The sequence below is a fragment of the Sesamum indicum genome, linkage group LG2 (assembly GCF_000512975.1).
Source record: "Sesamum indicum cultivar Zhongzhi No. 13 linkage group LG2, S_indicum_v1.0, whole genome shotgun sequence".
Taxonomy (NCBI): Eukaryota; Viridiplantae; Streptophyta; class Magnoliopsida; order Lamiales; family Pedaliaceae; genus Sesamum; species Sesamum indicum.
Window position 1 is genome coordinate 9,844,640 of NC_026146.1, and position 72,089 is coordinate 9,916,728.

The following is a 72,089-nucleotide window of genomic DNA, read 5'->3' on the forward strand; positions in this document are numbered from 1 at the left end:
GTATATATTTGATTATTGTATGTGAAACCTGACAAAGAAGTACACAAATTTCTCTGGATAGATATATTAAAATCATTTTGCTTTTTTTGGTTGCAATAATTTAATTGTGGAGCAAATGCTACAGCAAATAATCAAGAAACAAATATCCTTATTTATATATATATATATACATATGTATATGTATCTTCTTAATTTTGTGATAACTTCTTTGAATATGTTCGATAATTGGAATTAAGAAAATTTTCGTGCTGTAACTTTGATTTGAATTTATTTTGATCCTTTATCTTTGACAATATTAAATTTAGTTTTTTATCTATTAAATTTACGTAGATTTGATTTTTTAGCCTAATTTATGACTTTTTTTTTCTTTTTTATGATAAATGCCAATAGTCCATCCTAATGGTTTAAGTGTAATATAAACAAATATTTTTTCAATAAACTTAAACTCTTATACTAGTTTAGGAAGCATTAGCTACGAGATGCAAAATAAATGGATATATATTGACTAAAATTGCTTTTGAAAAGCTATATAGGGGTAAAATTGTTAGAAATTGGGTTAAAAAATTAAAATTAAGTAATTATAAAAGTTACAGGACTAAAACTAAAACGGATAAATTTAAATCCTTTTGATAATTTTGATGAAATTCTTACATGAGAAAATGCCTGCAGAATTCACAGCTATTTGCTTCAGCATCACTTTAATTAACCCTCCAGCATTAGAGAAAATTAACCCTGGAATCTTGATCATTGATCATTGAAAGATTGGAATGAACACTATGTATTTATCCAGATGGAAATTCATTAGATGAAGTCTTTTTGGGATAAATTACAACATTCTCTCATAAGAATTGACATAATTATGAATACCCTCTAGTTGTTTGAAAAAATTATAAATATTCTCTTGATTTTAACGACCATCTAATAATTAGCCCAATTTGTTAGGTTTCTAGCTAGCTTTTATGGTAATCTGACCAAAATGTCCTGGTGGATTATTATTTTTTAAATTTTTTTAATTTTTTTATGGACTAAGTGGATAGTTCTTTTATAATTTTAAAAAATTTTCCATCCACCAAATTTGATTTTTTTTATAAACTTTTATTTTCTTTTAAGAAAACAACAAAAATACTGTAAGGGCAAAGTTGATAATTTCATACCTCCATCTAAAAATTATATAATTTCATCAAATATTAGGGGATATTTGTAATTTTTTAAACAATAAGGGGTATTCGTAATTATATCAAATCTTAGAAAAAATTATTGTAATTTACCCAATCTTTTCAAGAAGAGGTCGACATGCTTTGTTCATATATTATTTCTTTTTTCTCTTTCTTTTACAAAAAGATGGATGAAAATTGGTCTCTTTAACTCATAGACGGTTTGATTGAGAACTTATGAAATGTCATAAAGTGTTTAATTTAAAGAAACAAATTAAAAAATTCAGAAAAAAAATATTTAGAACTAAGTAAGTTCCTTTAAAACCTTCAAGAAGTTCCTAATTTATTTCCATAATAACTTAATTAACGAGTTAATTCAATTTTCTTAATTTGTCGTTGTAGCATATGATAATTATAAGTTCTATGATATTATTGTATCCAAACACTTTAATAGTTTCTTTTGAAAAAAAAATAAAAATCTAACGTCTTATAAACTATAAAATTTTATTAATAAGCTCGGCCAAACACCCATTAATGATATCCACATACTGATGCCAGTCTTGATGTTACATCACTACAAGAAATAATATCATACCAACAACACAAATTCCTTGCAGAAAAGTGAAATTCGTTGCTAAGTTACATTAAGCAACAAACTTAATAAGAAAAATATTTACTTGGTAATTATTTCGTCGTTGATTTTAATATCGAATTCTTTTTGGTGCTGATTTTGCTAGAAATTTTACTAATAAAAATATTCCTTAGTAAATTTTGGGGGACAGTTTACAAAATTTTGCAACATTAAAATTCCCTTCTAATTATAGCAAAAAAATATTGAAAAAATAAGCCATTTTCACTCACAAATGATAATTTATTACACGGCGACAACCAAATTCTTTGATATGTCTTGAGTTAGTTTTCTTTTCTTTATTTATTTCATTTATTTTGTGAAATATGACATTAATCTATATATTTTATTTTTAGTTATTATAATGTATTTTAAAACGTGAAGTGTTATTTATTATATGTTGATAGGAAGACGTGCCACAGCAGATAGTATATATGTTTCAAGAGTTGTTTTGTAATATATGTCTTTTTCTTTTTCTTATTTGATCTAATTATACAAAAATTACGTACTCTTAAAAATATTTCCTTTGCTAATTTAGGAAACTGCAAAACAAAATAAATCACGGGATTTACATATGTTACTTTGATCTTTTGACTTTCGACGTGATGAACTCAAAGTACAAAATTTCTAATACCACGGGCCATTTTCTATTTTTTGAAGCGAAGGCGAAAAAATATTTTTTTTTGAATAAATTGATTATAATTATCAATATTAAATATTTATATTTAATAATAATCGACAATTATTATATGCTGCCAGTAATTCCATTCCCCCTAGGACAGTATTTTCCTTCCAAAACACGTTTTTTTGATGTCCGATGCAAGAAGCTGCATTCGCATTTCGCATGGCTGATAACCAGGCAATTTATTACATTAAATGATTCAAACCTTTGTGCTATTTGTGTTCCACCGATTCAGACAAAAACGAGAAAAGAAAGAAAAGGAAAATAATATCTGATCTAATTTCAATCTCTCAACGGCACGAAATTTCGATGTCGGCTGAAAGGACTAACGATTTTACTTTACTGTCAAGAAATTATTAGAAGAGGCCAAAAAATTAAATTAATAATGATTAGAAAAAATGCATTAAAGGGGTGTTTATATTAAATTGATTAATGTCAAAAAATTATAGTTCGTATCAATTTTTGCAACTTATTTGATAAAAGTATAAATATTAAATTATTTTTTAAAATACTGAAACTTCAATTTTTGTGTTTTCAAACGTTCTCCGTTTTCGTTATTGTTTAATTTATAATTTCCTTTATAATTTATTCCCACCACATAAATATAAACTAATACAAACACCCCTAAATATCTAGTGTCATGTCAATCCCAAAGTCGAAATTTTGTTTAATATTTTTTGGAAAATAAAAATTATTAAATAATATTATTGTGACCAAGTTGTGTTGATGATGATGAGTCGTTGATTACGGCATAAACATTAGTGATGTTGGCATAATTCCCTGTTGTTACGTTAAGACACCCTAAAAGTTGACAAGTTGGCTAAGGTTGTAATCTTTACATGATATCTAGATGATCAATTTTAATTAGGAAAATAATTAAATAGAAAAAAGGTTAGGAAAAACAATTAATAATTATCTTAAAAAACTTAAAAGCTTGTTGAGGGTGAACCCATTCATTGACCTTCATTCCCCTAACATTTTTTTTATATTATTTATTATTATTATTATATTTAAATAAGGTGGTCCGGAACCGCACTTTGATGGAAATTACAAGAGGAAAACTGCCGAAATTTCAAAAGATAGGTATATAAATTATTCATAATCAGACTCAGATCTTTAGGAGGAAGAAAACATGCTTCTGTTTGTCTTTCTCTCAACCCTAGAATCTCTCTCTCTCTCTCTCTCTCTCTCTCTCCATTGACACTGCTGTTTTTCATGCATCATCACAGAAGACCAACCTTCTTTTTCTTTGTCTTAACGAGAGCTGTTGAAAGAATTAATTTCTTGATCACAAGATTAGTATTATATATATATATATATAGATTGATTATTAGAATTTGTATAATAATTAAATAAGTTTGATTAAATTATAATATTATAATTATTTGCCACCCATGCATATATATATATACAACCTGATCATCCTGCTGCTCAAGTCAAGTTTAAATTTATAAGTTGTTCCAATTAAGGCTTAATTAGCATCAAACAGCCCTTGAAAAATGGTCAAGGTTATCCATTCATAAGTTTCAACAAGCTTTTGACAAATTGTTCAAAAGCAAGACGTGTTCCTGTATCGATCATAATTCTTCAGTTTATTAAGAGGTGTTTGGCTGAAATTATTTGGAATTTCTTGTAAGTGCACACATCTTATAAGATGTTTTTATTAAAGTGTGTTTGTATTAGTTTCTATTTTTGTAGTGGAAATAATTTGTAGATAAAGTTATAAGATAATCAGCAGTAAAAGTTGAGAATGTATAAAAATATAAATTAGGAAAAAGTATTATTTTAGTCCGCTAAGTATGCCTAATTTTAATTTTAGTCCGATAACTATGTCTATTTTTATTTAGGTCCAGTAACTTACGAAATTGCTTACTTTTAGTCTTCTGGCAGATTTTCGGACAATTTTACCCTATGAGTGCATATGGACTAAAACTGCCTTTCAAAAATTGCATAGGGGTAAAATTGTTCGAAAATCTGCCAGAAGACTAAAAGTAAGCAATTTCGTAAGTTACTGGACCTAAACAAAAATGGACATAGTTATCGGACTAAAAGTAAAATTTGGCATACTTAGCGGACTAAAATAATACTTTTCCCTATAAATTATAAATAAAAACAAAAAATTGAAGTTAAAGTGTTTGGAAAATCATCTTAATATTTACAGTTTTACTAATAAGTTATAGAAATTTGTAGGGAACTGCTTATAGTTTTTAACTAAATCAACTTAATTTATAAGCAATGTTTTCAGAATTTAACCGGATCGATCGGTTCAACCAGGAACCGACCATGTTAAATAATATGCTATATTCACTTTAATACCCTCTATAGTTAAATATATCAATTAATTCAACTTTATTTTTTATTCATTTATGATACTAATAAATTAATATTAGATTAGTCACATATTGATAAGATTAATATTAGTACTTTTAAATTAAAATAAATGTATAAACTTATTTTTGTGCGTTACACTAGATATAATTTTAATGACAAAAATATTGCAAGTGATCGTTGAGCCTATTAATTATTTTGGCACCCAAATGGCAAGTGAGGTAATTTGGGAGTTAACGAGGTAATCTTTTGTTTTTGTCTTTGTATGTAATAATTCTATTTTGTCCCTTGTCCTATAATCTTAGGTCCCTCGACCCAGACCCAGACCCAGACCCAAACCCATTTTATAGTTACAACACGTATCCATACCTAATATTTTTTATGTTAAATTAAGACTTGAATACATATTTATGATAATAATTTTTTGGTTTGAGTAGAACCTGTACTCTAAAATATCAGTAGGTAAAATCTTATATGCAAAAATGCTTATTTATTCGTTAATTTAAAATTAGTGAATTCATATACTTTTGCTAATTATCAATACGATTATTTATATACTCAAATTCAATATAATTATTTTGTACTTAATCAATTTGTACAAAACTAGTATTAATTTATAAACATTATAGTGGAATAACTTTTCAAATTGATTGATTTCAATAGAGGGCATTAATGTAAATATATCTTATTATTAGTAGTTAAGGATATTTTTATCAATTTTTATTTAATTTAAAGGATTATCCAAAGATAGGAAGGTAAATAAAGGTTTATTTAATTTAGGGGTGCAAAATATATTTAATCCTAGAACTTATAATAAGCTCCTTGTAAATTTGTAATAATGAAAAAAAAAAAAAAACTACTAGTTTGTTTGAATTTAGAATTAATCATGTCACAAATATTTATATTCTCGGGGCAAGAAAAATATCAACTATATAAAAGGTAATTGAACACTAACAAAATATAATATATTTTGGTCTATTAATATGTTAAAATTATAGAATTAAAAAAAATAGTTGAGCATTTTTTTTAAAAAAAAAAAGATTTATAAAATTATGAACATTCTACTCTAAAATCTTATAATTTTTTTTTTAAATTTTATCAAATGATTTAATAAAATTTATATGCATTCAAGCATCTTATAAGATGTTTTAAAATATATATAACAAGCTCAGCCAGACGCCTCTCTATCGAGCTTAAATAACAATTTCATTTTAACTTGCTATTTTTAATTTATAAATTGTAAATGTACTATGTAGCTCGAATTTAATTATTAATTTCTTTTTTTTTATAGGTAATTAATTTCTAACCGAATACAAAATCTGATTTAATTATAACAGTATGTATTTCCCCACTGAACCCTTTATATGAATAAGTGAATGATTCAAGTTGGATTGAGTTTCATCATATGTGTGGGAATTTGGTCCATTTCATGTGAATTATTGTATTTTGTTTATTGTTTTCAGTTGTAAATAATCCTAATCTATACCTTATTATTAAGGGAGAGCACCTCTTCGGTGTCTTTCTCTTTTTTAGTTTATTTTTCTTTTATATTTAATTTTTTTATTCATTTTATACCTTCCCACTTCTCCCATTATCTTTTAATATTTATTTATTTTTTTTTATTTTCATGCATTTTCTTTGGGCACTACTTTATTATAAATTTTCATATTAATTTATCGTGTTTTGTATATTTTACCAAACAATAAATATTTTTAAGATATTTTATTTTAAATAGCATTGTAAAATTTACACATATATATAGTATGTGCCACAAATACTGGTCATTATTAATTAGAAAGAAAAGGTTATACATTTGCAAGTGAGCTTGCTCTAGAAGGATTGTATACACAAATAATGGGGCACAATTTTGACTTGCTCTTGGACAATGGCCACCCCCTATTGACATTCTCACTGACTATATATTTTTTTACAGGGATAGCAACCACTATATTATTTTTTTGAATAAATTGATTATAATTATTAATATTAAATATATATTTATATATATTATGAACTAATTGTATTATTATTTTATAAATAAATCAATTATAATCAATAATATTTAATATTTAAATTTAACAATAATAATATTATAATAATCATATACTAATCATCAATATCAGATAATTATATCTAATCAACAATCCTATTAAAGTAAAACGATACCTACTATTAAAGGAATAACATTTCACAAATTGATGGATTCAAACCCATAACCTTAAAGTAATGAAATTTTAGAACTAGACCCATTGACCTCACTCATCGTATACATATATATATATATATACCCTAATTATTTCCAGGTCTAGAAGTACCAGATGAAAAAAATTGGATTCAAACTAGCCTAGCTAGCTAGAGTGGTAGAGCAACAAATTATATGGGAAAAAATATTATTTTAGTTCGCTAAGTATGCTTAATTTTAATTTTAGTTCGATAATTATGTTCATTTTTGTTTAGATCCAGTAACTTATAAAATTGCTTACTTTTAGTCCTCTGGCAGATTTTCGGACAATTTTACCCCTATGAGTGCATATGGACTAAAACTGCCTTTCAAAAGTTGCATAGGGGTAAAATTGTCCGAAAATCTTTCAGAGGACTAAAAGTAAGCAATTTCGTAAGTTACTGGACCTAAACGAAAATGAACATAGTTATCAGACTAAAATTAAAATTAGGCATACTTAGCGGACTAAAATAATACTTTTCCCAATCATATGTGACTTTGTTAATAAAATATTAATATTAAATAATTATTCTCTCTAATAATTTTTAAATAAAATGGTCGTTTAACAGACTTTGATAAAATTACTAAATACTTTTTTCCATCTTTTATGTTAGAAGACTTAAAAAAGTTGGAAAAGTTTGCATACATATCAACTACAACTTTTTTAGCAGTAAAATAGAATTTTGTTTCTATAAGTCTGGATAGCAAGATTAGAAATTCAGTTTCGGAAAACTACGAATGCGATCAAGACTATATTTGGATCAATAGATTTGAAGTTAGGAATTTTAAATATTTAAAAAGTATTTGAATTTATTTGAATAATTTTATGTTATTAAAGAGTTTATTCAACTCTCATTTTAAACTATATTTTATAAAATATTGACCTATTTTATTAATTTTTTTTGCCCCTCATTAATTATCCAGAATAGTATAACTAATACTAATTCATAACGTGTAAAGTGAATTTAGATCACAAGCTCTAATTTTATTCCCCACCACTCAATATTTTGCATAACCATAAATAAAGAGTTGGATATGTTTAATTATCCACATTCCTTTTCATGGTCATGCATGCAGATACCTTATTACCATGCATGCATGCATGTCCAGACCACACAAGAATATATATACTAATTAGCTCATTAGTTTAATTATAGATTAATAATTAATTAATTAATACATAAAGGTCTAATCACACACATATATATTGTTGTCGGGAGGTTCATCTAATTGTGGTTAGCCACGTGGCAAATCCCATTACAACCTCGAGAACTTTGACAAAGATCATGTACCTGAAGCAGACCCCTGATGGCTGTCTGCATTCCTTCAACGGGAGAAATATAGAATAATGATGGAGGTGTTATTTTCTCAAATGCGCTTTTTGTAAAATAATCCATAAAGACGCATTTGCTGAGCTCAAATGGAGGCTCTAATCCCTCCATATTTATATATGTACACTACCAACTTCCATTTGTCAACCCCTCCGTTTTAACAAATCCATCTCTTTACAATTGGTATCCAAGAAATTGACTTTGCTCTTATCCCTTAGGATTGCAACAATTATTTGCATCTCTTCATTGTAAAATTTTTTATCATTATTCTTTAATTATCACATATTTTAATGCGTGAAATATACCCATAGACATAAACCAATCATCTCGAATTCAACTTTGCCCTAAGTTGGTGGGAGTTGCAGATGACTGAATCCAGAAAATATTCATACAAAATTATATCTCGAGTATTTATAGTGATGTAGAACACGAGAAGGATATATTTTTGGAGTATTTAGATAAGTGTAAGTCAAAGATTTAGAGTTTTTAGTTGAGTGGTTTGACAGTGGAATTTCAAACAGTGGAATATAAACCCACTGTTTCAATTTTCTTTGATAGAAGAATCCAACCGCTCACATAATCATGGTGAGGGGCTGTCCTTCATTATTCCGACCACTGTCCTAGCGAATCTTTTGATTTTTATTTTTTATTTTTCAGTCAACTTTGCATATTTTTCTATTTTCTGTAGTTATCTTTTGGGTCTGATATTCTTTAAGAATATTGCTACCACGGTAGGATATTTTTTGACCCAAGTTTCGGGGCCTTTTGAGACAGTTCAAAATTTAGTCAGTTTCGGACATATTTTACCTATATTAATATTAGGACTCTTTTCCTTTAAATAGCTGACAACTGTGTTAACAGATGGATTCAACAATAAACTTTTTTCACTTTCAATTTCAAATTTTAAAAGCATCGAAAACGTGTGCTCGTTATCGTATAAACATAAAAAGTTTCTTAACCACATAAATCTTTCATTTTACAATTACCCCATTTTTATAGTCTTTGCACACACCCGCAACTAATTTGAATTCCTAACACCGGATAGTGTCACTGTCACTGTTGAAATCAAGTTGCAGTGGTCCATGAGAAGTTGACCTGTTAATATTACTATCTAAATATGTATTAGGTGGAAACAAATTATTAGAGCAAGTATAATTGTACCACTGAGTTTGACCTCTGCTTTCTGATCAATTCAATTATCAATAGTATAGCATAAAGGGGAAGAGTATAAACAAATCATCCATAGAGAAGAGAATACACAAATATAAGTGAAACCTCGATTTTCGACCTAATAATTTTGAAAAAGTCACAACAAATGTTGTCCAAATTAAACATCATAAGCCAAATGTTTTCAGAGTAATCTCATCCTACTCTATTGACCATGTGTTTGAAATTTTTCTAACTTCACTATTCTCAAAAGAAACATACCATATCGATTCTGATCCTTACATTTCATTTCTTGATGTGATTCTTCTTATAGTGTTGTTTCTCCTTACATTACAGTGGAAGAATTGTTGTTACATCCTCTGTGTATGTTGTTTCTATTGAAATGGATCTATCAGGTTTCAAGGTCTAGAGTAGAATTCTCGTACAATTGCCACCATGAACAACATGAACCAACCAACAAATTAAGCTCTAGTTCCCAAAAACCTTTATGGCGTTTGTAACATAAATTTTGTGTTTTTAAATTTATTGAAACAAAAAAATATTATAAATGATTTTTGAATTTAATTAAATGTTTTGTGGGTGCAAAAATTCTACGTGGAACCTCTGATTCTTTAGTTTAAAATGTGATCTTCAATTTCGGCAACTTCGAAGGTAGAACTTGATGATTTGATCTCCTCCAATATCGACTCGGATTTTCAATAATGTTAATTTAGGGGTCTTTTAACTTATTCCAAATTTGAACGCTGTAAATTTGGACAACTTGACTTGAACTTGAATGTTTCTTGGTAGATTTAACGTTGTGATCTTCCACTAAACTGAATTTAAATCTTGACAACATTAATTCGTGGGTCTTTCAACTTTTTCAGGAATCAAATGTTGACTTGAGTGATTTCCGCAACGGACGCTTCGATTTTGCTTTGAACACATTGGATTTTTTTTTATTATCACTTGAGAGGATTTGGGACTTCTTAAATGATATCTTATTTCTGTCTTTGATTGTCTTTTCAATTTTGTGTGTCCTAAATTGTTGAAGAATACCCCTATTGATAGTTTTAAGGTGGAAGACTTTTTCTTATTTACTTGATGAGGTGGTGCAATTTGATTGGCCCTTTCCATATTTTGAAATTCGATCTTATTTCCAAATTGACTTGCACTTACTTGATTTGGAAGATATGATTCATATGTCAAGAATTTAAAATTTGACACTTGACTTCATTTGCTTGGCCGAAAAATAAATATTAATATTAATTATTTAACTATTTACTTTAGTAACTAAATTTAATTAGATTCCCAAAATATAAATAGAAATTGATATTTGATATTATTTTCCACATGGCGCAATTTTATTATGCACAAATTTAATTTATCGACAAATGCCTCCTCAAGAACACATGAGAAGCCCTTGCATTTTCTTTTTTTGTAGACTAAGGACTTTAGAAGAAAATTGTGATTTTTCGAATGTTGCTCTTTTTATAATTTTTCTGATTTGTTTTTGGGTAGCAAACTGAAGGGGTTAATTATTTGAAAAATATTTAAAAAAAAATGAAAATTATATAAATATAATTTATATAAAAAGAGTAATAAAAATATGTCAAAGTCGTGAATGGATAGACGAGCAGTCTACGGTCCTCGTGATCGAACTGTGTTGTCCCAACAAGCACAATACATGTCTGATGATATTCCAAAAGGTGACCTTAATGTCGTACTGAATGGAAAACGTGCAGATGGTACTTTTTAGAACCATTTTCAACAACATAATCTTTTCGTTCATGTGCAACAAATCCTACACCAAATAGAATTTTATGGCCTGTACAATTCAGACGGCTTCAATATGGTTGTCATCTTATCATTGTATTGGTGGAGAGGTGGCGATTCGAAACACACACTTTTCATTTCGTACAAGGGAAGCCACAATTACTCTACAAAACATTCAAATAATTTGGGAACTCCCAATAGATGGTGAGCCTGTAATAGGAGTTGATTTCGATCGAACCACTATTCAATGGCAGTACTATTGCCTGACTTATTTAGGTTTTCGATCGGATGCAAATGCGTTCAAGTGTTCTAGATTGCAAACTCAGGTAATTATATCTCACTTATCGGTGGTCGAAATTAATCATAACATACCCCACAAAATTGTCGTGCAGTACGCTCGTGCTGTTGCGTTGCTCCTATTGGGTGGAATGATGTGCAGAAAATCTGGTATCATTACTATATCTTTCAAAATTTGAAGTATATAGAAACAGCCAGGAACAATAATTCGGGCAGTATTGTGCTCGCATTTTTATATCTTGAATTATGCAACGCCAGCACAAAAGGCAAAGCTACAATTGGTGGCAAGCTGCAATTGTTACAGGTAAAATTTAATTATTAACTTATAGATAATTTTTTTTGTTATGAGTATTAATTAATAACACATATTTGTATTATTTATACAGATTTGGATATGGTCACAGATCACTCCACTTTGCCCCAAACTTGGTGCAAATGATTATATATGGACCAAGTCCAAACAGACAACAACCGCTGGCTCCCAGCAGCACTATATGGTGCTACATGGAATTGTGAGCACACCTTCACCCGAATAATACGAGCTACTGTCCGGGTCATAAGAGATATATTGGATGAGATGCAAAAGGATCAAGTAACTTATATTTAATATTATACGTACATTTATTTCGTGAATTAAATGCGCATCAATTTACATTGTTTCATTTATTACATTGAGGCTCAGATTTCTCTAACGGTTGATACGATCAATGACAGGTCCTTCTTTTCACTGGTGTGAGTTTGTAAATTCGATCATGCCGACTATCCTTCTGGTACTATAAAAGCGGTTGAGGAACTCTTGTTCGAACTACTCCGAACTATCAATCGAGTTTGAGTCATGTTAGATAATATGGCCCAAAGACCCGAAGCCCACACACACACCAAGCCCACTACCTGGAGGCCCCCACCCGGTACCTGACCCGCTCCACTTATGCTGACCCGGTTTGACTATATATATATACTCTCCCTATCAAACCCTAACCACTCTCTCTCTCTCTCCTCACGCGGTTTCCGCCGCTCTCTACCTCTTCTCTCTCTCAAACCGAAAGATGACCGTTGTGTCTCTCTATCCTCTCCGGTTCCGGCGGTTTCCAAGAGCCAACCTAATGGCTCTCAAGAAACCGCCTAACAAACTAGATCTCCGGAAGTTCTAGCCTATAAATATGGAGGTTCCACTCCCCCTCTCTCGGCCGAATAAGAAATCTGTTTTCGCCTTGCACTCTGTGTGATAGTCTCTGTGAGAGGTTTACTGTGTGGTGAGTGGTAGTGGTCGGTCTGTGTGATCGGGGTCAGTTGAGTGCCGTGAGTGGTGGTGCAACCGTGGTGTTCACCGTGTGTGTGTTGGGTGTGGTATTTTGTGATCGTGTCCCTCTTGAGATTGGATCTGGCTCTATCTCCTGAGCCACATTGAAACAGTACTGCTCTCTTGTTCGATTCTTTTGTTCTTACTGTAATATTCATTGTTGTAATATTTTTGTGTATTTGGCCTGTAATATTGAGGAGTTTCGTACTCCATCCTTGTGTAATAGTTGATAGGCTATTTTTGAAAGGAAATACCACTGGAGGGTTTTCTCCCTACAGTGGTATCAGAGCCTGCATTTCTGATCCGAGCAAGATCCTGGTGGCGGTAATTTCATAAACCCCTCCTCCTTTGGTTTACTGTTTGTTTACTGTTTCCGCACATATTATTGATTGTTTTTCCCTTATTCCGTATTACTCTCATTTGCTGAGGTGAAACCCCCTAACATCCCTCTTGGCCGGACCCTTGAGGTCGTCGGGTATCTAGTAGGGACTTAGGCTGGTGAGCCTCGGTCCATGGTATGTTTGTTATACTGTTTGTGATCGTGGTATATTTGTTATACTATTTGTGATCGTGGTATATTTGTTATACTGCTCTTGATTCTGGTATATTGATTATACTGTTCGATCTTGGTATATTTGTTATTCTACGGTCTGTGTTGGTTTTCTGTATACTTGCTATATTGACTTAGTTCTGGTATATGTGTTATACTGTTTTCATTATTACTGATACTATTTGGTGTTCAAAACCTAGTTCACGATTTTTCCCTAAGTTTTTTTTTTAAGATCTTTCTGACGTTGCCTACCAAATCAAAGTTTTTTTAAAATATCGGTTTTCAAAATGGCTGGCTATAATCTCTTACCTTTTGACGGCAAAATCGATTTCTCAATACGGCAACAAAAGATGAAAGGTATCCTTATCCAACAAAAGGTTTTCAAAGCCATTGAAGGCAGCTACGTTGAAAATGTTTCTGAAGAAAAGAAAAGAGAAAACGATGAGTTTGCTTATTCCTCTATAATTCTGAACTTGTCTGATACTGTTTTGCGTAAAGTCGGTAAATTAGAATCTTCAAAAGCTTTATGGGATAGGCTAGAAGAACTGTACACTGAAATTTCTTTACCTAACAAACTGTTTCTGTTAGAAAAATTTTTTAGATACAAACTTGATCTATCTAGGAATATTGATGAGAATCTAGATGACTTCACAAAATTAATCCAAGATATTAAATTTGCTGGTGATAAATATATTGACGAATATTCCCCTATAGTATTACTGAATGCCATACCTGAATCTTACTCAGATGTAAAAGCTGCCATTAAATATGGAAGAGATAGTATTAATATAGAAACTGTGGTTAGTAGGTTTAAGAGTAAAGAGTTAGATCTTAAGGTCAATAAGCCTAATCAGAATCAACATGAGATTAATATGGTTAGAGGTAGAACTAAATTTAGAAATCACAGGTATAATAGTAGTAGCAGAAGCAGATATAATAACAGTAGGAGTAAGTCACGAACTAGAGAAAACAAAAATGACAGAATAAAAGATAGACGTTGCTATAACTGTGGTATAAAAGGCCACTATATAAAAGGCCACTATAACTATGAACTCCTTTGATATGAATGAATGGTTGATTGACTCTGGTTGCACTTTTCATATGAGTCCTTTTAAAGACATATTTTCAAATCTAAGATATGAGCATAGTGGTTTTGTGTATATGGCTAATGAGAAAAAATGTGAAATAAAAGGTTTTGGTGATGTTGCATTATGCTTTGAAGATGGTTACAAACTGATCTTAAAAAATGTTAGATATGTACCTGATTTAAGTTATAACCTAATCTCATGTGCTGCTTTAGAAGAAGATGGGTTAGAAGGTAGGTGGGGAAAAGGCATTATGAAAATTATGAAAGGTTCTTTGGTTGTGTTTAAAGCTATACAAAAACGAAACCTTTACATTTGCACTGTCACATATGATAATTTTGCTGCATCTGTTTCTGAAAACTATAAAACAACTCTTTGGCATAAAAGACTTGGACACATTAGCATGAAGGGTCTCGATTTTTTGAGAAAACATGGGATTTTGAATGATAAACTTGAGAAGCTAGATTTCTGTGATGAATGTGTTATGGGTAAGCATCATAGGGTTCATTTTTCTGTATCCCCATCCCCAAACCCATCCATGTCAACTTGCATTTTAGACTATGCCCATGCTGATGTTTGGGGTCCATCCAATGTGCCAACTCATGGGGGTAATCGGTATTTTCTCTCTATAATTGATAACTATTCTCGGAAAGTGTTTGTATTTCTAATGAAATATAAATCAGAAGTTTTTGACAAGTTTGAAAAATGGAAAACTCTTGTTGAAAATCAAACCAGTAAGAAACTAAAATCTCTTAGGACTGATAATGGCTTAGAGTTCTGTAATAAACAGTTTTCCGAAATGTGTGATAAGTATGGAATAAGAAGACATAAGACTAACCCATACACCCCCCAGCAAAATGGGGTAGCTGAACGCATGAACCGCACCCTGCTTGAAAAGGTTAGGTGCTTACTGATTAGCTCTGGTTTGTCTAAAACATTTTGGGGAGAAGCTGTCCTAACTGCTGCACATTTAATAAATTTATCTCCTTCTGTGCCATTGTCTGGAAAAATTCCTGAACTTATGTGGAATGGTAAATTGCCTGATCTATCTTACTTACGTGTGTTTGGATGTTCTGCTTTTGTTCATCAGAATGTTGATAAACTTGAACCTAGATCCCTCAAATGCATCTTTATTGGTTATCCTAAAGGGGTGAAAGGGTACAGATTATGGGTAAGGAGTCAACCTGGCTTTAAAGTCTTAATTAGTAGAGACGTCACTTTCAACGAGAATGAAATGCCATGCCTAGAACAGACTAAACCCATAGAAAAAGAAATCACTTTTAACAAAGTTGATATAGAGGATAACCAAGAAGGGGAGGAATTAGAAAACAACCAAGAACAAAATTCAGAAAATCTTGAAAACTTAGGAGATATAAATCCTGTTAATAACCCTCTAGATAATTACCAACTTGCTAGAGATAGGGATATGAGACAAACTAGGATACCCTCAAAACTTAGGAACTTCCATACTAGCCTTAATACTGAGTTAGGAGAACCTTCTAGTGTAGAAGAAGCCCTAAAATCCGAAAAATGGCTTATTGCTATGAAAGAAGAAATGAAATCTTTAATTGATAACAAAACTTGGGTTCTTGTTCCAAAACCAAAAGATACCTCCATTGTAGACTGCAAATGGTTATTCAAGATAAAACAGGAAAACCCCATAAAATATAAGGCTAGACTAGTTGCTAAGGGATTCACACAAAAAGAAGGCATAGACTATAATGAAATTTTCTCATCTGTTGTGAAATATACTACAGTCCGTATTATACTTGCTCTTACTGCTTATTATGACTGGGAATTAAAACAAATGGATGTCAAAACTGCCTTCTTGCATGGAGACTTGGATGAAAATATTTACATGTCACAACCTTTCGGTTTTTCTAATAAGTCTAAACCTGACCATGTGTGTTTGCTGAAAAAATCCTTATATGGTCTTAAACAATCCCCTCGTCAATGGAACAAAAAATTCGATGTATTCATGTTATCTCTAAACTTCTCTAGGAGTAACCATGATCATTGTCTCTATTTCAAATATGTAAATGATGCCCCTATCTTCCTAGTTTTATATGTTGATGATATGTTAATTGCTAGTCCGAGTTTAGAGCTCATTTATGTGTTACAAAAAGATTTATGCAATGCTTTTGAAATGAAAGACCTTGGTAATGCAAAACAGATTCTTGGCATGAACATCATCAGGGACAGAAAAACCTCCTCTATTCTTTTGAACCAGAAAACTTATCTCTTGTCTGTTCTTAAAAAGTTTGCTATGGAAAATTCTAAACCCACTGCTGTCCCTTTGGCTGCCCACTTTCAACTTAGTAAAAACCAATGCCCCCAATCTGAAAGTGAAATACAAAAAATGAGCAAGATCCCCTACTCTAATGTGATTGGCTCTATTATGTTCCTTATGGTATGTACAAGACCGGATGTTGCCTATGCCATTAGCTGTTTGAGTAGATACATGTCAAATCCTAGCACCCCTCATTAGGAAGTATTAAAATGGTTACTTAGGTACTTGTGTGAATCTGAAAAGGTTGGTATTAAATTTTCTAAACATTCTGCTCATGCACACCTCATTGGTTATGTAGATTCAAACTATGCTAATGATAGGGACAGTCGTAAATCCACCACTTCCTACATGTTTACATTTTGCAATTCATGCATTAGTTGGAAATCCCAACTTCAACATATTGTTGCTTTATCAACGACAGAAGCTGAATACATTGCTACAACAGAGGTTTTTAAAGAAGCATTATGGCTTAGTGGTCTTCTTAATGAAATTAGTTTCTTAAAAGAAAAACCTGTAATCTTCTCTGATAGTCAATCAGCAATTCAGCTTTGTAAAAACCCTGTTTTTCATGATAGAACGAAACACATAGATGTTAGGTATCATTTCATTCGTGACATTGTGGGAAAAAATGAGATAAGGTTAGAAAAGATCAGCTCAGACGAAAATCCTGCAGACATGGGTACTAAGTGTTTGCCTATAGAAAAATTCTGTAAGTGCTTAAAAATACTCTTACTAAATCCTGACTGATACCTCTGTGTTTGTTTAGTGTTGTTTATATTGCAGGTCCAACCATGGAGTATTTATTGGCAATGATGAGCAAACCAGATCCATAAACCCCTGACCTATACCATTGGGTATTTGGTCCAAGGTGGGGTATGTTAGATAATATGGCCCAAAGACCCGAAGCCCACACACACACCAAGCCCACTACTTGGAGGCCCCCACCCGGTACCCGACCCGCTCCACTTATGCTGACCCGGTTTGACTATATATATATACTATCCCTATTAAACCCTAATCACTCTCTCTCTCTCTCCTCACGCGGTTTCCACCGCTCTCTACCTCTTCTCTCTCTCAAACCGAAAGATGACCGTTGTGTCTCTCTATCCTCTCCGGTTCCGGCGGTTTTCAAGAGCCAACCTAATGGCTCTCAAGAAACCGCCTAACGAACTAGATCTCCGGAAGTTCTAGCCTATAAATACGGAGGTTCCACTCCCCCTCTCTCGGCCGAATAAGAAATCTGTTTTCGCCTTGCACTCTGTGTGATAGTCTCTGTGAGAGGTTTACTGTGTGGTGAGTGGTAGTGGTCGGTCTGTGTGATCGGGGTCAGTTGAGTGCCGTGAGTGGTGGTGCAACCGTGGTGTTCACCGTGTGTGTGTTGGGTCCGGTATTTTGTGACCGTGTCCCTCTTGAGATTGGATCTGGCTCTATCTCCTGAGCCACATTCAAACAGTACTGCTCTCTTGTTCGATTCTTTTGTTCTTACTGTAATATTCATTGCTGTAATATTTTTGTGTATTTGGCCTGTAATATTGAGGAGTTTCGTACTCCATCCTTGTGTAATAGTTGATAGGCTATTTTTGAAAGGAAATACCACTGGAGGGTTTTCTCCCTACAAGTCCAAGTTAGTGTACCAATCAAATGCATTTCTTTTTAAGGATTGAACAAATTGTTTCACAAGGTGATCTCCATAAGTCCCTACATTATTACACTTCTCAATAAAGTGAGCCACGTGTTGCTTCAAGTTGCCTTGCCATCAAATTGCTAGAACTTTGAAGGTTAATAACCAACTGGCATCTTTAGATTATCGATTCTTTGAGTGTATGACTTTGTGTATGTCATGGACAACTTAGAGCTTCGATCGAGTTTGTTTTTTATAGTCCCCATGATGAACTCTTTCAGTTGGTCAACGAGAATCAACCCTTCTGAGGAGACTTGCAGCTCTTTCGTTGATGATTTTTCTCTTTTATTGGATTGTTGCCTTAGAGACGTCTCAACTTTGTCATGTGCCTCAACTTGTTTTGCGGCCACGTGACTAAAATCCTTGTTGTCAATCTTTCTCATTGACTTTGCTAATTTGAAAGTCTTGCTATTAGACATGCTTTGCAAGACCTTCTATGGCTCTCGTCATATTTGCAATGTGCTCCTCTAGGGTTGTAGTGTTTGTCGCCATGACAATAACTACACTTGATAGTGGAGGAAGACGAATCATCCTTCAAATGTCCATCATCTTCATTGATCCCGCCAACATAGAGTAGATCTTTCTCAATAGTTTCATGGAAAGTCACCTCAGAGTATGCTTTCTTGGACATACTTCTTGGGATGACTCCAATAGTTTCATTTGAATTTGAAGCAACGACTTTGAGTGTCGGAATCTTGTTGGCAGCCATTGTAATACTTTAGAGTTTTGGTGAAGAGATGAGAGGTAGGATTGTCCCACTAGACATGCCAGAAATTTGTAACACAAATTTCGTGTTTCTGAATTTATTGAAATAAGAAAAATATTATAAATGATTTGTGTATTGAATCGAATATTTCATGGATACAAAATCTCTACTTATAACCTTTAATTGTTCACTTCAAAATGTGATCTTCAAATTTGGCCACTTCGAAGGTAGAACTTGACGGTTTGATCTCCTTCAATATCGACTCAAATCTCCAATAAGTTAATCTAGGAGTCTTTTAACTTATTCTCGAATTGAACGCTGTAAATTAGACTTGACTTGAGCTTGAATATTTTTGATAGATTTGACGCTTTGATCTTTCACCAAACTGGATTTATATCTTGACAACATTAACTCGTGGGTCTTTCGACTTCTTTATGAATCAAATGTCGATTTTGAGTGATTTCCGCAACGAATGCCTTTACTTTGAATGCCATGGATTTTCCTTGATTTTCGCTTGAGAGGGTTTGAAACTTCTTGAATACTCTCTTGCTTCTGCCTTTGATTGCCTCTTGAATTCTGTGTGTCCTGAATTGTTGAAGACTTTTTCTTATGTACTTGATGAGATGGCACAATTTGATTGGTCCTTCACGATTTGTTTGACATTTGCTTCCATATTTGCAAGATACAATCTTATTTTCAAATTGACTTGAACTTGCTTGATTTGGAAGATATGATACATTTGCCAAGAATTATTTTTAAAAAAGACACTTGGCGCCATTTGACTGGCCAGAAAAAATAAATATTAATATCAATTAATTAACTATTAACTTTAAGAATTAAATTTAATTAAACTCTCAAAATATAAAATAGAAATTAATACTTAATATATTATTTTCCACATGGGACAACTTTATCGGGCACAAATTTAATTTGTCTGCAGGCTACCAAGCATAAGTGAGGGAGAAGAGAGCAGAATAGAGATTCATGTACATTTACTTGATCAAAGAAAATGTGGCTTTAGGACACAGACAGCATTAAGATAACTGTACATGTGATGTAGGCCGAAAGGCCAGGTGATACTGTAGAATGTTACGAAATGCACCCCATAAACAAGTCAAGAATCAACTTTCCACTCGTCGCTCTGGTAGAACTTTCGAGTTGTGAACATGCAGAAATAGATGCCAAACCTATGAAAGAGCGTCTTTCATAATTGAGCGTTGAGATAACTGCTGAGCGTAAAGATCACGGAAGATACGGTATTTAGCATCATGGTACTTCTTCACTTTTGGGTCCTTAGAGGGATAGACGACCTGCCAAGGATGTATGCCGACAACATTAGTGTAAAACAAACTGTAACACTTCGACAATTACATCAAACATATGCAAAAACCAATGTTTTCCTACCTGCCCAGCTGCATTTAGTGCTCTCATGGCATCTTGGACGGTGGGATGTTTTTTTGAGGCAACAGCACCAAGAATAGCAGCACCCAAGAGCACTGATTCATTTTCCCGTGGAAGAACTATGGGGTAACCTGTTTAAAAATTCATGTAAAGCCCAGACTATGTTAAGCCTACAGAACACGGAAGAATCTGACACTGAAAGGAGTTGAACAAAAGCTTTAAGAACAGAGTTCTTTTCCCTCCTAATTTAGGCTCCGACCCAAGGGCTATTCATAAACAACTTCTAAAATGGGATACGGTTAGCCAGTCACAAGGTTCCAACACCAAACATCTCTTTGATCTTCCTCAGCAAAGCAGAATCATTTTAAGATTCTCTTGTGGCAAAGTGCGGTTTATACATGACGCCTCAACACCGTCAAGACAATTATACTAATATTCTGCTGACGTTCAGCTAAACTCATCTCTGCTAATCTTCCACCCATGTCTATAGCTTTTGGCTAAATTTACAAGCCTCAAAGTGCAGACAATTATCATCAACACCTCTTTAAGGACAACTATACTTGAAAAAGATGAGCATCAACTTCAGGTTTACAAAGGTTACTGCCTTATTTTGCAGGGTTCTAGGAATTAGGCCTTTCCAGTCACTTTATGGAGCTAAAAGGATACATACCACAATTGCATTTGTCAATAGTTACTTCAAATAGCAGATATGCCTCCAAATATCTCTTTAGACTTTCCTCTTCGGACAAGTAGATACGTCTGTCGGACGTATCTTGTAAGATAAGCCTATCAGTGAGGAAAGACTTGGTGATACGTATTTTCATGTGATTAATTTGCAGCGCCCATTTGAACATTATTGTGTGTCTAATGTAGTTACATTCCACGTCTTGGGCATTGTTCTGTTATATCATCATATGAAGCTGCATAATTTTCACAAAGTTGAGCTTGAAGCTGTGAACTCAGCATCCACATTCAATCAAACTACAAGAATTGCAGCTTCTCTAGTGTACTGTTCACACTGCTAAACAGAAAAGAAGACCATGCAACAATCGGCCAGTGAAGCCCAGCAATTTATTTGGCTAAAAATTATGTACATGGGAATAATTTCTCTATTAAACAGTTTCTGTATTATCATCAAAACCGATCAGCTATAATGACATCATTGCGAATCTTGATAGTGCACCAAGATAATAATCAACTCAAGGTTCAATGTTAAATTAGATAAAACCATGTTAAAAGCATAATAGGTGGAGAATATAGAAAAGTAAAAAAAATAAGGGGGAGTAAATTCCAAAACATCCGGGCACGTGTACACAGAAATAGACATCACACGCCCAGAGATAGAGAGATAGAGAGAAAACCTGTAATATCTGCTTGCTCTTGAATGAACAAGGAATTCTTTGAAAGCCCTCCACATGCAAGCAAGGTGTCAATCTGGTAGCAAAAAAACAATTGATGAGAAAACATGTAGGAGAAAAGCTAATAGCAAAGAGTATGTGTAGAATCAAAATTAATAACAAGGAATGCTCATGGAAGATACTTAAATTTTATTTCATGTAACATTCACCAGTAAAGTGGCATTTTGCAGGACACTAGGTTGTCACATGCAGTTAAAGATAATTAACTCAAGATGGTAATGGTAAAAGTCCAAAAATTAGGAGAGTCCAAAAATTATCCACCCCCAGTAGCTGTGTACGTGCCTAAAGCTAGTGCGCCACAACAACCTCCGGCTACTGTGTCCTCAAAAAGTACGAGAGTGCAGATCCAACCACCACTGGTTACTGAACAAATTAGGAAGGCTTCAAACAACACGGAAGTTGGTGCGGCGAGAAATGAGGAGAGTCGACTGCACATGGTACACAATGCGAGGCCGCCACTTTTGCCGCCGACTCAAGGGGTGGATAAGCTTCCTCGTGAAAGAAGGCTGAGTCGTGAGGAAAAAGGGAAGGCAATTGCTGTGTCTAATACATTTGATGCTCTACAATTGCTAGATGATGTAGAAGATACACCTAGGAGTCACATACCGAGTCCGGAGACTGGAATACAAATATTACATCATGTGTTAACCTCCTTTGGAAGAAGAACAAGCCCAGACGATTAAGGCACACGGAACAAACATCCACCACCATGGCATTACAAATAGTTGAGATATTCGATAGCGTATTCATAGCTTCACCTGCTAACATCGATCAGTAGTGCATTTTAGACTGTGGGTATCCCTTGGCCGGTCAAGGGAAACACCACCGGATAATCGATTTATTTTCTTGCTTTCTTTTATTTAATGCAACTTACCGTTCCCCGAAAAGTCCAAAAATTATACCCAAATATCTATAATGAGAGAAAACCTCGTTTTCACTTTACACCTACATACAAGTCCTAAGTTCCCTCAATTACTATGTTTGAAGTGATTAAAACCCATTCTAAACCAGTTATAACTCTTTGTATTCATGCACTAGATATTCTTAAAAGAAAGCAGAACATTTAAAATCTACTCTATGTGTATTTTACCAGTCTAAGAATGTTTAGTAAGAACCATGTGCTGGTGTTAATGTTATTTCGATTTGTTGGATTCTTTTCAACTCTTAATTTCAATTAAGATTCTGCTTAATATGGTGAAGCTGTGAAGGTGAACCAAGTACAGCATTAAAATATCATGAAATATAATGTACACAACTTCCTTACTTTATGACCGTGGGCATTGCAATGCTCTATAATATGCCGTGTCCCATATGCTATACCCTGCAATGTGGCTAGGTATAGAAGAGCCAGCTGTTTTTCACTTGTATCAAGAGTTAAACCGCATATCATCCCTTTTGAGATTGGGTCTGCAATGGGAGATCTGAACTAAAAACTTAGAAAGTACAAATCAACTTCAAGAATAGAAAATGACTCCTGACAAAATCTCAAGCTTTTACCTGTTTCCATGGAAATCTGGAAGGATATGGATGTCTCTAGTCAATGCCGCAAGAAAAGATGAACCTACTTCTTGCTTCAATGTTTCCAGTATCTCATTCAGTAGTTCAAAAATTGAAATACCTAATAAATCAAGAAGATTATAACAGATTTTAGGTAAGCGGCAAGAGTTACATCAATATATACTATACAGAATGTATGAAGTTTAAGCCATCTCACTTCTAGAAGCAGCCCTATTAGCCAGGAGCGGAGAAGCAACATGGTTCTCAATAATGTAATCAAGTACTGCCCCAGTGGCACTCTGGCCTCCTTCAGTAAGCCAATACTGAGGCACCATAGCTAAATGAATTCGTAAAAGTGAAACAAAATAAATATTAGTCACTCCTTGCATCAAAGAACAAAAAAGAGAAGTTATTCAAATAACCAAAAGGGATTCACATGACACTTAAAAAAACATATAACACAAACCAATCCAAGACAGGAGATGTGAAAAACATGGCCCCCTTGAACTATTTTATCATCTCAACCATGTGGCATATGAGTACATCAGGATGCATAGTTCTGGCTATGAGATACCAAAATGAGGGCATTCCTAGATTTCTTGCATACATAGAGTATCAGAGTGAGGAAATACTTGAGGACTAAAGGCTTTGGAACGAGTTACCGTCTTGTCACCTATTGAGAAGGCATGAAGGCACTCGCAGATAGTAAGACCTTCTAAAGAGCCCCAGATGCTAGGGACTCTCCAGTAGGTGGCAAGGAGGACCACAATGGTAGGACATCAACAAGCATCTAGACTGGTTTCCCTAATCAAATTACTAGGTAATGAAATCTGATAAATCATGATTTGGTGGCAATTCAATCCTGACAATCAGATCCCTAATCAGTCTCAGTATAATTGCATTCTCGCCAAATGAATGCAGGAGGGCTCACCATAGGATCCAGAATTTGTTCCTAGAATGCTGTAATCATGTCCAAAAGGAAGTTGACTGGAAAAATCCAGGACTCCTGTCACTTGGCTACTTTAACATTTCATATTGATAAAATTAGCAGTTCACACTTGAGACATGAAAAAGTATAAGGCTGCAGATCTGATGGACATAGTTAAGCAGCATATCTAATCCAACAAGGTAACTTCTTATACAGCTCTGAACTGTAAGATCAAACAGGTTGCTACAGTAGCAAGTATAGCTTGGAAACTGTGTTTTCACTGCCTTCTCCATTATGAGGGCACAAGAATCCATCCACCACTCTTAAAGTTTGAATGTTTTACTGGGGGACAATAAATACGGCTCTATTTGTAAGCTCTCCAATCAAGTGACATTGTACAGGATAAAAAGTAATCGAATATTTTCTGTACCTTATTTTGGATGAATAAACACTAACTGAAATAATTGAAAAAAGTTACTTTTTTATGAATAAAAATCACAAAAGCAACACTTCTTTCTGTCAGACTATACCTGACCAGAATGGTCCCCAGACCCCTGGAATGAACAATTTGTTCTTAGAAATTGCCATGTGACAAGTAGAAGTTCCGCATACCAACACCATTCGGTGGCATATTGCTTCCTCATCAACCTCTAAATGTGCAAAACCAATGAGCTGTAACACAGAAACATATAATCTCGCACACAAAAGTCTCATGATATTAAGAGACAAATTTAAGAGGAATAACCTTCTGACGCAAAATCTGCCATCGGAACACTTTCCATCACTCCTACACCACCGGCATGCGCATCTATTAAGGATGTACCAACTGGTGTCCCAGCAGCCAGACCCAATTCCTGGAAACAAATACCACTTGTTAGTAGAAAAAATCATTTATACAACCATAACTAAGTTAATCATCATTTTCACACAGAACGAAGGATCTGCTTTTCTTGCTTTACATCATATATTCACTCAAGGTAGCCCCTTGAAATTGATTTTTTTACTAGGGTTCTTGCCTTTGCAGCATCAGGTGTCAGACCAGACCCCAAAGCATGACCAGGAAAAGCTACACTTCGCCCTGTAAACAATTAATTTCTGTAAGAGTCAGGAGAATTATACAAATCAATTGAAATGAGAAAACTCAAACCAATAGGTTGAGACACGACTATTATTATACCTGTCTAAAAGAAGAAACTTATAAATGTGTCTAACTTACACTTCTAATTATGTGCATGCCCTATGTGTAAACAAAAAGAACTATTACAAATGCCGAAGAAAAAAGATATACAGGACCTTAAATAATTTAGATGCTTAGAAGTTTCTCCTAGCAATACGTGTAAGTTAAGTATAACCAACTTCCTTTTCAGATATTGTTTCCAAAATCTCCTATGATTAGAGTTGCATTATTCTACTTAAATCATAATACTTTAAAATGCTTTGTCCAATTTCATATTAGCAAATAGCTAAACAGTATGTATACCATTATTGCTAGGTACTTCATATGCTTCAGCAAGGAATACAACTTATCAGACTGAGTATGAAAGAACCATCTAATACATCCACTTACCAAATGAACAGTTCACGAAGCACTGGTGGTATAAGAGACTACTGAAATTTCACCAAAGAAAAACATCTCAGTAGTTGTAAGACAATTTAGAAGCATACCAATCTTGGAATGATGGCCATCCACAAGATCGCCTAGACCAATCTCCTCCCAAAAGTCATCATCCCATCCACGAGCTTCCATATCACGAGAATCTATTTCATTGTTTTGGTGCATATGTGCATGACCCAAGTAAGTCCATTTGCAGACTATTGTGCACAGACTCCTAGTATCATCTCCCGTTGCTCTAAAGAAGAAACCAAAATGAGGCAAATCACTAATTTTCATACAAACTGCAGTCACGATATCATAATGGAGGAGAAATTCATAGGCTACCTATATGATAACCAATCACTCAGATCCATCCACCTAAATGCCAATGACCATGATTCCTGCAAATTTTCTTTGACCCACAGAAGCTGCAATTGCAGTTTTGCAACATTAGACAATGCATGTAGCAATTCAAAACTGATGATCAAACATCTGTTCATTTCTTGAGCCACGCTATTTTGTGGAAATCAAAGGATAATAACTTCTAGTAAAGCAACCAAATTACAAAATGGCCGGTTGAAGGGAAAAAAAAAAAGAAAGAAAAATGGAAAAGGATCTGCTGGTAGAGAACATATACAACTGAAGCAAACTCCTTTCACGCATCTAAAAAACAGATGAAGACACTTACTAAAAGAAAAAGGTTATGGTGTGTGTATACATATTCATCTTATGGAATTATGTCGCAATATGTAGCAGTTTTACATGAAAAAAGCATCAGTTCCAATGATATAAAAACCTTTGTCTTCCCTTTCTTTAGTGGCTCTGCAAGACTCTCTTGCATCTTCACCAGTTCTACTATGACATTATCCAGATCTCAGCCCACCTCAAATTGACTTGTAGTCTTACATTTAATCAAAGTACGTCGTTTTGATTTTGTAAGGAAAGTCAGTGTACCATAACAGACAGTTCCCCAGCTATGAGAAGTATAATATTCAACAAATATAGCCTGTGGCAGTAAAGGCCCTAGATATAATTAGTTGCAAATTTATTTGTCGATGCAGAGTGATGGAAAAAAAAAGGGCAACAACCACCACCAATTGCATAAACTTCAGTTTCCTCGAAACATTTCCTCAAATATATATTTTGCTTCTGGAAAAAGAATATTCTGCATAACCCCACTCAATCCTCATTGCATTTTATCATACATTTTCAGAAAAATAAGAATAAAACCAGGCAACATGATCTTATACACAATAGTCTCATATGTAACTGCAAGGTTATTTTCACAAAGTCCACTAACAAGGACGTGCTGACAGTGGCAATTAAAGAAACTGAACTACTTGTTGTAAGTGCAATAGGAACTAAAATGAAGGAGATAACCTCAAGGGTTGACTTTCTGATACATGGTTAAAGTGAACTAATGATTTTAATATATAGTGAATCGTCCAGATGTCAAGGAGATTTCTGAAAAAACAGATAACCACAAAAGGAAAGTACATCTAGACACATTACATGATCTTTTTCTTTTATCTTTCAGTACAGATACGATAACCACAAACAAGACAAAGAATATACTATAAAAGCTCATTCCTCCATGCATAATTCCCGATATCTCATCTATTTTGTAGATATATTCATCATAATATGACAAACAACTACAAAAGGGCCAAAAGAAGGCCTCCCTTAGCTCCTGCAGAACTTCTAAACATCCTGATGCAATTTTCAGAAACAATTGGGAACCAATAGAGCATTAGCATAAACAATTCTTGGCATGGTTCATGATGCCTCGAGTTTCTAAGATTACAGCATCCTAATTCTAGAGCTATGATGATTAAATAAGTTATCCCTTCTTTTTTCTTATCAATGATTAAGTCGTCTGATCTACGGATGTGGTGCATAAAATCTCAAACATTCAGCTCATTCTAATGAGCTCGTGAAGAAAAATACACTGGGACCAGATAGCTTCATTTTATGGAGATAAGCATTATCATCTATTGGCTGAATCATAATTCACATAACCAGCACAAGAATTTGCTGACAACTACATAAGCACCTTTGGCGGCTCCATCTCAGGGGATACAGCCCCACCACAATATTCAAGTACTGGTGACTTAGAGGAATTAATTCTGTCAGCTTGTTTTACAGCTCTATGGTCCATCCACACTATAACATTTCTTCTTGGGTCACCGCTCCAGGAAACAGTCACAGGTTCTCCCTCATCATCGATAGCAACTGCACACAAAACCAATTTCCCCTGGTAAATAGTGAGGCCATAAGCTACATGTTCCAGAAAATAGTGAATGAAGATGGATCTATAGTGTTACTTAGCAGCACGAAATATACTAGTTACTTATTAGAATTACATACCAAGAGAACAAGTAGCAGAAAAACCCAAACTTGTCACTTCATCCCCAGAAACATTTGCAAGAGAACATGCTGCTTTCACAGCGGTGCAAATTGCAAGCCAGATATCAGTCGAAGATTGCTGGATACAAGAAAATCAAGGAAACAAGTAGAAATGCCAAATCTTTCAGCGATGATCCTCATAGGCCTAAACATTAGAGTTTAGAGTATGTATTAAAGGTTCAAAATGGTCGTTTTGTCACCTCAACACAGTCACCATCTTTCCATATCTGTATGGGGCAACTAGCAGAGCCCAAAAGTCGTCCATTGTCATCAAATAGACCTGCATTGAACAACAGAGCAGAACAACACAAAATTGAACCCCACTAAACTCAAATCCCAGCAACTTCAATTAAACACTTATCTGGAGCCCCTGAATTCCGAATAGTCAAAATGCAAAGAAGAAGATTAATTTCATAAATGCAACTCAGTAGCATACAATACAAAGAATCAACCTCCCGAACGTCGTAAGCTTCAGTAAACTCATTTATATAACTACCCGATAATTTCCAAAATATCCTAAGAGTATACATAAAGAATATCAGAATTCAGCATAAAAGAACTACACCCGAAACAACCATGAATTAAACCGCAATCAGGAATAACATCAATACAACAGCAAACATTAAACACTTCAAACAAACAAAACCACATCATTCATTACCCAATACCGATAAAAAGACCAAAAACAACCAACCCGTAATCAAAAGACACTTTATCAGTAAAGAAAGTTACTTATAACACAGTCAAAACGTAATCAGCGCGACATTTATCAGCCCACAGAAAAGAAGAACAAAAGCGACCTGCACGTGCGCTTCCGGTGCCCACATCAACCCCGAGGAAAATGGAACCGCGAGCAGCCGGCGGAGGGGCGGCTGTGGTCATCTCGACGGCGGAGAAGTGACGATGATGGTTATGAGAGTCGAGAAATGCTCTTTTATCTCTCCTTTGATATGCGCCAGACATTTTATGATATTATATATACATACTACTACTCCATTTTCTTAGCTATCTGTTGGGATTTTCCTCTCTCTCTTAATCTTCTTTTTTCTTTTTCTTTTTTTGGATTATGAATGATTTTGATTAACGATGAGGTTTTTGTTTGTGATTGTGCAGATCTTAATCCACTGTTAAACACCTGATCTTGCAAAACAAGTTTTTTTTTTTTTTTTTTTTTTACCTGAAAAACTCTGGTAGGATTGTAATCGAATTTTGTTGACTTGAACCTCTCGACATTTACTAAGCTTACACACACACACACACACTAAAAACAAAAGTAGATAAATCATGTCATAGAATGAGACAAAAATAAATTAAGGTTTGAATTGTTTTGTGACATTGGTAAGATTATTTATAAATAATTTTATCAAGGTGATTAATTTTATTTTAATTTATTAAATATATATGAATAATTATGTAAAATTCTTACTTGAATAATTATATACTGTTGTTTAAATATCCGTCCACACTTATTAGCTTAGTGGTTAAGCACAACCACTTCCACCTAGGTGGTTATGGATGTGAATTTCATTAATGATGTAAGATTGTTGTTGGTGGGTAATTTATAAATATATTTATAAGTGATTTACTATTCTAAAGACATGTCATAACTCGTGGTTTTGGTGAGAACTTATAAGCCACTTGATTTATATTGGTGGGTTGGCCCAGTTGAGCTAATTTTTATTCTTTTTTAATATTGTATTGCATAGAATTTATATTATTTTAAATTGATTATACTAGTAGGTTTTTAAACTTTTAAAACGCTACAATTTTATCTTTTCTGTTCTATTTTTAAAAGTTTAGTACATTAATTCAAGAAAACTTTTTGTCTCTTTTTTTTAAAGTTTATTTAACTCTTTTTTGGACTTGTTATCCAAGTTTGATGGCCCCAAAATTATTAGACTGGGCCCACCAGTAAGGTAGATCAGCCCAGTTGGCTCACCAATAAGAAGGCAAAACCCACAAGCAAGGTATATCAGCCCAGCTGACTACGAACCTAGCTGACCTATCAGTAGGGAGGAAAGGCCCATAAACTTACCTCTTACTTTATTGAATTGGCAGGCCCAAGAAATAAGTCAATTCCAACTGGACACGTCATCATATAGCTAGGTGGACAAGTCATATAGCTTGCCAACACATCAAAACACATCACCCTGAAATATCTTTAAGTGGTTCCGAGTAAATTGATGTCAAATGAGCTGGAAATCAGCAAGTAACCAATTCTCGTATTTTCAGGTAAACATGGCAAGACTTACTCCACTTGATGTATTTCAGTCAAATCAAATCCAAATCACAACAGTTTGTTTTGGTTAATAGCCAACTCAAAGGGCTTTTCAATGGCGTATAACACTCCACAGCAACCCTAGTATCCTACTCTATACACACCTATGAGTAAAGATTTTTGTGTAGTCATTTGGTAACATCGTTCTTCACTCTCAAACTCTCACTTTCTTTCATTTCTCTCTCGGTCCTTAAGCTGTTTTGAGCTTATATTTTGAACTCCAGACGAATATATGTAGTTTATCATCATTTTCTTTCCATTATTCTCACTTTGATTCAAATTGCCTCTATAAATCATTACTGACTTAAGCATGGGAGTCATAACCTCTGTTTTGCAAGGCTAGTCTCATTTGATCTTAGAATTTTCCTTAAACTTCGACGTTGTGGTGTGGGACGCATTGGCATCGTATGTGGGAACACTTAGGCTTTAGCATGAGAAATGGCGAATTCTAACCATGGAGATGATAATGGGATCCTATCAGGGAAACTCTTCCTTCCTTACTGCAACAAAAACCTACTATTGCACCTACAGACCCCACTTCAGGAGCTGCTAATGCTTCTGTTCCAAATCTGACCATAGGAGCCAACGTTCCGACCCACCAGTGCTCGATTCAACAGTTAAACCTATCACTATGAATCCGCTCTTCTATGAGCAGCTGGTGAGTTCATCATGGAAATCATTAACTCAACCTTCCGCAGTTCCCAAGCTAGCGGAGCTGGAGGAACACCAGGAAATAAAGGTATTGATGTGCAGATTCCTACTGGGCTCCAGTAGGCCGATTTACCCCCACTACTTTGCAGGAAAGGAAGCAACTATCCATCAACCCCCTAGTATTTGGAAGTTGTTGAAGAAAGAGATGGTGGAACTCTACCAGCAAGTGACAAAACAAGCTAGACGTACTGAGCACGACATTTCCTTTAGCGAACACATTATGGAGGAGAGCTCCCTACTCATTTATGAGAACCTTCACACCTACCTGCTTATGATGGTACCATTAATCCAACTGAACATATCTGTAAGTTCGAAAATACAGCCTTGCTGCACAGGTATATTGATGGCATTAAATGCCATGTTTTCCTTACTACACTAATGAATTCGGTCCATCAATGGTTCGACCGGCTTCCAACTGGATTAGTTAGATCTTTTGCAGAATTTTCGCTCCCTCTTCCAGCAGTAGTTTGCTAGCAGTAAGAAGTACCAAAAAATTGACTATCAGCCTTTTCCGGTTCAAGCAAGAAGAGAATGAAACTTCAAGGGCTTACACTCAGCGCTTTAACACAACCATCCTTGAGGTCCCAACAGCTCACCAGGAAGTGCTAGTTAGTGCATTCGCCCAAGGACTCCGTGGAGGCCCTCTTTTTGAATCTCTAGCTAAAAAACCAGCTATTGACTTCCTAGTACATGAACCTAAAGGACGTCGGGCTGGTGATAAGGAGCAGTCGAGATAGGCAGAGGAAGAATGAAATGTATTCTTCCAACAAGAGCATGGGAGAGCCTAGAGGATGCTTCAACTCCCTTGAAACAAAGAATGAGCATTATACCTCGCTTATCACTAGCCTAGCTAGAATGCTCATGCCAATTGATTGGCATCCTGCCTTACAAAAGCCTAAAGGCTCATAAAAAGATCCTGAGTCCCGATATCTAAATATTTTTGCAAGTATCACAGGGAGTATGGACATGACACCAATCGGTGCCACCAGTTGAGGCAAGAGATAGAAAAGCTTATACAAGTCGGCTACCGAAAAGACTACATGGAGAAAGGAAAATGCGCGAGTAGAAAAAAGAACGCTCTCATTACCGCAGCTCTTCCAAGAGCAAGAGGCAAGCAGAAGATCTCTAGGAGGCTTTCTAACCCATGAAATGCTTATAACCTTAGAAAGTTTTATTCTTGAATTCCCTACTCTCTATTTACAGCTTGCTATCCTTTCAAGGATTATCTCACATGAATAAAGGTAATTCTTGCTTCTTATTTTGTATTACTCGTAGGCTCAGTTTTCAACTCCTAGCTAACTCCAAATAAGCCGTTGTCTTTAGTTGGCACATAGTTTTACATAAGTCGTTCCTAGCTAGCATACGCACTTACATAAACTGCCACCAATTGCCGCACACTCCTAATAAGTCGCCACCAACTGGCGCATCTTCTTAATAAGCCGTCCTTAGCTGGCCCACGCTTCTACATAAGTCGCCCCTAGCTAGCACATGCTTTCAATTAATTGCCCCTAATTGGTGCACGCACTTACATAAGCTACCACCAACTGGTGCATGCAGTGACATAATCGCCACTAGCTGGCACAAGCATCCAACTCAGCCATCACCAGCTGGCATATACAACATACAGGCAACTACTAGCTGGCGCACTTACTTCAATTTCTAGTTGCTTTCTGTTGGCACATCTATTTTAGCATAATGCTAAAAATACCTACTTAGGCAAATTTACTACTTGTCATTACTCATTTACTTTGAGATATATTCTCTCCTACTAACGGAATCATATCTTCCTAGCTAATGATAGGAACAGCTGGAACAAGTACGCATGCATCAGCTAAGCAAAGTAGGTCAATATTTCTTGCCCTATAACAGGTTGCCTAAACCTACAAGCTTGTTTATGTTAGAATAGATGACCAGAAAGCCAATTTGATTGGCTATTTTGTATTCTATTAGAGCAATTCTTTTTTTTTTATTTTGTAATGTTGAAATAAATGAATAAGAGTAAGTATTCATTTTGTCTTACTTTGTTGTTCTTACTCATGTAATTTTCATACATTGCAACAAAGCCCACAAATCACTAATCAACCAATGAAGTCGGGTTGCACATTTGATGACAACTTCGAAACCAACTTTCAATGATTGGATCTGAAATATTCTAAATCGAGAGTCCGGAGGATGAGTATCAAGGGTTCTATTGAGTTTGCACTAAATATTGCGTCCATATGATGGGTGTCGTGTTTCATAGGCGACACACGTATAACGTCTATGCAATTTTAGTGGGTGGTTGACCAAGGTTGTCAAGCGGACTGAATTGACTCATAGGGAGTCGTCATATGAAAACCTGTGAGGCTTGGCCGGTATAAATTGAACTCTTCGACTCCGATAGTATGGGATTTAGTCCTCAAATTTTGAGGATTCACGTAGTGTCATATATGGAACAACTGTATCTAGGGCTTGGTAAAAGACGATCATATTCTGATGTGGTTATTAAAAGCCTTTTTTCCAGTTCAGTCTGAATGTGTATGAAGATTGGTGAGTCCCAAGAGAGGATCGCCTATTGTGAGATGATAGCGATATCCTATGTATTCTGATGTATGTTGTGATCCTGGGAGTTTGTGTCATAGTTAATGAGAAACATAATTAGAATACAAGCATAGATGTCAAGTCTAGGATGAAAACTGATGACCAATTCTATGCCCTAGACAAAATCGAAAGATGGTCGATGGAAAGACCATACCCATATGGCACTCGGTAGCCTTTGAGGTTCACACCATTTTCACCTATTCTCTAATATAGGGACCGTTTCCAGACAGTCGCCCGTGGTGATGGGTGCTTTTCAGATTAAGTGTTAATCGAAAGCGATTAATTAAATATAATTTAATTAACTAGTACAAATATATTTGCAATTAAATTGTGTGCTAACACAAGCCCAAGTCTAGCTGAGGGTAAACCTATAGAGTCACACAAAACACCACTCAAGGAAGCAGTAGAATTAATTATGAATTAATTCTAGTAGGAATGAATTAACTCAAAGAGTGTAAATTAATTCGAGAGATTAAATGATATGACATTTAAACGGGAGAGCTCAAGATTTAATTAATGAGATTAATTAAATTTGGGTTGGGTTATTAAGTTGATAAGATCAATTTTAATTGAACTGGATGAATTAATTAATAACATCAATAAATTAGAGTTTGGACTTGATAATTTAATGAGATTAAATAAATCGGGTTAGCCTCAATTATTTGATGAATTAATTAATTGGGCTATGGGCTTGGATTTATTTGATAAGATCAAATAAATTCTATATGGGCTTTTAAAATTGATTTGATTAATTCTATAGAGGCCCAAGTCTATGGGTTTAATTCATTTTTTAATTAAGTCCAATAGGATATATATATATATATGTAGCCATAGCTTGAATATATATATTTATATGTGATATATATATATATATATATGAAGTTGTAAGGATGAGAGAGTTATTGCTTGAGTACTTGTAGTACTAGAAGGTAGTGTACTATGGGGACACACATTGTACCTATTTTTGACTTGACATGCAATGTACACATGTATACATACAACAAGTATATGAGATGTCTCTTGTATGTGTATAATGTGTAGGCTTGTGTACATGTCATTTTGTATATGATACAAAAGACAATACTCCTCTCAGACTTGTCATCTTGACCTCTCTATTCTCCCTCCTTTTCTTCTCTATTCTTGTTCTTCTTGAACTAATTTTAAGTTAGAGCAAGGTCCTCTTGAGTTTGATATATTAAGTTAATAATATAATCAAGTCTCTTATACTACATACACTTTACCTCTAAGGTTTATTGTAGATCACCTTGTGGTATAGTGTGTGTTCAACATAGAGGAGATCTTGTTGGTCTTTACATGAGCACATGGTTGGAGGAGAAAAGTTTGAAGAAAGTCTTCAAATCAGAAAGGTAAAATTTCGTGATTACATTTTCGTCACTTTATGTTACAATAGCCATTTGTTTTATTTCAAGCTTGTTTTATGCTTGTCGAATGCCTAATGCAGGGATTAAGGGACTAGTTCCCTTTCAATTTAAAATGTAAATATACTTATTTTTATGCTTCAATTGCATTTTTACCAAGTCTCCGGCCATATTTCTTACCTACTTACCTAGTTTTCTGGCTAAACTTGTGTGATAAAGTATCCCCTTTTACTACTTGGGTAACTTATACTAGCAGGAGATGGAGAAACCTTCCTATCTTATCCTACTTAACATTACTCTAACACCTGTAGAGAACATCTTACGTAGTATATAAACTGGGTAATTCTTAGCCAAGTACTTATACTAACCTACAGGAACAATAAAGCATAGCAGAAAATTCAAGCAGCCAAATCAATTAAAAATTCCCCTAGATCCACCCACTCTAGTTCCTTGGAGTAGAAAGACTCTCCAGCTGGAGTCGTTCAACCGGTCAACATTACTCACGAAGCCCAACGGGAGTTGTTCTGCTGATGAGCATGAAAGGTCTCTTGTTTTTTTGCAGGATATCCTACCTACTCCATCACTCCAGCTCTATGATTTGCACTCTTGGAGTGGGGGGAGTGATGATGCCTACTAAAATTATTGGATTGGGCCCACCAGCTGGCTCACCAGTAGGAGACAAAACCCACAAGTAAGGAACATCAGCTCAATTGGCTACGAGTCCAATTGGCCCATCAACATGGAAGAATAACCAACAGGCTTCCGTTCTACTTTACTGAGCGAGCAGGCAAATGAGTAAATGCCATGTCTGCTTGAAAATAAGCCAATACCATGTTTGCCTAAAAATATAGTTGGGTAGACGCGTCATATAGTTTGCCAACACATCAAAACACATTACCTTAAAATATCCCTAGGTGGTTCCGAGTAAATCGATGACAAATGAACTGGAAATCAGTAACCAAGTTTTGAATTTTTAGGCAAACATGGCAAGACAGTCCACCTGACATATCTCAGTCAAATTAAGTCCAAATCACAAACGGTTTGTTGTAGATAATAGTCAACTCAAAGGCTTTCCAATGGTGTACTATACTCCACAACAAACCTCGTATCATGCTCTATACATGCCTATTAATAAAGACATTGTGCAGTCATTTGGTAACATCATTCTTCACTCTCAAACTCTCACTTATTTTCTCATTTCTCTCTCGGTTCTTAGACTGTTTTGAGTATATATTTTGCACTCTATACAAATATGTACCTTTATCATCATTTCTTACCATTATTCTCACTTTCATTCAAGTTTCCATTTTATTCATTCCATAAACAATTACTGATTTAACTATCAGAGTTCTAACCTCTGTTTTGCAGGGTTAGTCTCTGTTGATTTTAGGATTTTTCTTGAAAACTCTTCGATCTTGTGGTGTGGTAAAAAATCTGGCACGCATCAAAGTTTATTATCGTAAACTTATTGGTCAAATTATTATTTAAATTTATTGTGTAGTTTTAGATTTGTTTAAGTTATATTATACTTTTTTTTAATTATTTATCTATTTTTTTGGATTATTTAAATTAATTATTTAAAATGATACCTCAATTTCATAAAATGGAATAAGACAGGCCCAACTGAGAGTCTAAGTCTAGCTTGATTTGGGATTGGTCTGGTCAATTGGTAGACGTAGATTTAAAGGAAGACCCAATTGAAATCTCTCGATCGACTATAAATAGTACTAGACCAATTCTAAATCAGACTTTTTCAAACTGGTTCATGTCGATCCTGGATTAACCCATCCCATTGTCAACATTGATACTAAAGTGTTTAAATTACTGTTTGGACTTAATCATATAGAATAATTAATTTTAAACTAAATCAACTATAAATTGCCACGTCCAAAATTCACAATTTTAATGTTTAAAAACTATTTTTTATTTGTTAAATTGATTTTGTTCATAACTATCATAAAATAATAATTTAATTACTTAATCATCAAAGAATGTAACCATAATTTCACCAATAAAAGATAATGCAAAAATAATGAAAACATAGAGCAAACTGTATTTTAAAATAATAATAAGGGATAATTATATTTATACCCTCTCAGTTATTGATAACTCCGCAATTGTCACGATTTTATAGCAATTTAATCTTTCTTTTTAAACCAAAATATTTCTAATCATGTGATTTTATTGCATATTCAGCCAAAAAGAAAGATATGAGATAAAGATGGCAAAAATCAAGCTAAATCGGAATTGAAGGCATCAAAAAGGAAAAATGAGATTACAAGGCAATTTCTGTAGGATTGACTAAGCGTGCCCACACTCAGTGGAGTGGTCAACTCGGGTGAAGAAGGAAAATGAGTGATTTCCGCAAGAGAAAAAGGAATGGAGTGCTTAGATTTGGAAATGATTCCTTAAAATATGTTATTTGTGATTTATTTACCTTTTTAGAGTTAATTATGTATTTATCCCCCCCTACGTCTAGATTCGTAGAAGACTTTTATTATAAATATGGGGGTATCTTCATTTGAAGAGGGTTCATTAATCATTGGAATTCAATAGAATACTTTATTTAGTTTATTTCACCCTCTCTCTTTTATTTTTAATTTGTAACTGGAGTTAATGGAATTCCACTTTTTAGTGTGTTCTTCCATTAACATGTCCGGTTAAATTCTTTATTTTCTGGTTAAGGTATGGTGATTGCTTGATTCGTAATATGTTGTGAGATCTAATTTGTTCTCTTTACACTTGTTATATGAATATTCATGATATTCTCTATGCTCTTATTACTAACGTCTGATATTTGAGTAATGTGGCTAGATTAAGAAGGTTTGCTTAACTAATTGAACTTTATAAATCCGTATAATTGTTTATTTAGTTCAATGCTTAGTGGCAACGTAGCATGATTAATTATGTCATAATAATTAGTTATGTTATGGGGAATGTATGATCTAGTTTAAACGAATTATCCTCGTAGGAGTTTGTTGATTAGAATCAGGCCTTTCTACTTCTTAATGCTGTTAATAGATTAAATCTTGTGGACGTTCCCAAGATTGTCTATTAATTAGGGATCTAGTCAACGGTCGTACCTTGGCTGACGAAAAGGTAAGGTGTTAGGTCGTACCAACACTATAACTGATTTATTTATTAACACATGTGTTGTTTTTGCATCAATGATCAACTCGTAAGAATCAAACATGATCCTAACCTTAACTGGAAAATCTCTCTCTCGTGTTTTCAGTTACTTCTTTCCATCATCAATCTTCTCCCATTATTTTCTTTTTTTAAAGAAATCAACTTACACCAGTCCCTGTGGATTCGACCCTATTCCCACTTTCACAAGTGTAGTAGGAATTATTTTTGGTGATCTGGACACCCACCAGTTATTGTTTTTTTACAGAAACTATTCTTGCCTTTTAAAAAATTACAGATTCCACCCTTGTTATATGTTTGCAAGGAACCGCATCGAAAGTTAGATTATAAAGCAATGTAGTATTCAACACCCACAAAGTCGTATAAACAAACATACAAGACATACAAACAAAGATAAGGGACATGCCAGAGTCAATTAAACAAATATAAGGGACATGTCGTTGTTGTAGTTTACATTACTCATGAAACTTGTTTCAACAGACAAACTCAAATTATATAATAGAGACTAAGTGCAGCTAAATCGTTCAAATTTAATATCATGCCAGAATGAAATAAATTGGACAATACTTGAGCGAAGACAATACAGTTTTCTTACGAAGTTCTACTCTGTTATATACAACACAAATCTATTGTATTGGAAATTTGCGGTAACAGCCAGAGACCTGCTAAATATTTTAGTAATCATTTGTAAGAAGTATACAACGGTTTCATCCTCTACGAGTCAACCATTCTGTGTACATGGTATTTGCAAGCTCATCTCTCCAACTATTCCAAATTGGATTCGTGTTAATCGTTGACACGTTTTAATAGATAACAACTATTAAAAATTAATTATTGAATCAAATTGCTTAACAGTTAACACTTTAGAACAAATAAAATCAAGATGTTTAACACATCACAATTAAATTGGAGGAAGGATCGCCTTACTTAACTAACATACGAAGCGCAAACCCCAAAAAATTTCTTACTTAACAGTAAGCCCTTACTCCACAAATAACCAATGCTGGCACAAAAAATAAATATTTAAAATCATTCATCAAAATGAGTGGGTGACAAAGAGTATTAACGAGGACTTCAAAACAAAGAACAAAACATCATTTTTTTGTAGCAAAAAATTAAAAATGAGAAGAATATGATGGAGAAGCCATTTTCACCTCTTCTTGGAGTTTGCTTTCTGCCATAAGAAATATTGGGGAAGATGAGTTGAGTTGAGTAGTTTAGCAACCTTGTGTCAGGTGCATTAAATGTACCTGACAAGCCATTGGCATAATGATAACAAAAAAGGAGGCTAATGACGAAAACAGAAGTTACAAAAAAGGGTAAAATGGACCATGTGGGTGACTACATAATCAATAGAAATTTTGAGTGATTGAAATCACCTAAAAATTGATTTTAATATCGGGCCAGCCCAAATTGTAACGGGCTAGCAAAAACCAAGTAAATAACCTTTTATAACAAGAAGTAAATATTATACCAAAAATGTAAATTTTCAATATAAAAATTAATTGAAATTTTGGCTTCGTATGTATAAAAAGATTAAAATGTCACCAAAAATAGTGAAATCTTGTAAAATGTTTTTTTTTTCCTAAGAGCGTTTTATAAATTTTAGGGCGTCATCTTATTTATTTATTATTAGTGAGATTTTGTGTCGGTTATTTAGTACTTTCCAATTTTGTTATCAAATGAAAATTTGCGGTCGGGATGTTTGCCATCTGTCATGTGGTAGCTCTCCAATAGACCTACTCCCTTGCGCCCACCCAATCAAATTACGATAACTCAACCTTGTTATTAACGTTTGAATTTCCTACCCTTTTCCTCGTAGCCGTTAAAACCCTTCCCCCACCCTTAACTACCATAGCTCTAGGGCTGCTCTCTCTCTCTCTCGCTCACACAATGTCCCCCACTGCAGCTCTCATCTCCGCTTCATTTTGCCGCCGCGTACTCGAACAATCCTACTTTCTCCACCGCTACCACCGCCGCCGTCTCCACTCGGTGATAGAGTACCCCCTCACGCACCCAATTTATACAATTTGGGCTTCCAACACCTCCCTCGGCAAAACCCTCGTCTCTGCTGGGCTCTCAATGTCCTTTCTCTCCTCCTCATCTGCTCCGTTTCCTAGAAAGAGATTTGTTTATGTTAAGCCAATTCAGACTGGTTTTCCTGATGATTCCGATTCGCGCTTTGTTTACAGAAAATTCTCAGAGTTTTTCACTTACAAGCCGCTGCCATTCTCGGTATTTGCGTCAAATTCTGTTTTAAAAGCTTCTAGTCCGGCTGCAAATGCGGTTTTGAGGAATGGGATGGCAGGTGGTAGCTTAAGGACTGAAGCTTTCGGGGTTGAGGTTGTTGAAAAAGGTGGAAACTTCGGTGGTGGATTAGAGAATGTTCATTGGTATGAAGAGAGGAAATTGCGGGGGAGTGAGAGTAATGAAACTGAATTGTTTCCGGCTTCACAGATTGTTTGTAAGACGATGTATGCATGGAAAGAGGCTGTGTCGCCTCATTTAGCTGCTGAGAGGGAAGAAGCAATGGTCGGGGACTCAGAGGTCTTGCACATGCTGAAAAGATGTTTAGAAAATGGTTTGATCGGGGCATCCTGTAACACAGAAGAAATGGAGGTTATGTGTGTGATTGAGACTGCTGGTGGAGTAGCCAGTCCCGGGCCATCTGGATCTCTTCAGTGCGACTTATACCGGTGCGTGTCTATTTTGTTTACTCACCTTTAGCATGTGAGAATTGAATTTTCCTGCTGGATTTAGAGACTAAGACGCCTTTGAAAGTGAGGTGATTTATTGATATACCAAACCACAGAGTAACGTATAAATGAGGAATGAAAGACATAAAGTGCTGCATAAATTCTAGATATGGACATTTGTAGAGTTTTACTCTTTAGTGGAGCAGCATATTACCCTGCTGTGGAATATTGATCAATCTTAACATCATTCTCTCTTCTTTCAAAATTATTGGATGAAGGTGTGATTTTACTCTGGTGTTGATAGCTTATGTGAAATTGATCTGGAAGAATTATAGTTGAAGCCTTCATTTGTGAACCAGGCATGCTATCATTAGTTGCTTCCTTTGGAAATCTTGGAGCAAGGATATGTCAATGTGCTCTCTCTTACCCTTCATTTTTTGATATTTCTGGTCTGTTCTTGTAGCCCTTTCCGCCTGCCAGCAATTCTTGTGGGGGATGGACGATTAGGTGGTATTTCAGGAACTATATCTGCGTATGAAAGTCTAAAGCTACGAGGATATGATGTTGCTGCTGTTATTTTTGAAGATCATGGTCTTGTGAATGAGGTGCCGTTACTGTCATATTTCCGGAATAGGTAATAAATTTCTTTACTGCTGTCGTTCTTTCAAAAATTTCCAGTCAGTTATAAGAGGTTGCAAGTTCAAACAGTATCTGCGCTTGTCTGCAGTTGTCTGGTAGTAATATGTGTTGAGTTTTCATATCTTATCTGTTTTGTTTGCAAGAGAAACCAACAAAAGTATTTGTGGCCTTTCCTAGGGTGCCTGTATTCGTGCTTCCATCTATTCCAACGGACATGTCAGATGACCTGATGTCTTGGTTTGACAAATCTCAGATGATTTTCACTTCTCTCAAGGAAATAATGCTTTCAGATTTTCAGAAAAGAATGCAGAGATTACATGACATGCCAAAGAAAGCATGTGATATATTCTGGTGGCCATTCACTCAGCACAAGCTTGTACCTGAAGAAAAAGTTACGGTTATAGATTCACGCTGTGGAGAGAACTTTGCTGTTCACAAGGTTGGCATTAGTTTTAAAGGAGTTATACCATATTTCTTAAACAGATTCTTGTAATCTTAGCAGAGATGTTGCTCAATGCTGTTTATGAAGATTTCTGCAAAGTCATATGTTAATTAGGGATAATTACACTTTCCTCCCCAAAGGCTTGGTGTAATACACGTACATCCCCTATGGTTTGGGAAACTACATCAAGCACCCCTGAGGTTTGCTTCTATCTAACAAAAAAGTCTCCCATTAGTCAAAATTCACTAAATTTTATAATATTAACAAAAAAACTGAATGAAAGTTGATGTTTATCTTTGATTGACTAATTGCATGTCAAAGAATTTTTTTCGAACTATTACCCTTATAATGGTGAAAACGTATGAGGGTTATTTAGTGCGTGAAAAGATTTATTTGGCCAGTAAAAAGTTCTTTTTCTAATTGCATGTCACAAGCATTAATGCGTGAAAACGTATGAGGGTTATTTAGTGGTAAAAAGATTTATTTGGCCAGTAAAAAGTTCTTTTTCTAATTTTTTTTAATATCAGCAAATTCAATGAATTTTGACTAACGAAGGGACTTATTTGTTAGACGGAAGCAAATAGGGTGCTAGATGTAATTTCTCAAACCGCAGGGGGTCTATGTGTAATTACACCAAACCTCAAGGGAGGGGAGTATAATTATCCCTTTTAATTATTATCACCAAAAAACATTGTTCTCTTTCATTTTGTAACTTCATGTTACTTCATTAAAATGCTGCATATAGTTTGAACAAATTTAGGCTAACTGTGAATCATGCATTGATTTGTTTCAGAGTTGCAATCGGATATCTCAACAATTTGATGCTTGTGCAAGTTGGTGGACGCAGGGCCCTGATGATAACTTGCAGGTCGGTCTTTTCATATCTGTATATGTCTTACCATTGCTTACAGTTGGTATTATTACAACCATAAAACCATCCTCTGAGCTGAAATTGAGAAATCATTTGATTGTGCAATATCAAAGACTGAGATCTTGGTCCAAGAATTCGTGCTTTGCATGTAATGCTCCTGGTTACATTTCCTTCTGTTGACATTAGGGGCTTTGGCATTGCACTTGTTTCCCTGACCTTGGGGAATGATATCTACTTTATCATCAGATTCTTAGGGGATAACTAAGGGTTTGTTTGGTTGGCGTGAAAAGTGGGTATATAAAAAAAAAGAAGTAAAAATAGATGTATAAGAAAAGGTTTGGTATTTGCGTAAGGAGAATAGTTAGAGGGAAAGTAAAATTGGATGTATATGAAACCCCTCCAAAGTCTAATTTTGTTTCCACCCAATTTAGTGAAAGTATAAGCCAAAAAGACAAAAAAATACATATTTTATTTTTATATATTCTATTACCTATATATAATTTTTGTTCAATTCCTTTTTCCTTCCCGCTGATAAAACCGTTACATGGTTTTTTAGAAAAGATAATCAAATAGTCGGAAAAAGATACTACATCTTCGATCATTAGTAGTTTTATTTTATTTAACTTAACAATTTAGAATAAATGCACAATACTCATTTTGATGAATATTTCTATTAATAGAATATAATTTTGTTCTTGTATGATGGATATTTTACTAATAAGAATTTTAAATTTTTTATATACTAAAGTTATTTAAGTATAATGGTAACTTGTTTATTTCTAATATAAAATAAAGATAAAGGGCTAATTAGTAAACTTACAAAAATTACTCTTTCTTCTTGATCTATTTTTCTCGTACCAAACAAGGAGAAGTATTTGAGATTTACTCTTGTTTCGATTATAACAAACAACTTGAAGGAAAACTATTATTCTTTCCCTCCCCTTCCCATTTCTCTTCCACTTCCTTCTTACTTGGATCAAACAAACCCTAAATGCAAAAGTGTTCATTCACACTCTTCTATCAATGTAGAAGGGTCTGTCCTTGTCAGAGTTTTTCTTACTCTTAAATAGGGGGGATACAGCTGCTACTTTTAATTGTACTTCAGGTTCTGGGAAAAAACAAAAGAACTGGCCGTACAATCACGTATCTCATAACTATGGGGTTTGAATATAGCTACTGCCTACTGCCTTGCTTGGTGTATGTCAAAGAAGTGCTAGTTTATTATTTTTATTTGTAGTAGCTGGGGGGTGGGTGGGGGTGTTAGTCCAGAGAGAGGGAGAAAGTTTATTATTTTGGGAGAAAATGCACAAATACGTTCACACAAGCTAACTATACTTGTGCATAGTGTTTCTGTAAATCCCATGTCATGAAGTACATAAGATCTCTTTTGAAAGTTTTTGGAATAATCATGTTTTTTTATTTGTCTCAGAAATATTCTGAATGTCATAATTTGGTGGCATTTCTATGAGTTACATTACAGCTGTTTTCTTTAGGCGGTTACAGATTGAACTTGCTAGAGACATGGGCTACACTGCTGCAAGATATGGACATGTAATGTTTCCGGAGAATGTATATGAGCCTGCTCTAGAATTAGCTGAAATTTTGCTTGAAGGCGTGGGAAAAGGCAAGTTTATAGTTTTTCTTACTCTTGTTTCTTTGATAAGAATACAATAGCGTGATCTTTTTAGTTTCTTTTCTATATATATTGGAAACAGCTTGGTTATATTTCTGCATGGATTTACCTTTGATTTCCATCCCCATTGTTGGCGATGCATTTCACAATACCACTTCTCTGGAAGAAATCACCAAGCATGAAATACGATCCTGGGGAATATAACTAATGATCTGAAAATGAGAAATCCAATGTGAGTAGTAGGTTTATGAAACTTTTCAAGGCTGTTGAATGTGCTGGAGCAGAATGTTGTCATTTCTCTAAATCAATGATAGACAAGGAAACAGAGGTGGAATTGCTTTCTTAACAGGATTTGATATATTTTGGCTTTTTTCCTTTAATTGTTTTTTGATCTTATTGTATCAATGTATTTTGTATCCATGCAAAATGTAAATCTTTCGTCTTTCATCTTCTAATAACATCTAAGGTGATGCATTACTTCTATCAATGCATTCGGTAAAAGCACGACCTTCATCTCTATGTACAAGAATAAAGAAAACTAGGAAAAATTATGAGTTAAGATAAGTGACCTGGTGAGAAATATATTTTCACACATCTTGTTCACTAGAACATTCAACAGCCCGAGAAATCTGTCTTCATAAATTGAAGGCTTCCTTTTTCCTTTACTAGGATCAGCATTCTCTTAGCTTCTCTCTGTTCCCCTCAGCGGTAGATCCTTTATTCCCAACTTGTCTTTTCCTTTTGCCTTAATAATTAAGAATGAAACCAGAATTTGGAGAAGTTTAACTAAATAACCTTCTTCATCTATGAATTGGCTGAGGAAGTTGACTATTTACGAGATTTGTCTAAAGACGCCTGTTTTGGTTTGGCGATTTATCTATCTTTAATCTTGACTTACTGACTCTCATTAAGATATACATTAGTTCTGTTGCTTTTACCACATATATGTTCAAACATATTAATAGGTCTCCTAGGTATTGGAAATATGGTTCTTGGCTTATCAGACAGTCAAAATGACAGCTAGTAGCTCTTTTTTAGTGAGGTTAGAAGCTTCCATATCTCAGACATACTCTTCCACACTGCACACATAATCATTATGCTCAGCTTTATTTCTACTTGTATGAACATGCATGCGTATTTGATTTGTATTTTTCACTTCAATTTGTCATTTTACTGTTGTAAGAAAACTTGCTGTTAATTACTCTGTGAAGGAAAGAGAATCACAGTTTTATTGGAAGCTCTACTTAGCAGCATAGCTCTTGAAATGCATACATAGAATGGTCCTTGGCTTTGCTGATTAACTGATATATTGGACTTAGACTTCTGCATTTGGACATGTCTAAAATGACAACTTTGTTTATTAGTTATGCTCTTCATCAGGCTCACATACAGTTTTTGTCTTATTCATATGTGTCTGATTTTTCTATATTGTGAAGTTATGGGTCTCCTGAAGCAATTTATGTTCATTTCTGCTACAATAACTGTTTCGTTCCAGGATGGGCTTCCCGAGTGTACTTCTCTGATAATGGATCTACAGCAGTAGAAATTGCTCTCAAAATGGCATTTCGCAAGTTCTTGTCTGATAATAAAGTGCTATTGGACCTTGTGAATGCTGATGTGAATGGAAAACGCATGGATCTCAAAGTGAGTACAACCACCCAGATTGAAAATTGATATTATTTAGTTTGATGCAGTTCTCTCTCCGCTCTTTCTGCTCCCACCATGAAGATGAAAAACTTGTTTACAGCAAAATTTTTCCTAAGTTTTGCATTTATTATCTCTCGTTTATCCATTAGCAGTGCCGTCGCACTGTTGGCCAATGTTGGAGTTTCTCTTTTAAGGTCTTTGTGCTTGCATTCTTCAGTTAATTAATGAAGCAAATATTGAAAAACCACCTATTTTCAATTCAATCCTATCTCATGACCTTTATTTGGCGCTAATCCGGGGCTTACGTCTTCTTTGGATTAGGTTTTAGCTCTTCGGGGATCTTATCATGGTGATACATTAGGTGCTATGGAAGCTCAGGCACCTTCACCTTATACTGGCTTTCTTCAGCAACCCTGGTATGGTTTTCCAATAAAAGCATGCATATGGGTTCTCTTTTAGTGCAAATAAATTTCTTATTGTTTGCCATGGTGATCTTTTCCATTCAAGTTCTTTTTCCCCTGAAAATTGCACTCTGTAAACATGTCAAACCTCTTACATCTGCCTTCATTTTTTGGGTTTTAGGTCATAAATTGGAGTATTGCCCTTGGATTTTCATGTGGAGACTGAGAAACTTTCCTGATTGTAGCTTATAGAAATCGTGTTTCGTATGATGTTCCACTTCCAAGTATTCAATAAGAGTATATTCTTGATATTTCAAACATGTAGAGTGTAATCTATTTAGAGTGTTGACAAGTTCAGTTAAAATATTGTCAACTATGCTATCCATTCTATACCTTTTGAACTTGTTGGTTCCCTTCTATTATTTTATGATGGATCTGGTATGATATTTTTAAGAATTTGACCCTCTGTTATGAAAATGTATTTCTGTATCCAACTTTTTGTTGCCACATTACTCTTTTTTGGACCTGTATATCCCATGAATTACGGTTATGGTATGTGATGAAGGACAAATTGTTGAAGAAACTTGGTGGAATCTTTTGTAATGTTAGATTATGAAATTCTACAGGTACAGGGGAAGAGGTCACTTTCTAGATCCACCAACAGTTTCCATGTCTGATGATATTTGGAAGGTTGCTCTCCCTCAGAAGATGCAATCTGGGAAATCAGGACATGAATGTCTGTGTAAGTGAAGTATTTCACTCTACTCATTTCTGGAGAGTTCTATATTATTTAAGATTCCTTCTAGATAATGGTTCATATCTTTTGTAGCTTTCAGTTCACGTGATGAAATTTTCAAGAGGAGCCGGGATGGTTCGGATCTTGCTAGCCTGTATGCTTCCTTTGTATTACAAGAGTTGCTTTCGCTGTCAGATTCTAATGGGATTTCCCACATTGGAGCATTAATTATTGAGCCAGGCAAGAATGTTTTTGTATTTTTTTTATTCATTTTCGGATCTTTGCAAGTTTGGTTGAGTTCTTTTATCTCCTCGGGTTCAAGGTTACAAGAGTATCTTAGAAGCGGCAGGTAAATACAGGTAGGATGGGAAATCAAGTCCCGCAGAAGGTTGTATGGAGTGCTCGCATTTGACTTGAATTAGTATTTGGTTCTCAGTGGTATACTTATGAAAACCTCAAAAAGCAAATTTTATATGAAATTTAGATATATATGTTACTTAAGCTATAAGTTCTTTTTAACACAACCACAGAAGTTTTTCCCTGCCAGAAACAAGTTTCTGACTCCATCATTCTGCCTTATTTTCATTTAGCATTTAGCTGATGTCTGATTGAGTACTATTGACGAATTAGATTTATGAGTCAGCTGAGAGATGCGCAAGGGTATGGGGAAAATAGTTTGGCTTTTCACATGAATTCCGTGTTAATACAGCCTGATGGCCTTGACACGTGGAGTCATTATGGGTGTTTCCTGTAGGAGTGAGGAAATGTTGTATGATTTTAATTGCAATGATTTACAGTGATACAGGGTGCTGGTGGAATGCAGATGATTGATCCGCTGTATCAGCGTATACTTGTTAGAGAATGCAAATATCGAAAAATTCCTGTTATATTTGATGAGGTTTTCACAGGATTCTGGCGTCTTGGAACAGAGGTTAGTTAATCATAACTTCAACTGTGCTATCGTTGTAACTTTATCCTTGCAGTTATTTAATCAGATATTCATGCAGTCCGCAGCAGAAATGCTCTACTGTCAGCCGGATATTGCCTGTTTTGCGAAGCTGATGACTGGTGGCATCATACCCTTGGCTGTTACATTAGCATCAGATGCTGTTTTTGAAGCATTTACCGGAGATTCTAAGGTGATAAATACGTGTCGTAAAAGAACATAAATTGGCAATGCAGGGTTTTCCTAGTTCAATAAAATCAGAATGTCAGTGCAGGAGGAAATTTATTTCTTCTTGAGAATCACTAAGATATGAGCAGGGCAATATAAAATCCTGCAGTTGGTATTTTTTAGATGAATGGAGGAAATTGGAGTCTTCCCTAAATTCTCATTGGGGTTATAATATTACCTTCTTTTCCTCTTAATGCTGGCTTTTAATAGTTCAGCTCTCCTCTGGAGCAATTAAGATTTTGACATAGCTTTAAAAGTAGAACCACACTGACTCACACATAGCCCTTCCAGTTTTAATTTACAGATGCTTACCCTTCCCAGTACTTTCCACAACTTGATCATGTTTCATGCTTATAGCTGGAAACCTGATAGTTCTCCTTCGAATTTCAGCTAAAGGCTCTTTTGCACGGGCACTCATACTCTGCACATGCCATGGGGTGTGCGGCTGCTGTTAAGTCCGTGAAATGGTTCAAGGACTCTAACACAAACATGAATTTGATATCTGAATCAAGATCGCTTCAGGAGGTAAATTTTTTGCAATCATCTAATACTATTGGTACTGCGTATTTGGTCCATTTTGTGAATCACTAGCAAGTTACCTATTTGTTATCAGTAGTAAGAAGGTAGCAGCTTCTATTTTATTTGAGTGGACTGAACTTATCTTTCTGATGTTTGCAGTTGTGGGATGCAGCGTTAGTTTCCCAGATCTCGTTACTTCCAGCAGTCCACAGAGTGGTGGCACTGGGAACTCTCTGTGCCATCGAACTTCTAGCTGAAGGCCTTAACGCGGGGTAATCATTTCTTGAATTCCCTGCTCTATCTCATAATTTTTATCAATTCTTTTCAAAATTCCAACCTCATTGCACTCTCCAAATGAGTGAGTTTACTTTTTTCTTGCAATCGTTGGAGAAAAGAAGCCGGCAAAAAGTACTCTTTTCACCATTGGATAATTAGTGTGTCAAATAACGATTTTTTCCTCTCTTCTTCAATATTCAGCTCAAATTAATACAAGATCATTATTGCCTTGTACCCTCTGACCTACAATCACTATTGAGAACATGGTCATCCCTACTTTATCAGCAAACGTTTTCTTGTGTTTATGTTACCTTCTTCTGGTAGTCACTCCTCTATTATAAAAAGTGTTGAACTTTTGGAGGCATAATTCAGGTATGCCTCAATGTATGCAAGTTCTCTCCTGAAAAATCTCCGAGAAGATGGCATCTACATGAGGCCACTAGGAAATGTCATTTACATGATGTGTGGCCCCTGCACTTCTCCAGACATCTGCCGCACCCTTCTGGGGAAAGTTTATGACAGAATCCAGGAGTTTGGCCTGCAGAAAGATGAATCTGCAGTCTTTGCAGCCTGAAAATCTCGAATATTATTACATTCATTGTCATCTCCTGATTATAGACACATTGGACCACTGCCATGTTCATGGGCACAAGTATGTTCGTTTTAATGTCTATATTATGGACATATTATTATTATTTTTTGGGTTAATTACACTTAGAAATTACATTTTTCCAAAAGAATTTTTGACATTAATCTTAAGCCATCTTGGAAAATTTACCATTTACACTTTATCCCTTTTGTTAGGATTTTGAAAAAAAATGCAGACGTTTGTAAAAAAAAGAAAAATTTACATAAATTTTTAATTTTACCCAACATTAACTATTTTCTTGTAATAATTTTATGCTTATAAAGAAAAAAAATATAATGATATTAATCTTATTTTATATATATATATATATTAGTTATTGTGGTACATCATTCTTGTGTATATATAATAAATAAATTCATACTTTAAAGATATTATTAATAAAAGTAAAATATATAAATCAATATATCACATTGAGAAACACAAAGAGAGAAAGAAAAGAAAATTAATTTATCAATGAATGTAAAATTTAAAAAGTTGAATAAAGTAGTTATTCTATTAGTTGAACAATATTTTTGGCATTATAAAAAATTAGTGCAACAATATCATTAATTACTGTTTGTGAGTGTGGAGAGCTTTTCCTTTTATATTAATATAGATATTATATTTTTTATTTTATAAGTACAAAAATATACATGAGAATGTTAAATGAGAGACAAAATTTAAAAAATTATGTAACTTTTTGGGTTAACGTTAGTATCTTTTGTTTAATTCTTAACAGAAGTTGGTCAGGTGTAAATGAAGAATATTTAAGAAGGGTATAAATATATTTTTAGATTTTTGTTTTTAAATAAAATATAATTTCATATTTTTAAAGGAATTTAAGTGTAATTAATCTAATTTGATTTAAGATTGTGTTTGATTGAATTACTTTGACCCAATGATTATCAACAGAAGATATCTCCTTGTTTTTTTTTGGATTTGGAAGATATCTCCTTGTTATTCTTCTAATAACATTACAAGGATATTTCCAACTCCCTATATAATATTACATCCAGATTCACTTCAACCACCCAGATTTAAAGCATCACGAAAACGTCACTTTTGAATTGCAACACGCAAACTCTAACCTCACATTGATTAATTGCTACCTGCACACTTAATAAAACCCACCAACAATCTCAACCCTGGCACCTAGAAATATAAGAAAAGACAATAATAAATATATATATATATATAATCTAGTCTCTCTCTCTATATATATATGGAGAGAAAGAGAGAGAGAGAGAGCAAGGACAGCACCTTATTTGTCCTGTCAACATTTGTAGCAGAAGCTGTCTATATACGTGCCACGTATGAGCCATGCAAGCATTATATATTATAAAAAGAAATTATATATACAGCCACAAATCAAAACTTGGGTTCATACTCTGGTGAGAAATTTACAGTCATGACCAAAAGATCTGCAGAAATAGTAGCTGCAAACGAAGACCTGCTGACAGAAATCCTTCTTCGTCTGCCCACAAAATCTCTCCTCAGATTCAAGTGCGTCTCAATCCAGTGGCTCAATCTCATTTCCAGCCCCTACTTCGCCCGAAATCACTCTCTCCAAAACCCCAACCCCTCAACTTCCGGCCTCTTCTTGTATCAATATCCATCCCTCCTATATCTCACCCTCGCCGTCGAACCAAACGTCACCTCCCGGCCAAGCTTCGGCCCTGTCCCAATTCTTGATTTCTTGAGAATCACGCCCTTTGCTTCCAATTTAACCATTTTCAGCTCATGCAATGGTTTATTGCTATGCCTTTTGGTTTCACCCCCAAGCTGGCATGATACTGATGTTATTTACTTCGTCTCCAATCCAACAACCAAGAAATCCAGCCCACTTCCTTCGCTTCAAATGCTGGCAGAAAGGCCGATTGTCACCATGGACTTGGCATTTGATCCCCGGGAATCACCCCATTACAAGGTCATATGCTTCCGCCACTGTAACCCCCCTGACGGGCCCGAATTCGAGATCCAAATCTTCTCATCGGAAACGGGTTCCTGGAAAATTTGCCAGGGCCCGTTTCTCAATATCCGCGCCGGAATCCTATTCCGCGGACGTGGGGTGTACTGGAACAAACGAATTCACTACCTCGATTCGACAGGCGGCGGGTCTTTTTACTTCAAAGTTGAAGAAGAGAGCCTGGGATTTCTGCGGATGCCTTTCATCCAAAGTGAAGTTCAAGCCATGGAAAGGTCGTGGCATCTGGGACAATCCGGGGGACATTTGCATTTGGTGGATATTGAAACGAATATCACCCGGGATTCGTCAATTGATATCTACGAACTACAGAATGACTATTCGGGGTGGTTCTTGCGGTACCGGGTGAATCTTGGTACCATAGGATCCGAATTCCCGGAGATGGTGAGATACATTGGAGTACACGAGTTTCTGGATGTAGAGGGCAATCAGAGGTCTGGAATTGGAAGGTATTACATCTATTCTGTGTTGAACGTGGTCCGAGAAGGTGATGATTTGTTTGAAATCGTGCTGTCTATACCGAATAAAATCGTTTGTTATAATCCAGGGAATAGAACATCGAAAGTGCTTGTCTATTTTGGAGATGACAGGGATAGGGTACGATATGAATGGCACAATGTGTTTCTGTATACTCAGACCCTTCTGCCCATTTGAGTTTATGGGATGAATGTAATGAAAATTGTATTAATGCAACTTCTTTTCCCTGTCAGTTTTTTCTCCCCTTGCTTTTCTTTAATTTTAATGATAAGTCCCACAAATTGATGGTGTCTGGAAAAACTTTAGAAAGAAAAAATAAAAACATAACCTCGTTGGAGGTTTTTAGATCATTTAAAGATAAGATAATTGTAAAATTCTAAAACTGTACACGAAAAATAGCTAAGTTTTGGATTACTGGAGAGATGTTAGATTACAGCAGCTATTACATTTGGATTGATTGTCTTTTTCTGGAGGATTTGTCTTGGCTTCGACCTTGGGAAAGTTTTTGAAATCAGTTTGAAATCAGGTCCAGTCAAACTAAATTTAACTTGTAATATATAATAATTGTAATATGCTTTGTAATATATAATAATTGTAATATGCTTTAAATTGTAATACATAATAATTGTGATATGCTTATTTCGCGAGTTGTCATAATTACCTAATCGATTTAGGTTCAGGGTTGGATCATGTAGTTGATTCAGATTTCGGCAAGAATATTCTGAATTCGCATGTTATTTCTTAAACAAGTGAATTACTCATCAATAATGTGTTTTTCTCAATTTATTGCAAGTCCTTTGCAACGTCTATTTTAACCATCACAAACTTTCGAGCACATAGCAATCTTACATTAGACTCCCACACTTAACTTACTCATTCCCTTACAAAAAGCCATCAATAAAATAAAAGTAATAAAAGAATATATCTATGTAGTTGTCCTAAGAACCAAGAATGAACTGAAAATCTCTACACCATATTTCTCCCGCAGTAGTATGCTCTATATTAATCAATTGATGCCACACTCCGGAGGGAACTGCTGAGGGAACCGCTTAGCATCCGCGCAGTAATTGTATATCATGTAATTCTTCTGCACCCATTTCAGCCTTTCTTGGCTTGTTGCGTCCAATTCTTCATTCAGCCACCCCCCATTAGTACTGTTTCCAGTTGAAGGAGAGCTGGAACTGCAAGAAGATGAGCCAGAGCCCCAAACGCAGGCATCCGCATTGAAATTCCGGTATGAGGCAGTGAATGGAGCTTGTGACCAATCAGTCTTCACTAGCCCGCCTCTTGTCGCCCAGTCATCTGCATTCCAGAGGCTGGAGTATAACCTCATCGGCTGGTTCTTTGGGTACGCCACACCCACTGATTCTGGGTTCTTGAACTCTCTTATTGGTGTCCCGTCCACTGAAAATCTGTGCATGAACCACCAAATTTAAGTCACAATATACAAGAAGAGCGAATGAATCCACCGATGTTTCAATTACGCTGCCACAGAATCGTGTAATTTTGTTCCTACGTTTCAAACAAGGTGTAAAGCAATTGTAGGGAAGAGTAGTTACATGATGCGCTGGGGATTCCAGAGGATGGAATAGGTGTGGAAGTCGGCAGTGGGATCGAACCAGAGATAGAACTGCTGCTCCCTGCCGCCTTTTCCTTGGCTGTACACATTGGTATGAAGAATATAAGGATCGCCGCTGAGGTTGCCCAAGAACTCAAAGTCTATTTCATCGTGGGTTGGTCCTTGTGATGACAACTGCAACAACAGACAACCATTTTAGTGCATGAACAGAAACCGAAAATGACAAGAGCTTTTGTCTATGTATGGATGCTCACATAATAGGCAGTGACAGTGCCAGCAGAGTTTCCAGGGACAAGTTTGAGCTGCATATCAATCTTGCCAAACAGGAACTCGTTCTTGGACTGGAATCCAGAGCCGGAGGCCTTATCAAGCGAAAGAGTTAAAAGTTGGCCATTGTCGAGAATCCTGGCTCGGCCGTCGCCCCATGTGATGTCGAAATCTTGATAGAAATTGGCTGAGGATGAAACCATGAACCAGCTGATCAAAAGGGTTGTCAGGAATAATAGCGAACTATAGCTCAAAGAAGCCATTGGTTTCTGCATAATTAATAACGCTGCTGTCAAGAGAGTTTTGAGTATCAGGAAATTGAGTGTGTAGAGCTAAGACAATGAGAGTAGTGGATTATGGGATGATATTTATAGGGGGTGGAAATTGGGGGGTTGGTGAGGCGATGGGAAGCTTCGGCGGAAGCAGCAAGTTGTGGGGGTAAAGTGATTTGAGCTGGACACAGATCATGGCCGATAGGAAAAGGATGCCGCGCAGCTAGTTACAACCCATTTCCCCACTCTCACACACGGTTTCAAATCTTGGCTGGTCAACAACTTTTACCTCAATCTTTAATCCAAAATTTCTCTATCAATTAATTACTTCTTTAAAATATTAAATTGATTCAATCTATACATCAATATAATTGTAAATAAATTACAATAATTCATATAAAGTGAGACAAGTACCTACATATTCGGTACAATTTGAATTCATAATAGGACCACAGAACCTCAACAAAGTTAAGACATCATTGGACTACTAATCAATTACTCGTACGCTTGTTTAAGTTGGTATAAATTACAAGTGATGTTTATAAAAGGGAAAAAGAAGATAAGAAACACATACATAGGCACAAAGGAGGTGAGTGGTGGGGAAGGGGCGACCTGGCTCTTTTAACTATAGTTGTAAGTAGGGGTGACAACGAGTCGAGCTCGATTTGCAAGAATTAGGCTTGAGCTCGAGCTTGGTAATTTTTTTTATTATTTATTTATTATTATTATTAGATTAAATCATGGGATCGAATCATCATTTTTATATAAATTTATAAGTAATAAAATAGATTGCATAATGTATACTATGTTATAAATAAACCAAAATATAGTATTAAATTTTAATTTATTGTTATAAATATAAACTACTAATAGTTTAGTAGTAATATAATTAGTAAAATATACCAAAAAAGAGATTCATACTGAATAATTTAAAAATTGTAGAAAAATATTCATTATCTGAAATAATGCAATCGAATTACATAAAAATATTTGGCAAAATTTCACTTTTGGTCCCACTAAAGAGGGTCATTCTCACTTTTGGTCCCCCGCTTTAGGTGCTCAACACTTGTAGTCCCAAAACCCTAATTTTTTAACACTTTTAGCTCCGCGCCGTTAAAAACTGACAGAGTCACGTGCCGTTAGCCAGCTGGTATGGTCCATGTTGGTCAACGGTAAAATATCACTTTTGGTCCCACTAGATAGCGTTATTCTCACTTTTGATCCCACGCTTTACGTGTTCAACACTTATAGTCCCAAAACCCTAGGGCCCGTTTGGTTGTGTTTTCATTTTCAATTTCAGTTTTCAACATTTGAAAATAGGTAGAAATGCTTTATATAATGATGATGATGATGGTTGAACAATTCTAATTATTATTTTTATTAGATATATAATGAGATTAAAAAGTTTAATCAATAATTACGATATCTTAAAATTTGGGCACCTGATTCATACGAAATTTAAATATATACAAGATTGTGTCTATTAGATCATATCAGACGGTATGATTTAAAATCATATGGCCTGATTGAACGATACACCATGTTGAATGATTACTCTTACGTTTCGATATCAGATGGTTTGGGTGTGTTTTTAGCATCTTATTTAATTTTTTTTCTTGGGTTTGGGTGTGTTTTCAGGGGACAATGATTTGTTTATTTCTTGTTGTTGTTGTTTGGTTTTGTAAAAGAGTTGTAATGTTGTATGGAAGACCATTATCGATCAGCAAAATTTTTGAAAAATTTTGTATGTAATGTTGTAAAATTCCTCTCATTTTGCCTTCTTAGCTATTTTCTTCTTCTTCTTTTTAGTTGCATCCAATGCTGCACTTAAGTTTGTCATTGTGACAAAATTCTTTCCTCCTTTTGTGAGACAAGGGACTCCACTAACAGAAAATTGGTTCACTTTTGAGCATTGTGTAAAGTTGTGGAGCATGTGTTCACTTGTCTACAAAAAATCAGCTTAATGAGATGAACATGGATTAAGAAAAATGAGTTTAATGAGATGAACATAAAATTTTTTTACCATACCAGTGGTATTTGACTGAGAAGTTGCAAGATTTGGTCCAGAGGATGACTCAATGAACTCAGCTCAAACAAAGAACCCTCTCACACTAAGTTTCTTTTTCCTTCTCAGCCTCATTCATGGCGGCTCTTAGGCCTCTCTATCTCTCTGCATTTGCATTCTTCACACTCTCACTCACTCTGCTTCAGATGTTGAGTTGCTTTTGATGAAGATTAAGCTTTCACTAAAAGGAACCGTCGAGAACTTGCCGTTGTTGTCCTGGAATGTCTCAGTCCCACTCTCCATTAGGGTTTTGGGACTACAAGTGTTGAAAACGTAAAGCGTGGGACCAAAAGTGAGAATGATCCTATCTAGTGGGACCAAAAGTGATATTTTGCCGTTGACCAACATGGACCATACCAGCTGACTAACGGCACGTGACACGTCACGTGCCGTTTCCGTCAGTTTTTAACAGCGCGGGACTAAAAGTGTTAAAAAATTAGGGTTTTGGGACTACAAGTGTTGAGCACCTAAAGCGCAGGACCAAAAGTGAAATTTTGCCAAAATATTTTATAGTTGAGATTAATATATGTTCACAATCTGAAAAAAAATTATATATTTATAAATGTTAGTATTATATTGATGTAACTATCATCATATATTGTTAAACAACATGGGTTCATCGGGCCATCAAAATTCAGATCAAACCGTTAGATATGATCAAACTTATAGAAAAATACATTTGGTAAAGTTTTAGACTTATTGGATATACGGATGTCGAGATATTGTACTCACAACATAAAAGTAATCATTCAAGACAGTGTATCATTGAATCAGACCATGTGATTTTAAATTATACCATCTGATATGATCTAATGGATACAGTCTTATATAAATTTAAATTTGATATGAATTGAGTGTTCGGATATTAAGATATCATAATTATTAATGTTTAAACTTTTTTTATCTCATTATATATATAATAATATAACAATTAAAATAATTAAAATTGTTCAACCATTATTATTATTATTATTATTATTATTATTATTATTATTATTATTATTATTATTATTATCATTATATAGATTAATTCATAGGGATCACTAAATTTCGACATAACTTTATAAGTAATAAAATAGATTGCATAATGCATAATATGTATCTTGATATAAATACAAAACTCAAAAATTGATAAAAAAAAATCATAAGTGAATTACCTTTCAATTAAAAAAAGTACAACACAATACAAATATATATTAAAATATGACATAAAATTTATATGTGTCATATTAAATAATAATTTTAATTATAAAAATATTATAATTTACTAAGTTGTTGATTAAATTTATTTTTGTATAAAGATTAAATGTATAAATAAAAGAATCATAATTTATTATTATCCAACATAAAATGTATGAAATTGATTAATATTTATAATATATCATCAATTTTGAGTATAAAATTGATAAAGTATTGAATATAAAATTAAATATATAAATTTTTAAAAACAAAAAATAAATGCAAAAAGCTCGCGAACTGATGAACAGAGAGGATTGAGCTCAAACTCAAGTTGGCTTGACTCGAGCTCGAATGTTTTAATTGATAGTCTCGGAGTCATCGACTTAGAACGTTTTAGACCAACCCTTAGAAGTTGGTTTCATAGCTGTCATCCAATGCACAACCCAACAAATGTCATCCATTGGTTTAATAAAAAAATAAATAACTCTATTCAATTGGTCTGTGGGCATTTGTTGTGACGCTAAAATACCTTTCAACGTAAATAGTAAATACAACAAACACATGGTGCCACAAATGAATGCTTATTACATTTATCAAGATAATATTACATTCATAAAGATTGCTAAATGGTTCCCAAAATCGTCAATTGAATTGGTTTTTGATTACCATTTCTAACAATTTGTGTAACTATATTGACGCTTTTTTGGTACGTATGATTTTCAGAAAAATAAAAGTGGGTTATGCAAATGTTGATGCTTTTTGTAGGTATATGTCTGTTTATCAGAAGGTAAGAGTTTTTTTGTGTAAATAGATAATAAGCCAAGGGTGTAAATGTAATTATATATTCCTAATAATAATGGTAACAGTAATATAATACTATAAGAAATAATGTCTTTCGTATGAACACAAATTTCTTGTTAAATATTGAAATTCATCGCTAATTTACGTTAGAAACTAGCGATGGCAAACCCATCCCACATCTGCCCAGATCTAATTTTATTAGCTTTTTAATTTAATTTAGTTTTTACTTTTATTCTTCTTCACAATCATAAACCCCCTAATTATTTTTATTTTTGAAGAAATTAAAACCAATCGCTGTGGATTCGATCCTACCCACACTTCTACAAAAGTGTTCGTAAAAATTATTTTTTGTGGATTCGACACTCATCACCCGATATATCTCAAAATGTGCAGCAATTGAACTAGATTTTTACTCATCCTTGTGAAGCTCATTGGGCAGCTGCAGCTCATGTGGCCAAGTACCTTAAAGGGCATCCCTCTAAGGGTATTTTTTGCTTCCCATATAACAACTTGGAACTCAAAAGATATTGTGACACTGATTGGGCTTCTTACTCTAATTCAATGTGGTCTCTCACCACTTTTTGTATATTTCTTGGTGATGCTCTACTTTCGTGGAAAACTAAGAAACAAATGTTCATTGCCTGGTGCACAGCTGAAGCAGAGTATTGGAGTATGGCCGCTACTATTTGCAAATTGCGTTGGATCTCCTATATCCTCAAGGATCATGCTCTCCCCCTCCCTATTCTGTTTTGTGATAAAAATTTGCCCTTCACATCCTTGTTAACCCTATTTTCAATGAGAGGACTACACATATCGAATTGGACCGTTACCTTGTTCGAGAGGCTTATGACGAAGGTTTTATTGCTTCATCACATGTTCGGAGTTTAGATTTAGCTCGCTGATATGTTCACTAAATTCTTCCACTCAAAGTCTTTGGTTTAATGCTCTCCAAGTTGGGTCTGGTTTCCTTCAATCCAAACCCTCTTGCAGGGAGGTTGTTAAAGTTGACACTGATACTGCAACAGCTTCTCCTTGTGTCGCAGTCGTTCATGAAATTGCAGGTGCTGGTACTGATAATGATATGTTGGATAAAGGTTGAAAATGACAATTGCAGTAGTAGAAGTCGTGTTTTCCTTAAGCGTGTTTTTATGTATAGGCATTTTCTTTGTTGTCATGGTGAGTCATTTATGTAACTGTTGATTGGGACACATTATTAAGTTGGATGCTAGAGTTAGTTAGGTGAAATGGCTTCTCTTTTCCTTCATTTCCTATTCATCTTTCACTTGAGAAATCTCAACATTTTGACATAAACTTTACAATTCAAAATATTTGCTAGTAAAATTTTGGTGGTACTTTTCAAATCTTTTGCTAAGGCAAGCTACAAAGTTTTACAACATTAAAACTTCTTTATAATTATAATATAAAAATATTTCGTTTATAAAACCAACAAATTTACTCTAATTTCTTTAATGTGTGCATGTTAAATGAAATAGAAGATAGAACACGAGTGAAATAGAAAATGAAATGGGCCAACCATATATTATATTGATTAATCCTCTAAAAAGAAAAGCGGAAACACACAAAAGTCTTGGGGAAACTTTAGTAATAGAGACAGAGATAATGTACGTAATAAATTGGTAGGTGAAATTAATAAATAGCCGAAAGAGGAGAGGGTAAGGGTAGGCATGGCTTTGTCACTTGTGAATTTCTGGCCAACAACAAGTCAAACCAAAAGGCAATAGAGGTAGGGGTGATGAAATATTCATGAAAATGCATGCGCACACTATTATATTCATCATATATCTCATCATCACTCCTTATTACATGAACTAGTTAGTGTTATATACATATTCACGATCGATGACGAAACCAATGGTTGGGGCATTGAGATCGAGGATTAATCCCCAACAACCTCGTTCCCACAAGTTATTTCTTCCTTACTTGGGATTTATCATCTTTTCTGCCATCTTTGTCTTCAAGGTCCACTACCTACCCTTCTCTTCCTCCTTCTCTTTCCAACAGAAATTGTACTGAATAATTGTTTTGGTACTGTGTATATATGAACTCCCTCTCTCTCTCTCTCTCTCTCTCGCTCTCTCTCTCGCTCTCTCGCTCTGTGTCTGCTTTCTTGCAGGTGGATGTCATTATTTCTCAGACAATCTCTGTGGCTCGTCGGAATGTGGAAACCATAACAAGGTATGTGTGTCTATATATATATTGTGTGTGTGTAATTTGCACGTTAAAGTTTGTCTGTGTGTGTGTTTATCTGAAAGTTTAGTTACAGGAAGGTTGAAGATTAATATATATGTAATAACCATTGAAACAGAGAACTTAATTGGTACAATGTAGGATAAATATTGGTGGGGAAATGAAAGTTGGATGATCACTTGGTTCATTTTGCTTAGGCGCCATGGGGCAACTGTGTTTCTTCTTGAGGGCTGATTCTTTTTCTGAGTAAATATGTATTGTATATACTAAGATTATTTTATTTCATTAAGTTTAGCTAAATGTGTGAATTTCCCACGTTCTATACTTATGTTTATAAATTGAATTTTACGTATATATTGGAAAGAATCTATCCTTTTCGTTAATTATATCTTGGTTGTTCATTTAATTATGATCGTATTGTGTGCTTAAATTTAGCAAAATAATATATGAGATATCTGTTGAATTTTCTCACATTAGAAGAATTATAACATTTAACTACAATTAATTATTATGATTGATAACAAATAGTTGTAGCAAATAGTTATTAACCATGGCTATACAACGGGTTTTAACCATATTTTTTGCAAATGTGGCTAAATATTTTCACCATGGCTTTTAGTCGTGGCAAATAATTTTTTCATGATAGCAAAATTTTTGTATCGATTTTATTTAATAGTAGTTAATAATAATTATTTATCATGGTTTTTAGCCATAGACACTAATATTGTGGCCAATAGTTTTTTTTTTTATTTGTGTGATTAAGGCTTTTCTTCACTATCCGAATGTTATTTGTGAATTTACAATGGCAAGACCAAGAATTAATTATTAGAATGTATAACATTTAATCATGACTAATTGTCATGATTAATATTAATTATAGCAAATAATCATTAACCACAACCATACAAGGATTGTTGACCGTAATTTTTGTAAAAGTGGCTAAAACATTTTTCATTGCTAAAAGCTATGAATTTTTTTTTTTACCATGAGTTTTAACAGTGACAAATAACTTTTTTTTTAGCAAAAAAGTTAATTTTTTCATCAATTTTATATTATTTTTAATATTCTTTCATCATAATCATTAATTTTGTAGGGAATAATATTTTTTTTTAATGGCCTATTGAAGCCAAGAAACTACGGCAGAACCCTAAAATCTAGAAATTGAGCAAAATTGAGAAAGCAGCTAAAAATGGAAGACAAGACAATGGAAAGTGGGATGTAAACAACAAAAACCGATACTATCCAAAGTGAATAAAGGGGCCAAAGGATAAAACTCAGTATAAAATTACGCTTATCCCTATTCACGATCTTATCCAAGGGACCAAGAATTCAATCTTCCCAATTACATTATTGGGAATATATAAATAAATATTTGACTTACTTACAATTATATTTTTAATTTTTTAATTATATTTATTTGTCATTTTGATTTTATAATTTGTTAGGTTTGTAAATTGGTCGTCCACTTTTTTTAATTCTTTCATTTTAAAATAAATTTGATCAGAATTTCTAAAGTTGGCCAGAAAGTGATATCTGTCAATTATGTGCTGATGACTATAATTAATTCCAGGACTAATATGTTAAATGATTATAGTTGTTGGACTAAACTTGCAATTAAGCCTAAACAATTTCATTGAATCCAGAGTATTAATTATTACCTTAAACATATATTCATATTTTTAAGGATCTAAAACTACAATTGTTTTTTCTAATTTAATTTGAGACAGCAGGCCAACTGTAGTGATTGGAAATGGTACATTTCAGCGTCACTTTATCATCTCGTGGGGCGAAGACCGAGCCCGAATGCTGGAGGACGGCGAGCTTCTTACCCTTTCCCTCGACAGACTGTCTGGCTCAGGCTTCGAGTCTAAGAAAGAATTGTTGTTTGGTAAGATCGACATGCAAATCAAGCTCATCCCTGGAAACTCCGCAGGCACTGTCACAACTTATTATGTAAGATTTGTACACACTGCATTGACCCATATGTTTTTGAAAATTCTTATCCGAATTAGATTTGGCAGAATCAAACTAATCGCAGAACAAGCGTGACACACTGTTATGTGATCGGTCACTTTCGTTACCGCAAAAATGTATTGTACTTATCATATAATTAATCTAAATATGATCAGCTCCGATCTGAATTAAAATTTTGCTATGCTTGTTAATTAGTACAATCTTAAACTATTAATTACTTATATGTGAATGTTTGTAATAATGTGATCTCAGATGTCATCAGAAGGAGAGCACCGCGATGAGATAGACTTTGAGTTTCTTGGAAATTCAAGTGGTAATCCCTACACTCTCCACACAAATGTGTACACACAAGGCAAAGGTGATAGAGAACAGCAATTCTTCCTGTGGTTCGACCCGACACAAGATTTTCATACATATTCCATTCTCTGGAACCCCAAATGCATTATGTAAGGAAAATTTAAATTCTTTCCTCTTCAAACTACCCATTAATTATACTCTAGACGAAAAAAATATATATTAATCGATAGAAATTTTATTCTGTCAGTGTAATAATTTTATAGTTCTAATAGTGATAATAAGTGATAGATATATAGTAACGAGTTGGTGACAATAATAATAATTATGAGCATTGATTATTAATAGTGACAACTTACACAAATTTTCGTTACTAATAAGTTTTTGAAAATTAATTTTGACAACTTTAAAATTATCATGTAACAATGTTTTGTGAGTACTATTACCTTTTATTGCAGTGATACTCACGTTACGTTTTAACAATTTCTCTAGTTTTCTTTCAGGTTCTATGTCGACGACATACCCATACGGGTATTCAAGAACATGGAGAAATTAGGCGTTCCGTTCCCCAAAGATCAGCCGATGAGAATATATTCGAGTGTGTGGAATGCGGATGACTGGGCTACACAGGGTGGCCGGGTTAAAACTAATTGGTCATTAGGACCATTCACTGCATCGTACCGAAATTTCTCGGTAGATGGTTGCATTTGGTCGTACAGGACAAGAAGTTCGTCCTGCAATTCTACTGATTTTTCGACGAAACCTATGCTAAAAGTGGAGATGGACAGGAGAAACAGGGAGAGGTTGAAGAGGGTACGAAGGGAACACATGGTATATGATTACTGCAGGGATAAATGGAGGTTTCCTAAGGGCCCTGGTCCCGAATGCAGGGTTAATAATTAGACAGGGGGAATAGTGTTTCTGTCCAATTTATTTCTTGAATTTTTCAGGATTTTGTCCCCACTTCGACACTCTTATGATGTACATTAATTTTGTTGTGATGCGGAATTTGATTGTGTTAATAAGTTGTAATGGAGTGGAAGTGATAAAATTTTATAATTTGGTATTTGGATTAAAGTTTTTTTATTTGAGTAAAGAATTTGGATAAGATATCTCGAATTACTCTATAGATAAAGAATTTAAAAATTGTCAACATTCGAAAAAATATAATTTAAAAATAGAATTAAAAAATTTTGAATTCTTTAAATTTCTAATGATCCAAACAAGTTCAAAGAATATTAATCCAAATGCACTGTAAAGTAATCTGAGGGGTAGGGGGGGGGAGGGATATCAACCTTATGATTCAAAATAGATAACAATGATCTTATGTCAGTTTTGCAAGTATTTGAATGATAACATTTTACTTTACATAAAATATACAAAATATTAAAGTATACAAGCAATAATGTGATAAAATATTAAATAAAAAGGAAAGCATAGAAAGTTTAAAGATAATTTTTTTTTTTTAAAGAAACGTCTAGATAATGTTCGAAGCAGTGGAGTTTCGTAATAAACAGTGACTATTCACAATACAATCACGAGAGGTTAGATAATCCTTTTAAAAAGTTATTTGTCTTTATTATAGGTAGATCGTTTTCTAACTCATATCAATTAAATTCCAATTTCAAATTCACTCACACTACTACTTTTTTTTCGTATTTTTTTTAGAAAAGACATCAGAGTTGAAAAAATAGGAAAAAATCTTTATTTAATGCAAAAAAAAAATTATAAGAGATGTGCATTTTTAATATTTAAAAAAATATTGGCATAAATGGAATTATAAATGAAAACATCCTCCATGTTCCACCATATATATGCTGCACGGTATGCTTAATTCATTTATAATTATAATAGTGAAATAATTATGAAATTGTTTAGTTAAACTTTTTGTTGGTACATTTTTTTTTTAGGTAGTCATAGCATATATTCAGGACACATATGACTCATAATGCCCTCTGCATTATTAAGAATACATTGGACAACATGAAATAAATGTATATGTGGTGATGATATAGTATATTTCTTGACATATAGATCCTAATGTATTGATCCAATGATATGATGTTGTAGTTTATCTGGACAACATATGGTGGATGAGGGCCTAATATTCAACCATTGTCATTTTATGCCTTACGAACACCATGGCACATAAAATGCTCGTTGATTCACTGTGCAATCGTGGTAATGCATCACCTAGAATAGGTGCTTCAATAATTTAGCATGGTTCAAGACATTTCTCCAAACTCATTGGGAAGTGAACGAAGTTTACATTCACTCGATAGACGAGGAAGTCATGAACAAGATTGGGCATAGTTCTATTGGGATTATATTGTACAATGGATCGACGTGCAACCATTAATGGTGGTAAGGCCAGATTAAAATTGATTGTGATATTGTCCTGGATTATATAAACTGGTATCACCAAATCACTTGAATCCAAATATCACGCGAACTTAGAGCGACAAACAACCTCGGATATCGTTCAATAAACCCTAGTGACTAGCATTATTTGGCAAGCATTTTGGGTTTTTTTTGAAATGTATATAGTGAAATTAGTGCACGAGATATCTAATTTTTTGAGTTATGTTCGCGGACTGAACAACTTGGACAACTCATAATAGACAGTGACAATGTCACTATGAATTTTCAGTCATTGGCACAATTGAGGGCTATCCACCGTTGAGCCCAACAACAACTTACGAATTTTGTCCAAATATGGTATTCCATCGTCCATTCATGACCGACTATCACTTGTGATCCAACTAATGAGACAAGTCCATCTACCGTACACAATGAGGTATGTCCTTCTACTACCTTCAACATCCAACTGCTCCTTCTACTACAAAGAATGAGGAAGGTCCATCAACTACATACACTCCTCCAAACATGACAAGTCCGTTGAATTCTAACATGACATATTTGCCCTTTGTTGGAGATGACTACGCATACTTAATTTCTCCAAAACTGCGAAGACACTATAAAATTTCACCAATTCCATTTGAAGATAAATCCTAACACCAAAAATACTTTATGATTAAATGTTCAAATAAGATAAGTATTCATATTTTTTTTGTTTGGGTTAATTTTTTGTTTCGATTAGATCAGTTCAACTAGTTAACATAAAATCTCATACCTTAATTATAGGACATGTGGCTTGATTATATGAAAAATTCTAATTCAAACTCAGTTTGGTCGAACATGAATCAATTGTACGAAAAGTATAAAAAACTTTTCGTATATTGAGTGTGAAGTTAAAGAAAAGTGACTAATCACATGACAAATATATCATATTTACTTTGTGATTGATTTGATTCGACTAAACTATAATTACTCTTATAAATGCTATAACAATATATAGGGATGCTTTATCTAATTTTGTAGTGGTAATTAACACTTAGAATTTTAAGATAATCATGACCGCTACCAAGCATAGACCTCCACTTACACTGAAAAATATTATTATAAAACCCTATATAATCAAAGTGATAATACTTGGCGATGCAGTATTCGCTGTTGACTTCTGTGTGATGTCAAAATCTAGAACAATCGAACCCCCAACATAGGAACACTGGAAAGAAGCTACTAGAATTGGAGTTTACAAATGTTTAGATTTTGCATATAATAATTGGAAATTCTAACAGCCAATGGAAGTTGCTGGATTGTCCCACAAGAGGTAGTTGCCAATACTACCGTCCCAGAAAGAAACCGACCAGAGAGCATCAAAAGTGGTCTTTTAACTGCAACGCACTTCACCTACTAAAACCGTGTCAAATGTGGCACTTTCACCATCCATCTCATCATGTCCGAAAGCCATATTTCATGTCTGTAATGTCTAATTTAGTTTATGAAATTAAAGTTATATGATCTCTAATTTCATTAGTATGAGTTATTAATTTATTATAATAATAGTTATTGATTAATTATATATATATATTTGAAATTGATAATTAATGTATATTGTTGTTGATTGAGAAAATTCAGATGTAAAATTGTAATTCTATTCACAAAAACAATAAATAATAAATTGATATCCCAAATTTTTAAAAAGACCCGAAATGAAATTTCGAAGATAACGAAGTTGAAACTCCAAAAATTTAAATCCGAGTCTATCAAAATATGGATCTTTGTATATATACTTATAGTTGTTAATTACTAATTAATACTAATTAAAATTAATTACTGATTGTTATGCTTATTAATTATTCATATTAATGCAACAATTTATGTATCAATTTATTAAAAATAAAACAAATAAAAAGTTTGTCTAGCTGTAACTCACAACCTCACCAACTTCAACCTTCAATGAAGCTTCTATGGCCCTCCCACGGTTCTTAGTCTTTTTTTTTTATTTTCTATTTTTTTTTATCTAAATTAGATTAATCAAATCAATTACATAATAAATATATTATATTATAATTTCGATATGACCAAACTCAATCGCATTAAAATTTCCCGTTTGTACTTTGCAACCTCCCCGGCCCCTATAAATACACGTCCATGTCACCAACATTCTCCTCAAACCAAACGAAAAAGCAATCCTTTAAGTCAAAGAGCTGCTCCCATTGAATTGGTTCTCTTTCATTACATCAAACTCTGGGCCTGAATTCTTGTAATAACTCAAAGTATGGCTTCTTGCTTTTGTACAACAATCTCAAATGCTAAATTAGTTGTAGAATTCTTCATACTTCTTCTCCTCTTAGGTTCTTGCACTCTTTCTTTTGCTGGAAACCTCAACCAAGATTTTGATATTACATGGGGTGATGGCCGCGCCAAATTACTCGACAATGGCAAACTGCTGACGCTTTCCCTGGATAAGGCCTCTGGCTCCGGCATTCAGTCCAAGCATGAGTATTTATTCGGGAAGATCGATTTTCAGCTCAAGCTTGTTCCTGGAAACTCTGCCGGCACTGTTACTGCGTACTACGTAAGTCCCTTTAAAAATACACAAATTATTTGAATTTTATATTTGTATCTTTGGTAAAATACAAAATTTATTGTTATTACCATATCGTTTATGGACGATAACATCTATTTGTGTCTGCAGTATAAAAATATTAATAATCATCAATAACTACTGCATATAATATTTGTCACGTAATTGGTTGGATACTGCATTATCTAATTTATGTAAGTACTTTTTTTCGAGACCACGTGCTGCGTAGAGCTTGTAAAACAAACCTATATATTCCATGTCGTTCTCCTAAATTGAACGCTCACAATCACGGTGCAGTTATCTTCACAAGGTCCAATGCACGACGAGATAGATTTCGAATTCTTGGGCAACCTAAGCGGGGATCCCTACCTTGTCCACACAAACGTTTACACACAAGGCAAGGGAGACAGGGAGCAGCAGTTCTACTTATGGTTCGATCCCACCGCTGATTTCCACACATACTCCATTCTCTGGAATCCTCAGACCATCATGTAAGCTCCCTGCAGACACAGTCACTTTGTCGTAAATTCATCAAAATTCCTGTATAACATTAACCCGCTTGATCTGTTCACAGTTTCTACGTGGACGGGACGCCAATCAGAGTATTCAAGAATCTGGAATCCCGTGGCATTCCCTTCCCCAAAAATCAGGCAATGAGAGTTTACTCAAGTCTCTGGAATGCAGATGATTGGGCCACGAGAGGTGGGCTTGTGAAGACAGACTGGAGCCAGGCTCCATTCACAGTCTCGTTGAGGAACTTCAGGGCCAATGCCTGTGTCTGGAAATCGACGAAATCTTCTTGCAGTGCGAATAATAGTTCGTCGACGAAACCATGGTTGTCGGAGGAACTTGATGCAGCCAGTGCATCCAGGTTGAAATGGGTGCAAGAAAATTACATGGTTTATAACTACTGTGCTGATGCAAAGCGCTACCCTCAGGGGCTTCCTCCCGAATGTACTGTCAATAACACCACCAACAAGAACTAGAAGACAGTACACAAATAACAGATCATATGTATGTTTGTTCTATTGATTATGTTGATATGATGTAGTTGGTTTTTGTTTGTTTTGTTGTCGGAGATTAATGAATGATGCTTGAATGAGGATTATTGTTATTTTGTAGTGAAAGATGATTCAATTTTGCATTGTTGCAGTGAAGCATAAAAGTGAAAGGATTACACTTTGACCTCCTACTCTGAATGATTCTAATATTATGTGGTTTTGTTAAGAGTATATTAGAAATATCCTCTAATTATGTAAATTTGTTATAATTATAAATATTTTTTTTTATTTAAAAAATTATAAATATTTATTCAGAGTTAACGAATGTTTAACAAATACTTCCTTCCAACGGACTGTCACGAGGGATATTTGTTAGATGACATTGATGGACATAGCCTAAAAAAAAATGTTGGGCCCAAGTCAGGCACACAAACCCAGGAAAGAGGCAGCTCAAAATTGTTGCGTCTAGCCCAAAAAGGGGACCCGCTTCCTCAAGACCAGCCCAAGAGAGAGATTTACCAAGCACAGCCCAAGGAGGGGCTCCCCTGCCTCGAAAGTTGTACATGAATGAACTTATGAGCTCGACCTAAGTAGAAGGCGCAGCTCGAAGGTCTGTTGTCCTTCTTCAAGTCCAAACCCAAGAGAGGATGGTGTCATCTAGAGGTCAGACTCCTCATGAGGTAGGAATCTTCACTAAACAGAAGTCACACTTCATTTGGAAACTTGTTGCTTAAGGAACAGATAAAGTGTAACCTTATCACCTCTTCATTGCTAGGCATGCGGATCCTCCTCATCAAAACTCCTGGCACTAAGGGACTCCCCTCTATAAATAGGGAAGGCATCCCTCAACAGACAACCTCTTCTACATTCGAGAACTTCTCTTGTTGATACTCTGCTCCTCCGATGTCGTGCTCTTACATACGGAATTCTCACTTTTATCATAATTTCTCGTCATAATTTGTTTTAATATTTATCTATTCTTAAATTCGAAACTAATTTAAGAATCAGAGTGCTGATATTTTATTTTCTAGGTCCTCTTTCTCAAGAGCTTTCACTCAATTAGTCCAAATCTAACATCAAGATCCAAGACCTTTGGACCCGTGCCAAAATTGCACGCATCAGATATATTAGAGATTTTTTTTTTAATTTTTTAAATAATAATGTAGTACTTATAATTATAATAAATTTTAAAAATGTCCATTGCAATTTATTCTTTTATTTAAAATATATTTTGAAATACAAAAAAATAATATTTAAGATTTTCAACAGTGACAGACAGCATTATTAATTTTTCTGAAATTATGTAAATTAAGTTTCACATAATTGAGTGGAGGACAAATGATATAGAAGTGGAATGTATGTTGTACATAGTATATGACTAATTATCACAACAAGGTATTTGGCTAAATTTATAAGTTTTTCAAAATATCTCATAACATGATTGACAGTTGATGAGCTAACAAAAAATTATTTCTACAAATTGTTTTTTTAGAAAAAATTTATAAGATCTCAAAATAATATGTTATGGATCTTATAAATTTTTTTTAAAAAATAAACTTTTCTAAATTTTTTATAACATCTCATAAGCTCTATAAAATTAATATATCATCAGATAAAAATATTCTCATCATACTCTCTCTCTCCCACACAGACACAAATACATTCTCTCTCTAGAATTTTAAAGAATTTTATATTGCTATTTAATTTCTCTTCCATTCGGAAAAGAGAAAATACTTTATTATTTAATTAATAATAAATAATTATAATTAAATAAAAATAAGATGACTATTAATATCATATTTACTGAACAAAGTATAAATTTAAGACAATATCCATTGTACGAGTAGAAACAGTCATTGCTTTAAAAAAAATATTAATTATATATTTATGTTAGTATTCGACTAGCATAAAAATACAAATAAATTACTTTTATTCAAACGTTAATTAGGTAATAACTCATTCTTTTGTTTATTTTTGTAAAAAGATTATCTATTAAATTTTTATTTCAAATTAAATTAATATGTACAAATTATAAAATTATTTTAAAAATACATACATACAAAATATATTAAAAAATAAAAATTATTTAATTCTAATGAGATCATTCCTTTTTTTTATCATTTTGTCAATAAAAAAAATCTTATCATGTCAAATACCTTAACATCTTATAAAATGTGAAAATAATTTTTTCATATTTTATCAATTTTAACATCTTATTTTATCTAAAAAAATTAAAAATTTATTTTTAAATTAAAATCCAACGCTCGTAAAACATCTTATAAAATGTAAGCGCTTATGAGATATTTTAAAAAAACTTAACCGAACATCCGTTAATTGGGCCTGTTTGTCGATTTACAACCCAAAAGTTTGAATAAAGTTACCTATAGCACATTTAAAGTTCGTCAAAGCCCAGTACAAACCATACGACGTCGTTTGTTGAAATGTTAATGGGCTGATCTGACGAAGCTCATGCTCGGGCTTCATTCCAAACGAAGCCGAAACTGGCTTGCAAACACACATCCCAAGTTTGCATGTGATGTAAATGGGGTAAATTACAACCAGCACTCTAAGATTTGATATAATTATAAATAAAAATAATTATATTTCTCTCTTTTAAAATTTAATATAATTATACATAATTCACAAAATTACGTTTAGCATCTCTGAGGCTTACTTCCGTCTAACAAGTAAGTCAATCTGTAAGTCAAAATTTATTGAACTTACTCTTATTAACATAAAAAAATGAAAAAAATATATATTTACCGCTAATTGACTTATTATTGATTTATTGCAGATCAAATAAATCTTTTTATGACCAACTTACCCTCATATGTCTTCACGCGTTAATGAATGTGAGGAAATATATCTTCACCGTTATA

The 72,089-nt window shown here is 34.2% G+C and overlaps 6 protein-coding genes across 7 annotated transcripts; 4 read left to right on the forward strand and 2 right to left on the reverse strand.

The window, feature by feature from the left end:
- LOC105155672 (FGGY carbohydrate kinase domain-containing protein) lies at positions 20,143 to 29,568 on the reverse strand. Its single transcript, XM_011071589.2, has 15 exons — positions 29,220 to 29,568; positions 28,620 to 28,699; positions 28,381 to 28,498; positions 28,067 to 28,245; positions 26,359 to 26,441; positions 26,085 to 26,269; positions 25,436 to 25,497; positions 25,165 to 25,273; positions 24,950 to 25,069; positions 23,709 to 23,828; positions 23,492 to 23,612; positions 23,259 to 23,415; positions 21,938 to 22,010; positions 20,580 to 20,707; positions 20,143 to 20,485 (listed from the first exon to the last, which is right to left on the reverse strand). The coding sequence occupies exons 1-15, from the start codon at positions 29,380 to 29,382 to the stop codon at positions 20,363 to 20,365; spliced, it is 1,821 nt and encodes a 606-aa protein (XP_011069891.1). The 5' UTR covers positions 29,383 to 29,568; the 3' UTR covers positions 20,143 to 20,362.
- LOC105155673 (bifunctional dethiobiotin synthetase/7,8-diamino-pelargonic acid aminotransferase, mitochondrial) lies at positions 40,308 to 50,285 on the forward strand. The gene is made up of 14 exons (XM_011071592.2): positions 40,308 to 41,210; positions 41,674 to 41,844; positions 42,027 to 42,288; positions 43,085 to 43,159; positions 44,666 to 44,786; positions 46,291 to 46,439; positions 46,764 to 46,858; positions 47,470 to 47,585; positions 47,673 to 47,819; positions 48,377 to 48,510; positions 48,587 to 48,718; positions 49,144 to 49,278; positions 49,432 to 49,544; positions 49,921 to 50,285. The coding sequence occupies exons 1-14, from the start codon at positions 40,408 to 40,410 to the stop codon at positions 50,120 to 50,122; spliced, it is 2,655 nt and encodes an 884-aa protein (XP_011069894.1). The 5' UTR covers positions 40,308 to 40,407; the 3' UTR covers positions 50,123 to 50,285.
- LOC105155674 (F-box protein At5g07610-like) lies at positions 51,453 to 52,869 on the forward strand. The gene has a single exon (XM_011071593.2). The coding sequence runs from the start codon at positions 51,585 to 51,587 to the stop codon at positions 52,812 to 52,814; it is 1,230 nt and encodes a 409-aa protein (XP_011069895.1). The 5' UTR covers positions 51,453 to 51,584; the 3' UTR covers positions 52,815 to 52,869.
- Positions 53,392 to 54,833, reverse strand: LOC105155675 (probable xyloglucan endotransglucosylase/hydrolase protein 23). Its single transcript, XM_011071594.2, has 3 exons — positions 54,471 to 54,833; positions 54,197 to 54,390; positions 53,392 to 54,049 (listed from the first exon to the last, which is right to left on the reverse strand). The coding sequence occupies exons 1-3, from the start codon at positions 54,756 to 54,758 to the stop codon at positions 53,644 to 53,646; spliced, it is 888 nt and encodes a 295-aa protein (XP_011069896.1). The 5' UTR covers positions 54,759 to 54,833; the 3' UTR covers positions 53,392 to 53,643.
- Positions 60,494 to 64,277, forward strand: LOC105155676 (xyloglucan endotransglucosylase/hydrolase protein 24-like). 2 transcript variants are annotated; one of them, XM_011071595.2, is made up of 5 exons: positions 60,494 to 60,780; positions 60,935 to 60,996; positions 62,736 to 62,961; positions 63,235 to 63,428; positions 63,780 to 64,277. In XM_011071595.2, the coding sequence occupies exons 1-5, from the start codon at positions 60,661 to 60,663 to the stop codon at positions 64,177 to 64,179; spliced, it is 1,002 nt and encodes a 333-aa protein (XP_011069897.1). In that variant the 5' UTR covers positions 60,494 to 60,660; the 3' UTR covers positions 64,180 to 64,277. The 2 variants fall into 2 exon arrangements, with proteins under 2 accessions (XP_011069897.1, XP_011069898.1); XM_011071596.2 differs by having other exon boundaries at positions 62,739 to 62,961.
- On the forward strand, positions 67,785 to 69,401 carry LOC105155891 (xyloglucan endotransglucosylase/hydrolase protein 22). Its single transcript, XM_011071875.2, has 3 exons — positions 67,785 to 68,200; positions 68,507 to 68,700; positions 68,784 to 69,401. Exons 1-3 carry the CDS (start codon positions 67,901 to 67,903, stop codon positions 69,193 to 69,195), a joined length of 906 nt encoding a protein of 301 aa, XP_011070177.1. The 5' UTR covers positions 67,785 to 67,900; the 3' UTR covers positions 69,196 to 69,401.

What these genes read in the sequence shown, in the direction of transcription:
- LOC105155672 (XM_011071589.2), bottom strand. Translation starts at nt 29,382, where the DNA reads ATGTCTGGCGCATATCAAAGGAGAGATAAAAGAGCATTTCTCGACTCT. An exon ending in AAGATGGTGACTGTGTTGAG is followed by an intron (nt 28,499 to 28,619) that starts GTGACAAAACGA and finishes TCTTGTATCCAG; the next exon opens with CAATCTTCGACTGATATCTG. An exon ending in TGGCCATCATTCCAAGATTG is followed by an intron (nt 25,498 to 26,084) that starts GTATGCTTCTAA and finishes AATTGTTTACAG; the next exon opens with GGCGAAGTGTAGCTTTTCCT.
- LOC105155673 (XM_011071592.2), top strand. Translation starts at nt 40,408, where the DNA reads ATGTCCCCCACTGCAGCTCTCATCTCCGCTTCATTTTGCCGCCGCGTA. An exon ending in CATTTACCGGAGATTCTAAG is followed by an intron (nt 48,719 to 49,143) that starts GTGATAAATACG and finishes TTCGAATTTCAG; the next exon opens with CTAAAGGCTCTTTTGCACGG. An exon ending in AATCAAGATCGCTTCAGGAG is followed by an intron (nt 49,279 to 49,431) that starts GTAAATTTTTTG and finishes TGATGTTTGCAG; the next exon opens with TTGTGGGATGCAGCGTTAGT.
- LOC105155676 (XM_011071595.2), top strand. Translation starts at nt 60,661, where the DNA reads ATGACGAAACCAATGGTTGGGGCATTGAGATCGAGGATTAATCCCCAA. An exon ending in CTGCCATCTTTGTCTTCAAG is followed by an intron (nt 60,781 to 60,934) that starts GTCCACTACCTA and finishes GCTTTCTTGCAG; the next exon opens with GTGGATGTCATTATTTCTCA. An exon ending in TGGAACCCCAAATGCATTAT is followed by an intron (nt 63,429 to 63,779) that starts GTAAGGAAAATT and finishes GTTTTCTTTCAG; the next exon opens with GTTCTATGTCGACGACATAC.
- LOC105155675 (XM_011071594.2), bottom strand. Translation starts at nt 54,758, where the DNA reads ATGCAGAAACCAATGGCTTCTTTGAGCTATAGTTCGCTATTATTCCTG. An exon ending in GCACTGTCACTGCCTATTAT is followed by an intron (nt 54,391 to 54,470) that starts GTGAGCATCCAT and finishes CTGTTGTTGCAG; the next exon opens with TTGTCATCACAAGGACCAAC. An exon ending in TGGAATCCCCAGCGCATCAT is followed by an intron (nt 54,050 to 54,196) that starts GTAACTACTCTT and finishes GTTCATGCACAG; the next exon opens with ATTTTCAGTGGACGGGACAC.
- LOC105155674 (XM_011071593.2), top strand. Translation starts at nt 51,585, where the DNA reads ATGACCAAAAGATCTGCAGAAATAGTAGCTGCAAACGAAGACCTGCTG.
- LOC105155891 (XM_011071875.2), top strand. Translation starts at nt 67,901, where the DNA reads ATGGCTTCTTGCTTTTGTACAACAATCTCAAATGCTAAATTAGTTGTA. An exon ending in GCACTGTTACTGCGTACTAC is followed by an intron (nt 68,201 to 68,506) that starts GTAAGTCCCTTT and finishes ATCACGGTGCAG; the next exon opens with TTATCTTCACAAGGTCCAAT. An exon ending in TGGAATCCTCAGACCATCAT is followed by an intron (nt 68,701 to 68,783) that starts GTAAGCTCCCTG and finishes ATCTGTTCACAG; the next exon opens with TTTCTACGTGGACGGGACGC.